Raw genomic sequence first — 72089 nt, 5'->3', positions numbered from 1 at the left:
TGTTGTCATGAGGAGAGGCAAAAGGAACATCATTGGAATGGAATCGCCAACGAGGAAGACTACGATCAGTACGGCAACCCAATGAGGGAAGATGACGATGATGATGACGTATACATCAAAAGAAGAATCAATATTACATTACCTAAGAAAAATCGTACTCCATGGAAAAGGCAAAGTCACAATGAGGGGCATTGGTCCCGGTTCGTCCGGACCCTTTGGTCCCGGTTGGTGGGACAAACCGGGACCAATGGGCCACGCTCCTGGCCCACAGCCCTTTAGTCCCGGTTCATACCAGAAACCGGGACTAAAGGGCTGGTCCTAGTTGCGGCCAGTGTTTAGTCCCACCTCGCCAACCGAAGGGCGCTCACAGTAGTTTATAAGCCCGTCGCTCTCTGCCTTGTTCAGCTCCTCTCAAAGTGAAAATAGATGCCCGTATACAGGGAATTTGACCTAAATTCACAGTAAATTTATTTGAATTCATAGAAATTTATTATGAATTTAGGTTGAATTTTCTCTATAGGCGCATCTATGTTCATTTTTTATAGTAAATAAATAAATAAACCTTAATAAAATAAATAAAAATAAATAAACCTTAATAAAATAAAATAGAATAAACTATAGTAACTAAAATAAATAAACCTTAATAAATTAAATAAAAATAGCAGAAGTAAAATAAATAAAAATAAAATAATTAAAGTAAAATACATAAGTAATTAGAAATAAAATAAATAAGTTTTTTGTTGTAAGTAGAAACAAAACAACACAAATAAAGCAGAAGAGAAAACAAAAAACAGAGAAAAAAAATTAAGCCACCTACTGGGCCGCCACGGCCTGAATACGACTTGAAACCCATCCATGGGCCAGGATTCAGGCCCGCAGAAGGCCCAGTAGGCCCCACAGGCAAAGAAAACGGTTAGGCCCGAAAGCCTGCAGTTGAGAGGAGCTCGAGAGGGTGGGCGCAGCAGCGCTTATAAACCACTCTCGAGCCCTCTCAACTAGCGAGGTGGGACTAAACTTTTGACGTGGGGCAGCACAAGGCCTTTGGTCCCGGTTGGTGCCACCAACCGGGACTAAAGGGGGTCATTGGTCCCGGTTCGTGGCACCAACCGGGACCAAAGGCCTTTAGTCCCGGTTGGTGCCACGAACCGGGACCAATGAGTTCCCTATATATACCCCATCGCCACAGCAGAGCCCTCCACAGTGCTCTGTTTTTTCTGGCCGGCGAGGGGAGGGCATTTGGGTGCTCTAGCTCACCTCCTATGCACATGAGGTGTTTGATGAAATGTCTGAGCCACACTAGTTAATCTTTCTCCTCTCGAAACTCGACCTTCGAGCTCCATTTTCCCCGAGATTTGTCTAGGTTTAGCGGTCCGTCACGTCCCGTCCCCGTCTTCACCGCCGTCGATCGCCCACGCCAATCTCGTCGCCAGCACCACCGTGGTGAGCCTCTTGTTCTTATCTTCTTTCTGAAAGGAAAAAATTCTTACTTTAGATAGATACTTGTCTAATTTTTTTACTTTTATTATTCCTTCTTATTACATAGTGCGATGGTTTTGGTATCCGCCCCCGTCGGCCCTCGTCTTGTCTATGATTCGGATGTGGTATATATTATCTTTTTATAACTATTTGGTTCATTTATTGTTTATGACAAATATACCGACCAACGTGACATAGATTTTATTTATCTAGGAGGTGGTTGAACCGGAAATTCTAACCGACCCTATTGTCGAGAGGTTAAATTTAGTTGAAGAAGAAAACAATTACTTGAAGGAAAAAATAAAAAAATTGAGGAGGAGAAGATGATATTGGAGTTGCATGTTGCGGATGTCGTCGATGATCACAAGATCAAGATGGATGCAATGCGCTTGAAGATTAGAAAGATTAGAAAATATGCCATTCATACCGAGGCTTGGTATCATTATGTCGTTGGATCAATTGTTACCTTGGTTGCGATTATGATCGCATTTGTTTTCGCATTGAAATGTTTTACATAGTTTCAATGTATGGTTTAATGAATTAGATGCTCTGGAGAGCTATATATATGTTGTTAGATGAGAACTATGTATGTACTTTGTTTTAATGTGATGATGAACTTCTATTAATTTGGTCACTTAATTATCTATTCATGATGTTCTGTAATGGTTTTTGACACACTTAATTATATATAATGCACGTAGATGAACCGGCAATGGATGTACGGTGACAAACACACCTCCGAGTACATTAAGGGCGTGCATGATTTTCTCGAAGTGGCTGAGGGAAACAAGCAGAATGGTTTTATGTGTTGTCCATGCCCTATATGTGGGAATACGAAGTCTTACTCTGACCGGAAAATCCTTCACACCCACCTGCTTTACAAGGGTTTCATGCCACACTATAATGTTTGGACGAGGCACAGAGAAATAGGGGTTATGATGGAAGACGGCGAAGAAGAAGAGGACGATGACAACTATGTGCCCCCTGAATACAGTGATGTTGCAATGGGGGAAGCTGCTGAAGATCAAGAGGAACCAGACGATGTGCCCAATGATGCTGCAGGGGGGGAGCTGTTGAAGATCAAAGAGGAACCAGTGCCCGATGATGATGATCTCCGCCGGGTCATTGTTGATGCAAGGACGCAATGCGAAAGTCAAAAGGAGAAGCTGAAGTTCGATTGCATGTTAGAGGATCACAAAAAAGGGTTGTACCCCAATTGCGAAGATGGCAACACAAAGCTCGGTACCGTACTGGAATTGCTGCAGTGGAAGGCAGAGAATGCTGTGCCTAACAAAGGATTTGAGAAGCTATTGAAAATATTGAAGAAGAAGCTTCCAAAGGATAATGAATTGCCCGACAGTACATACGCAGCAAAGAAGGTCGTATGCCCTCTAGGATTGGAGGTGCAGAAGATACATGCATGCCCTAATGACTGCATCCTCTACCGCGGTGCGTACAAGGATCTGAACGCATGCCCGGTATGCGGTGCATTGCGGTATAAGATCAGACGAGATGACCCTGGTGATGTTGACGGCGAGCCCCCCAAGAAGAGGGTTCCTGCGAAGGTGATGTGGTATGCTCCTATAATACCACGGTTGAAACGTCTGTTCAGAAACGAAGAGCATGCCAAGTTGATGCGATGGCACTGTGAGGACCGTAAGAAAGACGGGAAGTTGAGATCACCCGCTGACGTGTCGCAGTGGAAAAAAATCGAGAGAAAGTACTGGGCTGAGTTTGCAGCTGACCCAAGGAACGTATGGTTTGGTTTAAGCGCGGATGGCATTAATCCTTTCGGGGAGCAGAGCAGCAATCACAGCACCTGGCCCGTGAATCTATGTATGTATAACGTTCCTCCTTGGATGTGCATGAAGCGGAAGTTCATTATGATGCCAGTTCTCATCCAAGGCCCTAAGCAACCCGGCAACGACATTGATGTGTACCTAAGGCCATTAGTTGAAGAACTTTTACTGCTGTGGAATGGAAATGATGTACGTATGTGGGATGAGCACAAACAGGAGGAATTTAACCTGCACGCGTTGCTGTTTGTAACCATCAACGATTGGCCCACTCTTAGTAACCTTTCAGGACAGACAAACAAGGGATACCACGCATGCACGCATTGTTTAGATGACACTGAAAGTATATACCTAGACAAATGCAGGAAGAATGTGTACCTGGGCCATCGTCGATTTCTTCCGACCAACCATCAATGTCGAAAGAAAGGAAATCATTTCAAAGGCGAGGCAGATCACCGGAAGAAGCCCGCCATGCGTACCGGTGATCACGTACTTGCTATGGTCAATGATTTACACGTAATCTTTGGAAAGGGTCCCGGCGGACTAGCTGTTCCGAATGACGCTGAGGGACACGCACCCATGTGGAAGAAGAAATCTATATTTTGGGAGCTACCGTACTGGAAAGAGCTAGAGGCCCGCTCTTCAATCGACGTGATGCACGTGACGAAGAACCTTTGTGTGAACCTGCTAGGCTTCTTGGGCGTGTATGGGAAAACAAAAGATATACCTGAGGCACGGGAGGACCTCCAACGTTTGCACGAAAAAGACGGCATGCCTCCGAAGCAGTATGAAGGTCCTGCCAGCTACGCTCTTACGAAAGAAGAGAAAGAAATCTTCTTTGAATGCCTGCTCAGTATGAAGGTCCCGACTGGCTTCTCGTCGAATATAAAGGGAATAATAAATATGCCAGAGAAAAAGTTCCAGAACCTAAAGTCTCATGACTGCCACGTGATGATGACGCAACTGCTTCCGGTTGCATTGAGGGGGCTTCTACCAGAAAACGTCTGATTAGCCATTGTGAAGCTATGTGCATTCCTCAATGCAATCTCTCAGAAGGTGATTGATCCAGAAATCATACCAAGGCTAAGGCGTGATGTGGCGCAATGTCTTGTCAGTTTCGAGCTGGTGTTCCCACCATCTTTCTTCAATATCATGACGCACGTGCTTGTTCATCTAGTCGACGAGATTGTCAATCTGGGGCCCGTATTTCTACACAATATGTTCCCCTTTGAGAGGTTCATGGGAGTCCTAAAGAAATATTTCCGTAACCGCGCTAGGCCAGAAGGAAGCATCTCCATGGGCCATCAAACAGAGGATGTCATTGGGTTTTGTGTTGACTTCATTCCTGGCCTTAAGAAGATAGGTCTCCCTAAATCGCAGTATGAGGGGAGATTGACTGGAAAAGGCACGCTTGGAGGGGACTCAATAATATGCAGGGACGGATATTCTTGGTCTTAAGCACACTACACAGTTCCACACAACTCTACCTTGGTGACCCCGTATGTCGATGAACACAAGAACAGTCTGCGCTCCAAACACCCGGAGCAGTGTGACGACTGGATTACATGTGAACACATCAGGACTTTCAGCAGTTGGTTGAAACACGTCTCAGAGGAGACACCACTGTTTGTGATGAGTTGTACTCGTTGTCCAGGGGACCATCTTCGACTGTATTGATTTACAAAGGATACGAGATAAATGGGAATACATTTTACACGATCGCCCAAGATCAAATGAGCACCAACCAAAACAGCGGTGTCCGCTTTGATGCAGCAACCGAGAGGGGAAAGGACACATATTATGGTTACATAATGGACATATGGGAACTTGACTACGGACATGATTTTAAGGTCCCTTTGTTTAAGTGCAAATGGGTCAATCTGTCATGAGGCGGGGTACAGGTAGACCCATAGTACGGAATGACAACAGTGGATGTGAACAATCTTGGGTACACTGACGAACCGTTCGTCCTAGCCAATGATGTGGCACAGGTTATCTATGTGAAGGACATGTCTACCAGACCGAGAAAAAGAAAAGATAAGGAAGCGAATATATCATACGATGAGCCAAAGCGCCACATAGTTCTTTTAGGAAAAAGGCACATTGTGGGAGTGGAGGGCAAGACAGACATGTCTGAAGATTATGAAAAGTTTCATGAAATTCCTCCCTTCAAAGTCAAGGCTGACCCAAGCATCCTGATAAACGATGAAGATTATCCATGGTTACAGCGCAATAAGCAAATGACACAAGCGAAGAAAAAGTGAAGACTTTCTCCCGCAACTATTATCATGATACCATGCCAACTTTGTAACAGACGAGTATGATACCATTGTCTGTTTTGTACACGAAGTGCACCTAGTTTTTGCCGTAACCCTCTCAACTTTCTTGCACATGCTATGTGGATGATATGATGATACCATGCCAACTTTCAACCTTTTCAGAGTTCATTTGAAATGCTCTTCAATTTTAGGGGCTTATAGCTCAAAATAATTAGTAAATGCATGAAAAATAACAGGCCAAAAATTAAAAATTATGCCACCTACTGGGCCACCACGGCCTGAGAGGAGCTCGACAGCTCAGGCGCACCGCACCTTATAAACAGGTGCGGCTCTCTCTCAGCTAGCGAGGTGGGACTAAACTCCCACCACCACGCCGCTGTGCAAGGCCATTGGTCCCGGTTGGTGGCACGAACCGGGACCAATTCCACCCTTTGGTCCCGGTTGGTGCCACGAACCGGTACTAATGAGGCTGTGGCCCCACGAGCACCTTTAGTACCGGTTGGTGGGACGAACCGGTACTAGAGTTTCTTACTAAGCAGTTTTTTAGTCCCACCTCGCTAGCTGAGAGGCACTAGGAGCGGTTTATAAGCCCTGAGTGCAGAGACGATGAAGAAGAGGCGCAATGCTCACCTTCACGTTGCTTAGTTTCAAGCCTTTAGGAATAAGGTAGACTGCATGGAGCTATGTGCAGTGCAGTCTACACTATTCCGAAAGGCTTGAAGCTAATCAACGAGCATTGCGCCTCTTTTTTATTTTTAATAACTTATTACAACTCCGGACTTCTTGTGTTACGACAAAATAAAATAAACTTTAATAAAATTTATGAAACTAAAATTAACAAAGTATTTTATGTTCAAAACATTATAAGAAACCTCTAGTATTATTGAAACTAAAATCATATAAAATTGATGCAACTAAAATTATTGAAGTATTTTCTGTTCAAAATCATTAAAAGCAAAAAGAACTTTCATAAAGAACTTTTTTTGATAGAAACTTTAATAGCAAAAAGAATTACCATAAAGTAAAATAAATAAGTAATTAGAAACAAAATAAAATAAAATAAATAAGTTTTTTGTTGTAAGTAGAAACAAAACAAAATAAATAAAGCAAAAAAGAAAACAAAAAAACTAAATACAGCAAAAAGAATTTTCATAAAGAACTTTTTTGATAGAAACTTTAATAGCAAAAAGAATTATCATAAAGTAAAATAAATAAGTAATTAGAAACAAAATAAAATAAAATAAATAAGTTTTTTGTTGTAAGTAGAAACAAAACAGAATAAATAAAGCAAAAAAGAAAACAAAAAACTAAATACAGCAAAAAAAATTGTTGGGGCGCTGCCCGCTGGGCCTTCCAACCCTCGGGTTTGCAAATACAGGCCCAGAAGGGCTAGAAGGCTCAACGGGCAGCGCGCCAAAGTTAGGCCCAGAAGCCTGCTATAGAGAGGAGTTCGAGAGGGGTGCGGCAGTGGGGCTTATAAACCACTGCGCGCCCCTCTCAACTAGCGAGGTGGGACTAAACTCCCACCATGACCCCGCTGTGCAAGGCCTTTGGTCCCGGTTGGTGGCACCAACCGGGACTAAAGGGGTGCTTTGGTACCGGTTCGTGACACCAACCGGAACCAATGCCCCCCTTTAGTCCCGGTTGGTGCCACCAACCGGGACCATAGGCCGCCGCTTCCCGCCCTTTGGGCTGCTGAAAAGAGGCCTTTGGTCCCGGTTGGTGGCACCAACCGGGACTAAAGGGGGGCATTGGTCCCGGTTGGTGCCACGAACCGGTACCAATGCTCTCAGTATATAAGAAAGCACTTCGCGTTTTTCAGATTCATCTCTGCATCAGTTCCCCTGCCCCGACGATGCCGCCAGGCTGCCCGAGCTCGCCCCGTCGACGCCGTCGCCACCCTCTGCTGCCTCGTCGACGCGCAGCCGCCCCTTCCCCGAGCACGCCGCCGGCGGCCCGCCCCGACCACGCCGCGCTCCCCTGCCCCGACCACGTCGTCGTCGCCCCAGCTGCACCGACCACGCCGCCGTCGCCTCTGCCTCGCCCTGCCCCGACCACGCCGCCGACGCCTCTGCCCCTGCCCCGACCACGCCGCCGTCGCCTCTGCCCCTGCCCCGACGCGCCGCCGTCGCCTTGGTCAGGGCCGGCACTGCCCCCTTCCTCCCTGTCTTTTTCTTTGCATTTTTATAAAAATGTATATATGTATGTATATATGTTCTCTGTGTATATATATGTTCATGTATATATGCAAAAGATAGATTTTTAGAGAAGTTAGGATTTTTTTCTGTTCATAGATTTTTTTTGGTGATATTAATTATTGTAGAATATGCAAATGTTTGTATATTCATATGAACAATGTATTAGGCAAAACCTTTAATTTTTTTCGAAATTTTCTATTTGAACATTTTTTTATGAATGAGAGGAAAAAGGAAAATAAGAAAAGGAAGAAAGGAGAAGAAGAGGAGAGGAAGAAGAGGAGAAATAAATAAGAAGAGGAAAAAAGAAGAAAAAGAAGAGGAGAAGAAGAAAGGAATAGAAGAGAAGAAGAAAAAATAGAAAAAATTCTATTTTTTCTTCTTCTCTCCTCTATTCCTTTCTTCTTCTCCTCTTTTTTTTTCTTCTTTTTTTTCTTCGATCTTCTCCTCTATTCCTTTCTTCTTCTCCTCTTTTTTTTCTTCTTCGTTTTCTTATGTTTTATCGGGTCTGTCGTCGTCGATATACCCCTCTCCCGATAACTTCAGCATGAGGGGGGGGGGTCGATATACCCCCTCCCCGATAATATTATTTTCCCATGTACGTTCATTGTCGTTGTCGATATAACCCCCTCCCGATAACTTCAACACGTGGGGGGGGGGGTCGATATACCCCCTCCCCGATAACATTATTTTCCCATGTATGTATGTCGTCGTTGTCGATATATATAACTCCCTCCCAGATAACTTCGACATGATGGACGGTCGATATTTATACCCCCTCTCGACCGTGATAACTTATACCACGGGACACCCCCCGGCCCTCTCGCTCGACCAAAACTCTCGAGGACACCCAAACCCTAGAAAAAACGATGTCGGTCTCCTACCCCCTCCCGCCGCGCCCCTACCCTTGAAGCGTTGCCGAGGCCACCCCAAACCCGGAATAAGCTAGGTCTACGTTTGCACTAATATATCCACCTGCTGTCATGTTTGTGTAATAATTGCCATGTTATAATATTTGCAGAAACAATGGAGCACGGACGAGACGAGGAAGTAGAAGAGGTGTCGGGGGACATAACCTTAGCCGGAGGTGATGTCTTGTCGTATTTTAACGACAATGATGGTCTGGAAGAACAGGGTGAAGAAGCAGGCTACGGTGATCGAAGAGTGGAGGAGGAAAGACATGATTATGATGGCTCCGGTGACCCAATGCTGGTGCAAGAAGGAGCCCGTGGTGACGGCTCCGGTGACCGAACAGAGTCCGGCCAGGTAAATATATTGGTTAAGCCTGTGCTGACTAGCTAATTGATGCATTCATTGTTTTGGTATGTACACACATTAATTAACTCTCGTCTTTCTTCATTTTTCTAGCCCTCCGGATCGAGCACAACTTCGGTAAAGAGACGAGGCCGGAAGAGAAAGTTGCGCTCGGATGAAAGGTTTGAGATCACAGCAATCGCGCGCGACGGCCAACCGAGTGAACCCATCCGGACAAAGGATGCATTTGCTGCTCAGTGCGGGGTTCTAGTTAGGGACAAGATCCCGATCAGCATCCAACAATGGTATAAGCCTAAGAAGGAAAACCCTGAGGTGTCTTATGTCAATGATATGCAGAAAGATGATCTTTGGACTGAGCTGAAGGCAAATTTCACCCTACCGCCAGAGGAGGATCCGGAGAAGCCAGTTAAAGAGCAATTAATCAAGTCTCATGCTCTTAAGAAGATGGCAGACCTATTCAGGAGGTGGAAGAATGAGCTGAAAACGTTTGTCGACAAAGAAGAGACACCAGAATTCATCGGCCGGTATGAGAAGATCAGAGATCACTGGCCCGCATTTGTGGCCCACAAGACATCGGAAAAGAGTAAGAAGATGTTAGCAACAAACAAGAAGAATGCTGCGAAGAAGAAGCTTCACCATCGCACGGGGTCAGGTGGCTACCTCAAAGCCCGGCCTAAGTGGGCCAAGGCTGAGAATGATCTGCTTGAAAAAGGGATCGAACCACAGACAATGAACTGGACAGACCGTTGCCGGACTTGGTTCTTCGGGGCTGGCGGAACCTTGGACCCTGTATCAGGGAGGTGCGTTTGGACGAACGAGCTTTTGAGAATACCAGTCAAGAAGATTCAACAATATATCGATGCAGCGCAGGAAGGGACGTTCGTTCCAGACAGAGAGAACGACGAGCTCACAATGGCCCTCGGGAATCCTGAGCACCCTGGAGGGACACGAGGCATGCCAGGCTCCGTTCCGTGGAAGGCTGGTTTTTCGGACGTGGGCGGTTACAAAAGCCAGGAGAGGAGGGAAAAAGTGGAGCAGATCCAAATTCAGAAGCTGCACGAAAGGGTTCAAGCGCTAGAGGAACGAGACGGCAATCGACATGCCGAAACTACCCCCGAAGCTACACCGCCATCTCAGCAGAGAAGCAGCGTGGCTTCCACCGAGCTACTTCAGCCGGAGCATGTCTTGACGGCTCCTGCTAGCTACCCCGTGGATGCTATCACGGAGTCTCAACATTGCCACCTTATGGCGTAATGGCAGAACTTCAAAGTCAAGGCAGCTGTTGGCTCTGTTTTACCTCCTGAACCCGGCGCAACCTACCACTGCCGGCCGATTCCAGAAGGATATGCTAGGGTGATGGTGGATGAAATAACGGAGGGATTTGAGGACCTCCAGCTTGACCACCCTACCGGTGAAGGGGAGACTCGGCTGGGTTCTGCTCTGAAGACTCCATGCCTATGGCGGAAGGAGCTCATCAACCTTTCGAACTGGACGGCTCCGGCGAGTAAGGGCACTCCGCCTCCTCCTCCGGCGAGTGATCAGGGCACTCAGCCTCCTTCTCCGGCGCGTGGCGGCACTCCGCCTCCTCCTCCGGCGAGTGATCAGGGCACTCAGCCTCCTTCTTTGGCGCGTGGCGGCACTCCGCCTCCTTCTCCGCCTGCGCCGGCGCGCCAGAGCAGCCAGCCTCCTCCTTCTCCGCCTCGTCAGCAAGGGCGGAAGAGACCCGCCGCCGCTCCGGCTGCTCCGGTGCGTCGTAGTCCTTCTCCTCCGCCTCGTAAGCAAGGAAAGAAGACAGCCGCAGCCGCTCCGTCTGCTCTGCCGGCGTCTAGTAGTACAGCTGCCAGAGGCGGGAGGCAATACAGATTTGGTCCTTCTCTGAAGACTCCAGAGAAGTTACCATACGAGAGGACCGAGGAGGAAACCAGGAAGATCGTGCGAGCCGAAGTGACAAACTTCTTTGAAGGGGTGAAAGCAAAGAAACATCCACCTCCGGAGGAGAAGGTAGATCCGGTGAAAGCAAAGCGCACTCTGGCTGCCCTGACAAAACCACCAAAGTCTCCGCCGAGAGGCAACTATGAGCGCATCCTTGCAAAGATATATGCCGAAGAGGAGCGGTCGGGAAGTACTGTCAGTGATCAAAGGTTAAAAGAATGACGAGCTAGGAAAAAAATTGCCCAGCTCGGCGAACAAGCGAACCAATCTTGCCCCCCGCTCAAGGTGTCAAAAGACATTGTCGCTAATGATCCGAGGATGGTGGCCGGTTATAGCAATCTTGGATATTACCTGCCCGACGATGTACATTATGAAATCATGGAGGTGGAAGAACACAAATACCATTATGGGAAGCCTCTCGTCAAAGATGAAAGATCTCTAACAACGATGATGCGAAGATTACATGGTTGGTACATGAAAACCTGCAGAGAGTCTGATGGGATGAATACTTTGACGCTGAGAGTTAAACCGGAGCATGACCTCGTTGGAATTGAACTGCTGAATGTTCCATTTGAGGATTTCTTCCAGTTTTTCAATCAAAAGGCCCTCGATAAAACAACGATCACTTGCTACTGTCTGTAAGTAGTACTACTTCTGTCATTAAGTCTCTCTATATAGGTCAGCTCTTTCATTGCATGTATTTATAATTATCCTCACTATATTATGCAGATTGAAGATCGCCGAATTGAAGAAAAGACAAATCGGTGATATTGGGTTCATTAACACAAATCTCATAGATGCATATACAGTTGAAAAACATGCCAAAGAAGCCGAGGACAACTTGCTATGATCATTGGTATTAAATCAAAACAAAGATATAATACTCTTTCCTTACAACTTCAAGTGAGTGTTACTGTCTTGTGCATATTCGGTTTCCCTTATTAGTCAAGGTTATGGTAATGTAATTGATGACTTATGCATGCATGCGCAACTTCCACTATATTCTCCTAGAGATTAAGCTTGAGCAGGGAGTAGTAACCGTCTTAGACTCGAGACGAAAAGATCCCCAGGACTATGCGAACATGACTCAAATGCTCGAGAAGTAAGTTAAATCGATCATTATCCACCATATCAGCAACTTTGTTCATTTCCTGATATCAAGTAATTGTTTTCTTTGTCTGGCAGGGTTTGGAGAAAATTCACCACAAAAGCTCCGGGACTGCCGAAGAAGCTGCAATTTAGACACCCGAAAGTAAGTACTATAGTAGCTTGTTCCGCACATCTCCTAGTGATTCAAGTGCTAGTTTCATCAATACCATTTAGCATGCTTGATTATTAGTTAGATTGACCTCTATTTCTTGTAAAGTGGTTGTGGCAGGAACAAGGGAATGATTTCTGTGGATACTATGTTTGCGAGTCTATCCGCCACACGACCTGTGAGCGGGGCTACTCTGACGAACAATATGAAGTGCGTAAGCAATAATATTCACAATTTTATTTTATTACCATCATTTGTGTCGAGTTTCATTTATTCATATATATATGTATTGACCCCCTTCTTCAAATTAGATCTTTCAGATGCGTGATGAACTCCTAGCACCAGATCGTATGCGAGGAATTCAAGAGGAATTGGCGGCATTCTTCCTTGACCACGTGATCGCTGAAAACGGAGAATACTATGTGGACCCTGTGTTCTTACAATTTAATTAGGAGATTATATTGTAAGAGATAATTATTGTATATATGTAGCCGGTAGTGTCAGATAGATATACGAGAACTTGTTGTTCGACCAATCTCTCGGAGAAGGAGAGGTGGTCGATATCACTTCTCTCTGTATCCATATGTTCATGACGATCTTCTTTTTCCTTCATTTGCTTACTAGCTAGCGTGTCTAGTCCTCTCCATACGTATATAGTACGTAGCATCGACCAAGCACGGAGATAAGATAGGACACTTCTCTCTATTAATTAGCTAGCTAACACAATATATGAAACACCTAAATTAACCCCCCAAAACCCCCCAACCTCCCCCCCTTTAAAAAAAACAAAAACCCCAGCCCCTGAAATGCTGACGCGTGGATGCCTATTGGTCCCGGTTGGTGTCACCAACCGGGACAAAAGGCCATGCCTATTGGTCCCGGTTGGTGGCACCAACCGGGACCAAAGGCCCCCCTGCCTGGGCTGGCAGCAGCGGCCACGTGGAGGACCTTCTGTCCCGGTTCGTGTAAGAACCGGGACTAAAGGGTTAGGGCTTTAGTAACGACCCTTTAGTCCCGGTTCGAAAACCGGGACAAAAGGCCCTTACAAACAGGGGTAAAAGCCCCTTTTCCTACTAGTGTGAAGACGTATCAGCATCCCCAAGCTTAATTCCTGCTCGTCCTCGAGTAGGTAAATGATAAAAGAAATAATTTAATGAGTGTGAATGCTAGCAGGTGCACAAGTTTGATCAATGATAATTTGAAACACCTTTTCTAGCATAATTATATGTCATAACGGTAGCTCAACTCATAAATATTTCATGATCAAGTAACAAGATATTCACATGTTAAAGCATAGACCATAAACTTTTTTGAAAACTAACAAACTATGTTCTCAGTCATCAAACAATTGCAATTCATCTTATTTTCAGGAAGGGTCTATGTAAGAGCTTTGATTTAACAAATCCCACATACTCAACTATCATATAGTCTTCCATGATTGCTACCACTCAAAGCATATTTTTAGAACAAATAGCATTCATCGAGCACAAAGAAAGATAGGGGCTTAATGTTTCGCCTCCCAACCTTTTACCTCAACGGTAATGTCAGCAATAATAATTCAAGATCAAATATATTTGAATGGCCATATATGCTTAGATCTTTCCCCACCACATGATGCTTGCCAACTAAAGAGTAGGTTGGAATGAGAAGGAATACTACTGACTCTTGCATAAAAGTAAAAGATAGACCCTTCTCAGAGGGAAGCAGGGATTTGCAGAGGTGCCAGAGCTCGAAGCTTTAAAATGGAGATGAAAATAATTTTGAGAGGTATGCTTTCATTGTCAACATAACGACCAAGAGTTCCCAATATCTTCCATACAAGATACATTATAGGTGGTTCCCAAACAGAAAGGTAAAGATTTTACTCCCCCTCCACCAACAATCACACTCCACGGCTTGTCCGAAACAACGGGTGTCGTCCAACTATCAACAATCCTGGGGGAGTTTTGTTTAAATTATTTGCGATTTTGTTTTTGATCATTGGATCATAGGACTGGGCATCCCAGTTACCAGCCATTTTCTCGTGAATGATGAGCGGAGTCCACTCATCGTGAGAATAACCCACCTAGCATGGAAGATACTGACAGCCCCTAGTCGCTACATGAGGGATCCAGGAATACAAAACAGACTATTATTTGAAGGTTTAGAGTTTGGCACATGCAAATTTACTTGGAACGGCAGGTAAATACCGCATATAGGTAGATATGGTGGACACTCATGGAATAAACTTGGTTCAAGGAATTTGGATGCACAAGCAGTATTCCCGCTTAGTACAGATATTTTGGCTAGCGAAGGATTCTAAATAGCAAGCACCACATGTTAGAGGATCCATAACAATATAACTTCTATACAAATATACCCAAGCATAACTCATTATGTTGTCTTCCTTGTCCAACTTCAAATAATTTGCTCAGGTTTGAAAATAATTAATGGGGCTCACCATCATAGAAGATGTCCAAGATAGTATATTTATATGTGAAATCTCTCTTCCTTCAATATTGTTTCATGAATTGTTCAAGTGACCAATACAATGTTTGCTGACCTTCAATAAATTTACCACCTCTACTTCTTAAATGTGAAGCCATTACTCCCCATGGGATAAGCATATGAAACATATATAATTTTAGATTTATGACATTCAAATCATTCAACCATTTACTCATAGGATATAAGTGAAGCACATGAGTAAATGACAAACTACTCCAAAAAGATATAAGTGAAGATCAATGAGTAGTTAAATAATTATGTAGCTATGTGAAGACTCTCTCTCATTTAAGAATTTTAGATCTTGGTATATTATTCAAACTGCAAGCAAAAACTTAGGCTCAACCGATACTAACCGATAATTGTTGAAAACGAAGGGTGGGATGCCTACCGGGGCATCCCCAAGCTTAGATACTTGAGACTTCTTGAAATATTATCTTGGGGTGCCCTGGGCATCCCCAAGCTTGAGCTTTTGTGTCTCCTTAATTCCTCTCATATCACGGTTTCCTAAATCTCGAAAGCTTCATCCACACGAAACTCAACAAGAACTCTTGAGATAAGTTACTATAAACCAATGCAAAAACCTTATCATTTTCTACTGTAAAAAATCACTAAAATTATTATTCAACATTGCATACTAAATGCCTCTGCATATTTAATATTCCTATCCTCAAATAGAATCATTAAACAAGCAAACATATGCAAACAATGCAAACATAACAGCAATTTGCCAAAACAGTATAGTCTGTAAAGAATGCAAGATTCATCATACTTCCCTAACTCCAAACATTATGAAACTCTACCACACTGTAGAAATTTTGTCAGAGCTTATTACGGAAAAAGTTTCAACATTTTATCATATTCTGGCTTTTCTAGGGAATTTTTGCAACAGCGATAAATTTTCTGTTTTGAAACAGCAACATGTATACTTGCAAAATTATCATGGTAAATGCTATCCTTGACATTTTTATTCAAAATAGAAATGCAAAACATTATTCTAAATAACAGCAAGCAAATACTAACAAAATAAAATGACGCTCCAAGCAAAACACATATCATGTGGTGAATAAAAATATAGCTCCAGGTAAAGTCACCGATGAACGAAGACGAAAGAGGGGATGCCATCCGGGGCATCCCCAAGCTTAGGCTCTTGGTTGTCCTTGAATATTACCTTGGGGTGCCTTGGGCATCCCCAAGCTTAGGCTCTTGCCACTCTTTATTCCATAGTCCATCGAATCTTTACCCAAAACTTGAAAACTTGACAACACAAAACTCAACAGAAAATCTTATGAGCTCCGTTAATATAAGAAAATAAAACCACCACTTAGGTACTGTTGTGAACTCATTCTAATTTCATATTGGTGTAATATATAATGTATTCCAACTTATCTATGATTCATACCCTCCGATACTACTCATAGATTCATCAAAATAAGCAAACAACATAATGAAAACAGAATTCTGAAATAAATTCTGAAACAGAACAGTCTGTAGTAATCTGTATCAAACGTATACTTCTGTAACTCCAAAAATTATGAAATAAATTGATGGACCTGAGGAATTTGTCTATTAATCGTATGCAAAAATAATCAACTTAGAAGCACTCTTCTGTAAAAAATGACAGCTAATCTCGTGAGCGCAAAGTTTCTGTTTTTTACAGCAAGATCACATTAACTTCCACCCAAGTCTTCCCAAAGGTTCTACTTGGCACTTTATTGAAACAAAAGCTATAAAACATGATTAAGACAGTATCTTAATCATGTGAACACACAAAAACAGTAGGGGTAAATATTGGGTTGTCTCCCAACAAGCGCTTTTCTTTAATGCCTTTCTAGCTAGGCATGATGATTTCAATGAAGCTCGTATAAAAGATAAGATTTGAAACATAAGGAGAGCATCATGAAGAATATAACTAGCACATTTAAGTCTAACCCACTTCCTATTCATAGGGATATTGTGATCAAACAATTTATTGGAGCAAGAATCAACTAGCATAGGAAGGCAAAACAAGCATAACTTTAAAACTTTAAGTACATAGAGAGGAAACTTGATATTATTGCAACTCCTACAAGCATATATTCCTCCCTCATAATAATTTTCAGTAGCATCATGAATGAATTCAACAATATAACCATGACATAAAGCATTCTTTTCATGAGCCACAAGCATATAATTTTTATTACTCTCCGCATAAGCAAATTTCTTCTCATGAATAGTAGTGGGAGCAAACTCAACCAAATAACTATCATGTGAAGCATAATCCAATTGAAAATTAGAATCATGATGACAAGTTTCATGGTTATGTTTATTCTTTATAGCATACATGTCATCACAATAATCATCATAAATAGGAGGCATGCTTTCATCATAATAAATTTGTTCATCAAAACTTGGGGGACTAAACATATCATCTTGATCAAACATAGCATCCCCAAGCTTGTGGCTTTGCATATCATTAGCATCATGGGTATTCAAAGAATCCATACTAACAACATTGCAATCATTCTCATCATTCACATATTGTATGCCAAGCATTCTATGTAATTCTTCTTCTAGTACTTGAGCACAATATTCCTTCCCATCATTTTCACGAAAGACATTAAAAAGATGAAGCATATGAGGCACCCTTAATTCCATTTTTTGTAGTTTTCTTTTATAGGCTAAACTAGTGATAAAACAAGAAACTAAAAGATTCGATTGCAAGATCTAAAGATATACCTTCAAGCACTAACCTCCCCGGCAACGGCGCCAGAAATTGCTTGATGTCTACTATGCAACCTTCTTCTTGTAGACGTTGTTGGGCCTCCAAGTGCAAAGGTTTGTAGGACAGTAGCAAATTTCCCTCAAGTGGATGACCTAAGGTTTATCAATCCGTTGGAGGCGTAGGATGAAGATGGTCTCTCTCAAGCAACCCTGCAACCAAATAACAAAGAGTCTCTTGTGTCCCCAGCACACCCAATATAATGGTAAATTGTATAGGTGCACTAGTTCGGCGAACAGATGGTGATACAAGTGCAATATGGATGGTAGATATAGGTTTTTGTAATCTGAAAATATAAAAACAGCAAGGTAACTAATGATAAAAGTGAGCGTAAACGGTATTGCAATGCGTTGAAACAAGTCCTAGGGTTCATACTTTCACTATTGCAAGTTCTCTCAACAGTAATAACATAATTGGATCATATAAATATGCCTCAACATGCAACAAAGAGTCACTCCAAAGTCACTAATAGCGAAGAACAAACGAAGAGGTTATTGTAGGGTACGAAACCACCTCAAAGTTATTCTTTCGGATCGATCTATTCAAGAGTTCGTACTAGAATAACACCTTAAGACACATATCAACCAAAACCCTAATGTCACCTAGATACTCCAATGTCACCTCAAGTATCCGTGGGTATGATTATATGATATGCATCACACAATCTCAGATTCATCTATTCAAACCAACACAAAGTACTTCAAGGAGTGCCCCAAAGTTTCTACCGGAGAGTCAAGACGAAACATGTGCCAACCCCTATGCATAAGTTCACGAGGTTACGGAACTCGCAAGTTGATCACCAAAACATACATCAAGTGGATCACGTGAATATCCCATTGTCACCACAGATAAGCACATGCAAGACATACATCAAGTGTTCTCAAATCCTTAAAGACTCAATCCGATAAGATAACTTCAAAGGGAAAAATCAATCCATTACAAGAGAGTAGAGGGGGAGAAACATCATAAGATCCAACTATAATAGCAAAGCTCACGATACATCAAGATTGTGCTGAATCAAGAACACGAGAGAGAGAGAGAGCAAACACATAGCTACTGGTACATACCCTCAGCCCCGAGGGTGAACAACTCCCTCCTCGTCATGGAGAGCGCCGGGATGATGAAGATGGCCACCGGCGATGATTTCCCCTCTCCGGCAGGGTGCCGGAACAGGCTGCCGATTGGTTTTTGGTGGATACAGAGGCTTGCGGTGGCGGAACTCCCGATCTAGGTTATTTTCTGGAGGTTTCTGTATTTATAGGAATTTTTGGCGTAGGTCTCACGTCAAGGAGGTTCCCGAGTCGTCCACGAGGTAGGCCCACGCGCCGGGGGGGGGGTGGGCGCGCCCCCGTGGACGGCCCGGGACTCTTCTGGCCCAACTCTTTTACTCCAGGGTCTTCTTTTGGTCCATAAAAAATCATCAAAAATTGGCACGTCAATTGGACTCCGTTTGGTTTTCCTTTTCTGCGATACTCAAAAACAAGGAAAAAACAGAAACTGGCACTGGGCTCTAAAACATCATATAAAATAGCATATAAATGCATATAAAACATCCTAGAAGGATAATATAATAGCATCAATACTTCATAAATTATAGATACGTTGGAGACGTATCAGCGGGCGGTGAGGGCGTCGGGGCGGCGGGGGGTCGGGGCGGGGAGAGTGTCGAGGCGGCAGGGGCGGCGAGGTGGCGCGGGCGTCGGGGCGGCGGGGGGGCAGGCCCGTGGGGGGTCGGGGGCGTCGGGGTGGCGACTGTGAGGTGAGTGAGAGAGAGAGGGGTGCGGCACGGGGCCGACCGTTTTTTAGTTAGGTTTAATTTCTTTGCCGTCTGCTAGCAGATGACAAAGAGCGTAGCTAGTGGGGTGGGGCCGGGGGGAAATGGCCGTTGGCTTGCCAACTTCTTTGCCGTCAGCTAGCGGCCAGCAAAGAAAGCGGCCGTTAGGTGGTTTTCACTAGTGGGCCATCCTCCCTCTTTGTCGTCCACTACCAGACGGCAAAGCTTCTATGCCGTTTGCTAGCTCAAGACAAAGAGATAGCTGACGGCAAACAAGCTCTTTGTCGTCCGCTCTTTCTTTGTCGTTAGCTTTCTGTATGCTCATGGCAAAGACCTTCATTGCCATCTGCTAGGTGACAGCAAAGAGCTGGCTGACGACAAAGATCCTGATTCCAGTAGTGAAAAGGCTTAGAGGATACATTGAATTTGCATAAATGCCTTTAAACATCAGTTTTGTATGCCTTACTACGCCAAGGCATGCTAGAAAATGGTGCTAACCATGGAAACTCTTGTACTGAGCACCCCTTGCATTCGGCAGACGCCACCACAATAAGTATGTTTGGAAACAAATGCACTTTTAGTAGAGAAAAGATAGACGAACAACTAATGTCTTCATGTGTGCGGTTCTGTGCGAGCGGCAAAGATGAGAGAGCTAGTTTGAAGCAGACTAGAGTGGCTACAACTTAGAATGGACCATAGATGCTTTGTGGAGCACATGATTATAAATCTGTTCACTTGGGCCGGGTCACAAGACTATATATAACTAGCCACCATTTGAAGAAATACTAAATATAATTACACATCTTTTATGAGAGTCCTTTCACAAGCCATACCACTACATGCACGTTGCCCATAAATAGATGGCTCCTCCAAGTAGCACTATCAATGCAATGCCAAATTTCTTCTCCATGGTAACATGAGTACATGATAAATGGAAGTAACACATCATTAAGGTCTGTCGTGGACGGCGTAACTAAGATTGTGATTTCCTCATTATGAATGGGATGTATTACGAAGTTCAGTAGAAAACGAAATATCCAAGTCTGCTTTGAGTGGTGGTTCCTTCCATGTGATCGTCTTTGCGTCTATGCGAGTAGCTCCTTGTGAGCTCCATCTCACACTGATGACACGGTGGATCTATTAAATTCCATATCCGTCTATCAACTACGGCCAAGACGATCGCCAGAGAGCGGAGCGCACACAAGTCAGCAACAGTGAGCAGACTGTAGTGGTCATCGCAGTTGGGACGGATAGCAACAAGAGGCGACGAGATCTTGACATGAGTTACGATTTTCTTCCACTATGAGCAATAGACTTTCTTCGATTGGGCTCACATTGCGATATGGTTTTCAGGCTTTGAGCAGTTTAACTTCACGTAGAGACATACGTAAAATTTATCTATTTAGTTTGATACCATTTTACCTAATCATGAAGTATGTTTGTAGTCATCAGTTTGTAACATCAAGACACCTGAATTATATACACATGAATTATACATTCGTGTTGATAATTTTGGCAAACGTGTTTTATCTTGTGGTATCACTTGGTTGTGACTGGCTGCTGAGTCATGACCTATGGAAACGAATGCCGAGGCATTATTGCTCAAAAGTCTGTTCGGATATTCTTGCCTTGCAAAAGGACGCCCTACAAGATCCAAACTAAGCATGACCAACAACAGAAGTAATTTTGGTTTGCACCTGACTGAATTAGTACCCGCAGCAAGAAGTAACAGTTGTCGGGTTCTTAGAGAGCACACTAAGTGCCCAGTTTAAATTAACAAAGCCGCATAATGCTGCCAGCTTGGAGCACGAGTATGAAGTTAATCAATGGTTTTCAAAATTCAATGAGGATCATCTATCTAGTTGCAATCTCCCATCAAGGTATATAATATCACATAAGGGCACCTCCAACTCGGTACACCAAATCGTCCGCAAATGTCCGAACCAATGTGGCTAGACACATTTTGCCTTCCAACGGTATGCACCAAATGTCCGTGAATTGGATGGACGTCCGAAATCTCATAAACCAGAACAAAATCCTAGAAGTGATTTGTGAAAGTCCGGACGCACTGCGAACACAGCAACTTAGAATTAGACCCCACCACAAACCCTCTTTTTTTTTGTCCTCCATTCTCTCTCCTCTCTTCATTGGACAAGAAGCAGACATTTAGTTTAGTTCAGTCGCCTATAGTTCAGTCTCCGGATGAGGTGAGTTTAATATATAACTCACCTCATCCGGAGTCCCGACCGCTGTTTACGGAGGTGTATGATTCTTCATGTGTGCGATTCTGTTGTAGTGGTCAAAGTTGGGAGAGGTAGTTTGTGCCACAGGAGAGTGGTTACAACTTAGAATGGGCCGGAGATTCTGGGTGAAGCACATAATTGTGAATCACTTTAATTGAATGACAAGACCCTACATGAAACAAGTCCCAATTTGCAGAAAGACCAATTGTATTAATTCATCTTTTATGCCTGTCCTTTCACAAGCCATACCACTTTATATGGTTAAGAAAATAAACAAGCCATACCATTGCATGCACGTCGACCATAAATAGATGACTCCTCCAAGTAGCATTATCAACTCAAAAACAGAAGCATTCATAACGCAATGCAAGATTTCTTCTCCTGCTAACACATGAGAAAGGGTATAACACATCATCAAGTGTGCTGTGGACGGTGTAACATACAGTGTGATTTCCTCATTATGAATGGGATGTATTAGGAAATTCAGTTGGAGATAAACAATCCAAGTTTGCTTTGAGCGTTGCTTCCCTCTATGCGCGAGTCTTTGCGTCAGCACGTGGACCACCTGATGGACTCCATCTCGCACCGGTGGCATAACTACTCTCTTAAATGCCATATGCATCTCTCCACTACGGCCAAGAAGATGCCTAGAGGGCAGAGCGCACACAAGTCTGTAATAGTGAGCTGCCTGTGTGCTGCTCACCGTAATTAGCTAAGACGGACAGCAACAACGCAACAAGATCTGAACTTGAGTTCAAATTTTGTTCCCCCTCACCTGCATGCCACTGCTAATTTCGATAGGTTTTGTCATAAGATTTGGAGTTGCTGCTGTGAGCCATTCGCCGCATTCCCCATGTGGATGTCCTCGCATTTTTTTCTTTACATTTGTACGCCGATTTGATCACATCAATGCTCAGGTTTTCTTGGCAAGGTATCAATACTTAATAATATATGGCTGCGTAATGTAGAAAATATGAAATCCAAGAATTATGTGCTGTTGTGTTGTATTGATCTGACATTCGTACTGGTACATATGAAGTGCAAAATGGGAAGAGGGTCAAAGTACAAATCAAAACATGATATGTTTAAACTAATTCTATCTCTATCTCCTTCTCTCTATCCTAAATTCCTAATTATGTTTATACTTCTATCATTCCCCCTCGGTCATATCGGGAGTGAAGTAGACGATTTTGACTGAATTTAAAGTCTTGTGCTTTCGTCGTCTTCTTTGTTGTGCCATCATAAACTGCGTCTGTGATGGATCGTTACCTTGCGCAGTGACTGCGTCCCTTCTGGTCTTGGTGTAGCCGCAATCGTTGGACGCGCAAAAAATTGCGCGATGTGTATGATGGAGCTGCAATTGTGTAGCCGATGCTTTGCACCTGGAGAGGACCATCGGAGGCGAAATTTTGCACCTTGAGGATGTACCGCCGCAGGCATCTTGCAGATGTCAGAGGACACAGTTATAGGTGAGACCATCAGTTTAACCAAGACTGGAGAAAGCCCACCGAGCAGACTACGGTTTTGCTAGGACCATGTGCGTGGTTGTAATGGCTTTCAGAATAGTGATGCCGATGTTATGATGCAGTCTTAGTCATCAGACGTTGTCAATGCCATCGTCGGTGTTATGTGCGTCTTGCAGTAGTACTCTGAGTGGACGCGTGCCCCTCCTTGTGGACAAGGTTGTAGAGGCGGCGGCGGTATATTAACGCGGTTGTTGATGAAGACAACATTTATATAGACCTTGGCGATCACTATTAGGGAAAACCTTTTACACATAATCTTAGCAGCAGCGCGGTAAAAAAGAGGCGCTACTGCTAATTAGCAGTAGCGCGCGTCCAAAACAATCGCTACTGATACACAGTTAGCAGTAGCGCGTGCTGGCGGAACCGTGCTGCTAGAAAAATCGACCGACAGTACCCACCAACCTAAGTTTAACAGTAGCGCGGTGTCACGACACGCGCTGCTGCTAATGCAATAGTAGTAGCGCACTTTTTACCCCGGTCGCTGCTGCTAATTTTGAAATTGGCCACATGGTTGGCCCCGCTTAGTAGTAGCGCGTGTGAGGAAAGCACACTACTGCTACGCTCTTATCAGTAGCGCGTTTTGCCGCCCGCGCTACTGCTAAGACGCAGCATAGTACCACTTTTCCCCTCCCCCTCCTCCCGTGCCCCATCTCCTCTCTTCCCTTTCCTCTACCTCCCACATCCTCTCTCTCTCACTTTGCTTCTTCCTCAATACTTCTCCCCCATTACTCTCCCTCTTCTACCTACCTTTCTCTCTCTTCATTACTCCTAGCTAACTACACCACCTCCATTAATGCATCTCCTTTCTCTTTTTCCTTCCCCCTCCACTAGTTGAAGTTGTCTCCTCCCAAATTAGCAAGCTAGGTAGATGTAGCATTTAGTTAAGTGACCTATTTGCCCCCGAACTAGATCTATCTTTGTCAAGAAGAGCTTTGTCCACTTTTGATATCCCTACATCATCATCTCCACCGTGTGCTCGATCTCTAGATAGGTGATTAAAATTTCATGCTTTTGCAAGAATCGAAATATGTGTATGTGCGTGTGATATGATAATTGGGCGATATGATGGAAATTATGTGTGTGGCATGAGTTGACGCCGAATTGTGCTTTTGAGTTGCCTATGTTTTGCCGAAATGTCGATTTATTTCCGTGTCGGCGAATTACGGGCAAACTCTAGATCTATATGTCCTATTTTTAGGGAAGGTCATGCCGAAGTTTTGTATGACTTTGATGCATGCACGCATTTTTATAATCAATTTGTTTATTATTACCGTGCAGACGTTCATGATGGTCAGTGGAATGATGGTGGACAGGTGGTTGCCGTCGGCGGTGCAGGACATAGAAGAAAATAACCTGACAGAGGTTCTATGTCCGTGTCGAAAATTCAAAGGAATAGTTTGGCTCGACCCCTATGCCGATGGTCGTGTCGAAGCGCACCTGCTCATGACTGGTTTCATGGATGGCTATACTCGGTGGATAATTGAAGATGAGGGTGATGATGTTGAGGACGCCGACGGGGCAGGCAATGACGACAGGGGGCAAGACAAAGAGATGATCGATAATGGCGGCGGGGAAGAGACCGGACATGGCGGCGGAGAAGGGGCCGGACATGGCGGAGGAGAAGGGGCCGGACATGGCGGCAGAGAGAACATGGACTCCATGCAGCAGAGTTCGTCGGTACAAAGTTCAATCGTGCGGGACGCTCATGTTCAAGCATTGCTTCCCAAGGAGACTAGTACTGAGAGAGCTGCTTCTAGAGAGGAGGCTAAGCTGCGGCAACTGGTGGTAGAATCGAACACTCCATCGATGAGCATCTCAAGTACCTAAAGGATGTTCTTCCCGCGGGGAATCTATGTCCTACTAGTGTGGATGAGGCCAAGAAGATCGTGTGCCCTCTTGATCTGTCGCACGTTAGATACCATGCATGCATCAACGACTGCATAATTTATCGGAAGGAGTACGCGGAAAAAACAAGTTGTCCGGTGTGCAATGCTTCTCGATACAAGAAGGCCGGGAAGAAATGTCGCCAGAAAGTTGTATGGTACTTACCGATCACTCCCTGTCTCCAGCTGTATTTTGTAGATCCCAAGGAAACAAAGCTAATGCGCTGGCACGCAGAGAGGAAGAAGCCCGACGATGGAGATGATCCGAAGCTGAGACACGTCAAGGATGGAAGCCAGTTGAGAGCGTTGAACGGCTTCTATCGGTATTTCGAATGTCATGCAAGGAACATCATGCTCGGCGTGTGTACCTATGGCATGAATCCGTTTGGCAACCAGAACACCAACCATAGCACATGGCCCGTGTTTGTATGGATGTACAACCTCCCCCCTGGTTGTGCATGAAGTCGAAGTACATTCACATGAGCATGCTGATTCAAGGGCCGAAACAACCAGGAAATAATATTAATCTGTATCTGGGGCTACTTCAAGAGGAGTTAGACACGTTATGGAAAACACCGGCCAAGACATGGGACGCCAGCAAAGGTGAGTATTTCTACATGAGAGCCGCGCTGATCATCATGTTGCACGACTATCTCGGTTACGGATCTATCGTAGGCCAGGTGTGCCATGGATATTGCGGATGCACGCGGTGCATGGATGATACAACGTCTTAGCAGCTAACGTCAAGGAAAGAAGGCGGGTCTGGGAAAATTGTGTACATGGGGCATCGAAGATGGCTCGAACCGGACGACCCGTGGAGAAACCGTGGAGATCTATTCAATGGTCACGCTGAGCATCGAGGACCTCCACGTAAGCGGAGCGGCGCCGAAATCGATGAGCTGTTGAAAAACTGGAAGCAGTGCCCCGCGCCGGGAAAGACGATGAAAAAGGCACCGGAGCCGCTGCTGAAGGTATGGAAGACGAGGTCTATGTTCTGAGACTTGGAGTACTGGCACAAACTCGATACACCTCATTGCCTTGATCAAATGCATATCTGTATGAATGTCCTTGAGTGCTTGCTCGCGAGACTGATGAACATGCCGGATAAGACCAAGGATGGGCCGAAGGCAAGAAAAGACTTGCAAGATTTGAATATCAGGGAAGATCTGCACATGCCACCCCGTAAAAAGTCAGACAAGACAGAGACGGAGACAGAGGCGCGGGAATAGAAGGGCAAGAAAGTAAAGGAAGAGGATTATTGCCCCCCTTCTTGCTTCACCTTAAGTCAGGCTGAGATCGATCCATTCTTTAAGTGCCTAACGGAGTCAAAGTTAGTTCCTGTTACTGTGGCAAGATAAGCAGATATCTAGACACGAAAAAGAAAAGGTTCAGCGGGCTGAAGTCCCATGACTGTCATGTGATGACGACGCAGATAATACCTGTTTCCCTTGGAGGGATAATGGACAAGCACGTCCGTGACACACTTATTGGTCTCAGCAACTTTTTCGACATCATCTGTCAAAAGTCGATCAGTGTGAAGCAGCTCTGAAGGCTACAGGAAGAGATCGTTGTGATACTGAATGAGCTTGAGATGTACTTCCCGCCCGCGTTCTTTGACGTGATGGTGCATCTGTGTGTCCATATTGTGGACGCATAATTGACCTGGGGCCGTCATTCCTGCAGAACATGATGCCGTTTGAGAGGATGAATGGGATCATCAAAGGATTCGTTCGTAACATGTCCCGTCCGGATGGAAGCATCGTCCAGGGCTATCTGACACAAGAGTGCATCTCTTTCTACGAGAATTTTCTATATGGCGCAGACCAGCCACCAGGTGTTGGTGTTGGTTTGCCCGTTAACAAGCACGATGGGAGGCTCGAAGGAGAAGGTCACTCCAACGGTCGTAGGGAACTGCACGTGGCATACTCAGATCGACGCAGCGACTTTGATAGAGCAAACTTGGTAGTGCTACAACACCTAGACGAGGTAGATCCTTTCGTGGCACTACACAAAGAAATTGTCGCAAAGAAGTATCGTGACCGGGGGGTATGCGGGACGGACGCCGAAGTTACTAGATAGCACAACTCCACTTTCCTGCATTGGTTCAAAGAGCATATTATTGCTAATCCCCCGGAGGAGGGCTCTAAGGACGGATTGCTCATATACGCCTTAGCACATGGCCCCTCACCCAACCTCATAACCTATCAGGCATACGATATCAACGGATACACATTCTACACGGAGGCCAAAGATATGGACAGTGATGATCAGAACTCAGGGGTGACGATGGAATGCATGACCGGCAGTGACAACGGCGCAACTGATAGATTTTATGGATGGGTCGAGGAGATCTCGGAGCTTGACTACTCTGGACAGCACAACACGACGATGTTCCGTTTCATATGGGCTAAGAATGTCGAAAGAGAAAACCGCTATTTCACTACCATGACTATACCCGATGCCAAGAGCGCTACCGTGAACGCTATCGCAAAAAACGAGCCATGGGTACACGCTAAGCACGTGACACAATGCTTCTTCATAACCGACCCGCTCAATCCTAGCCATGTTGTCGTGAGGAGAGGCAAAAGGAACATCATTGGAATGGATGGAGTCGCCAACGAGGAAGACTACGACCAGTACGGCAACCCAATGAGGGAAGATGACGATGATGATGAAGTATACGTCAAAAGAAGCATCAATACTACATTACCTAAGAAAAATCATACTGCATGAAAAGGGAAAAGTCACAATGAGGGGCTCAATTATTCTTCAACGAACAAGAAGGGAAAGAAGCTCACTCAAAAATGATGTAATATATATGTTCCTATTTTGTATACACACTTAGCATTATTATGCATGGGTCCAATGATGTAATATATATGTTCCTATTTTGTATACATACTTAACCGTCAAATGATGCAATATATATCGCCTTCCCTTCGTTCACTGCTCTCGAAAAAAAAAGTGACAGAAAAAAAGGAAAAGAAAATAGAAGGAAACAAACAGGAAAACTGCTATATATGTACTGGTTATAGCAGCAGCGCTTTTCTCAGAAAAGAGCTACAGCTAGTCAAGATGGTTAATTAGTTTATATATTTAGTCATGAATTTAGCTAGGTTTTTTCTTCAAGTTCTATATTTTTCTTGCTTTTATATGCAAATTTGAAGTGGACATGTCATATTTGGAATTTGGACATGTCATTTGGACATGATGATTACGTGCAGGGTAAATAATCCGAGTGTCCTATGTTACGCTGGAATGTTGATTCATTTCCGTTCCGGTGAATTTCAGGCGCTCGATATGTCCATTTTTTAGCAAAGGTCATGCCGAAATTTTCCGTGAATTTTGGCATGACTTGTGCTAGATAGTAGGCATATCGAGTGCCGGGAGTTGCTAGGAAACGACATTCCGGCAAATATAGATTTTTTTTGTCATTTCTTATTTTTCATAGTTTTAGAATTAAACGAGGAGACTTAATTATAGGAAACATGTCGAACAACGAAGAAACTGGGCCTTCTGACCAAGATGCAGACGATATGGATTTTGATGGTGAACAAGAGTACCTCGACTTTTGGTCTGCTAAGCACAATCAAGGTTTGCAGGTCGGCCTCGATGATGGTACTGATGCCGACATCGGCACCGACGGTGCCGGCACCGATGGCGGCACCGAGACCGGCGGGGAAGGTACCGGTGCCGATGCCGCTACCGAAAAGAAGAAGCAGAAGAAGCAGAGGATACGAAAACCTAACAAACTAGGGATTGGACAACTGGTGATCACGAAGATGGTACCTCGCAAGTTTGAGCCATTAGAGCCGGAAGAACCTCGCAAGTGCTGGGAACCAAGTAGGATGCATCCTACGGGAATGCGCGAGCATCAACAACGATGACTTAAGGAGTAAAGAACATTTGATGCAGTTGCTCCTGACGAAGTTGCAGAAGAGATTCAAGTTCCCTGACCGGGATGATAACATAGAAGAACCGTGGGATGATCCGAAGATGAAAAAGATTAACAATCACGCCATGGGCATGTCAGCAATGATTTGGCCTCCTGGAACGGGAGGGTGAAATGAGCTATTGAGGCTGAGGAACCCCTGTCCAAGATTCTGGAGGAAAATCCGACACTTACGAAAGAGGAGTTCGAAAAGTTCAAGGACACATGCGCTACCAAGGCAGCCAAGGCTAAGGCTGCGAAATTCAAGAGCCTTCAGCAAAGGAACACGGGGAAGCATCGCCTCGGAAGCCGTGGCTACCTCGGTAAAAGGCCCATATGGGATAAGGAGGACGCGGAACGTGAAGCCGCGGGTATCCCAGACCCCTTCACGACGTTCACCAACCCCTTGGAGCGTGACTTCAGCAGGGCCCTCTACAAGTGGGACAAGGAAAAGAAGGTTTTTTACACGGACCTGATCACGAGGAGATTGATTAGACTACTGGTAATTATTCTTGTGCCACCTTACATTTAGCTCGAGATCCAGTCGACTACACATTCCTAAACGGTTCACGTTCCTTCTGCAGGAGAAGCAACACTAGCTTGCAGCCGAAAGCCCTACTTCTCCGATGAGGCCCAAGTGGGACACCCCTCTCAACCGGGCCTTGAACAAACTTAAGGGACTCCCTTTGGGCCAGCGGCCGCAATATGGTCGTGTGCACGGCGCCGGAGATAGCGCCACGTGGAAGGTGTTTTACAACGAGGGCCCGGAGGCCAAGAAACAGAAAAATAAGTTTAGTTAGGCGGACATCGACGAGAAGGTGAAGCTTGCGGTCGAGAAGAAAGTAGCTGAGGACGCGAAAAAACAGCTGAGGAGAAAAATGAGTTGCTACAGCAGGCAGTCAATGCAGCTGTAACTGCCTGCATAAATGATTTCTCTACTAACTTGGTTCCGGCTATCATCAACTGGACGAAGGAAAATCCAGACAAGACGGTACATGATTTCCCGTTGCCCAGTTTCGTTGCAAGCAACTCCGTGAACAACAACATGCTACCTCTTGAGCACTGCGTTGGTTTTCCCTTGAAGAGGAAAGGGTGATGCGGCAAAGTAGCGTAAGTATTTGCCTCAGTTTTTGAGAACCAAGGTATCAATCCAGTAGGAGGCCATGCACGAGTCCCTCGCACCTACACAAACAAATAAATCCTCGCAACCAACGCAATAAAGGGGTTGTCAATCCCTTCACGGTCACTTACGAGAGTGAGATCTGATAGATATGATAAGATAATATTTTTGGCATTTTTATGATAAAGATGCATAGTAAAATAAAAGGCAATAAAAATAACTAAGTGTTGGAAGATTAATATGATGGAAGATAGACCCGGGGGCCATAGGTTTCACTAGTGGCTTCACTCAAGAGCATAAGTATTACGGTGGGTGAACAAATTACTGTTGAGCAATTGATAGAATTGAGCATAATTATGAGAATATCTAGGTATGATCATGTATATAGGCATCACGTCCGAGACAAGTAGACCGACTCCAACCTGCATCTACTACTGTTACTCCACACATCGACCGCTATCCAGCATGCGTCTAGAGTATTAAGTTCATAAGAATAGAGTAACGCTTTAAGTAAGATGACATGATGTACAGGGGTAAACTCATGCAATATGATATAAACCCCATCTTGTTATCCATGATGGCAACAATACAATACGTGCCTTGCTGCCCCTACTGTCTCTAGGAAAGGGCACTGCAAGATTGAACCCAAAGATAAGCACTTCTCCCATTGCAAGAAAGATCAATCTAGTAGGCCAAACCAAACTGATAATTCGAAGAGACTTGCAAAGATAACCAATCATACATAAAAGAATTCAGAGAAGATTCAAATATTGTTCATAGATAAACTTGATCATAAACCCACAATTCATCGGTCTCAACAAACACACCGCAAAAGAAGATTACATCGAATAGATCTCCACAAGAGAGGGGGAGAACATTGTATTGAGATCCGAAAAGAGAGAATAAGCCATCTAGCTAATAACTATGGACCCGAAGGTCTGAGGTAAACTACTCACACATCATCGGAGAGGCTGTGGTGTTGATGTAGAAGCCCTCCGTGATCGATGCCCCCTCCGGCGGAGCTCCGGAAAAGGCCCCAAGATGGGTTCTCACGGGTACAGAAGGTTGCGACGGTGGAATTAGGTTTTTGGCTCCGTATCCGGTAGTTTGGGGGTACGTAGGTATATATAGGAGGAAGAAGTACGTCGGTGGAGCAACATGGGGCCCACGAGGGTGGAGGGCGTGCCCCCTACCTCGTGCCCTCCTAGTTGATGTCTTGACGTAGGGTACAAGTTCTCTGGATCACGTTCGTTCCGAAAATCACGTTCCCGAAGGTTTCATTCCGTTTGGACTCCGTTTGATATTCTTTTTCTGCGAAACTCTGAAATAGGCAAAAAACAGCAATTCTGGGCTGGCCTCCGGTTAATAGGTTAGTCCCAAAAATAATATAAAAGTGTATAATAAAGCCCAATAATGTCCAAAACAGAATATAATATAGCATGGAACAATCAAAAATTATAGATACGTTGGAGACGTATCACAACACCACCGCACCATCACTTGTTCACGCAACCGGGCCTCCTCTCGCATGCGCTTCTGCTCATAGCAGCCCGTCCTCAGTCTCTTGCGCGCTAGGTGGGCCTTCCTCTTTGGCTGAGCTCGACGCCCTCACGGGAATGACATGTCGCAGGAACATATATATCTAAAATATTCCATTTTCGTTGCCTTTCGGATGTTTTACGCCGCAGGCATGTGTTTGCAGGCCGCCGAAACCCCATGCACCGTACTATACTTGATCAAAGTCTAGAAGGTGGACGTGGGGAAGGGGGTGATAAGGAAGCCCTTGGATCTCTCGTTCCACAACCAGCCGATGCCCGCTGGGCACTTCAGGGTTACCTTGTCGAGTGTGACATCGGGGCACGAGGATTTGCCTCCTCCATTACGCCTAGGGGGGAGAGGACGACGAGACACCACCACAGACTGGAAGCTGCAAGGGTTGGGTGCTGCTATGGCCAAAGAATCTTCTTCATCCAGAGCCGGCTGAGAGCACACCAATAACCACACATCAACAAGCATGTGCGGAGACCACCAACCCGCCTACGCAATTACCAGCTCATGTAGTGCCGGGTGAGAGCGGCAGACGACGTGATGAATGGGGTGCAATAGTACTAGCTGATGTAATCCATCCTGTAGAACAGAGAATGGATGATGAGACGGAGGAGATGGAGGACCCAATGGGTTTCCTCAATACAAACGCGTATGAGGGTGACTTAGATATAATGAGTCAACCATATGACGAATCGGGCTATCAACATGCTAATGAGGATATGGATGATCTGCCCGGGCAGGAACGTCGTAGCAGGGATTGCAAGAAGTCTCTCTTCATGAAATCCTCACAGGACACGCCTGAAGATGCCTCCTCAACACAGGCTAAACTAGCCGGGGGTCGTATAGTGCTTAGCCCGGCAACACTGGGGCAGGGATTAAGGAAGGGTCTCGAAGGTGTGCCCAAGAAAAAGGAGAGGAAGAGACCGGGAAAGATAGCTGTCTCCAAACAAGCCAGAGTACATAGCAGCCAGACAATGAATTCTGAAGAGCGTGTACCCGTGAAAGGTGCGGCCAAGTTCCATCTCACGGGCGAGCCAATGCTACAGCCAAAACCGTGGAGGCACTATCAGGGGATCTCAGGAGACTGGACGACCATGTGCTGTCGACTGCGAAAAGCCTACTAGCCTCGAAGGATCCAGGATATCTGACATACGCGGCTCGTGTGCCTGAGGGGAAGTGCTACGTCGACACACGGCCCGCGGAGGTGTTCTTAATGCGGTTCGACCATATCTTTGGGATGTTTCTGACAAGGCGGCTCGATTTTACAATCATCCGCCTTTTTGCACTAGATATGAGCTCCGTCATGAAGAGAGAAGAAGTCTCGCAAATCTGTGTGGCGGATTCGTACTACATGCACAAGTATTTCTTGAATCTCGGTGACTTTGAGCGTGAAACTGCTAGGGAGTACCTCCAAAACTTCATGGTACAGCATAAGGACCAGGAAATTGTCCTCCTACCTTGTCATCCAAAGTAAGTCAGTTCCGTACAACCCTTTCGTACATTTCAATCATTCCTTCTCGCTCATATGGAGAATAATTTGAGGTGTCTTTTCCCCGCAGCAACGGGCGCGCCGTCCTTATCATTCTTTACCCGTGAGTCTCCCACGCCGTGTATTTCGACCCTACCAGAGACTACGAGAAGAATGACTACACCCACATAGTGAGTATTCTAGATGATGCTCTCCAAGGCTTCAACATTAGGGGTGGCCACCTGCAGATTAGGAAACAAAGGAACAAGAAGTTGGGTTTCTCGCATAAAACTAAATTCTGCTGCATCCATGTCCCAAAACCAAGCAAGAAAGATGGATTCTACCTCCTCCATCTCATGATTGAGTTCAACACGGATCACCAAAAGCTTCGTATGACAACCAGAAACGATGATCATATCCGCAAGTGGGTAGAATTTCATGGAGAAGCGGATTATAAACTTAGAGATGACTTCTTTCGCATCCAAAGGGACACTGCGACGATCATCAGGAAAGAAGTCATCGATGAGAAGGGGATGTTCCACCACGGCCCTATATCGCGAGCTGACATCCGAACTCGCATAGGCATGCAACGTCATGACCTCAAGCCGTTCAAGAAGCTAGGGTCCATCCTTGATGATATGGAAGGATGGAACTTCTAGTGATTTACGATGCCGATGATGATGATATGTGTCGGTTGAACTTGTATACTTTCTGTAGCGATGAAACTTTGTGATGTCCTCGGTCCCAGCCAAACTTGTGTAACGCTACTTTGTTAGTTTGGGTACGATGACATGCGTACCTCTAGTTAATTAGTTTGTGTACTATATGTTGCATCTAGTTGCTAACCCTTTCTTTTTTGTGTTGCTCTAGTATATTTTGTTGCATATGATCATGCATTCTCTTGATGAAGATGCATCTCTAACAGGTTCCAAGATTCTTGATGGCGAAGTGCTATGTCGTGTACGAAGGGAAGGTTCCGGGAGTGTATGACGAGTGGCATGAGTGTCAGGCGCAAGTGCAGGGGGTCTCGGGCGCCAGCCATAAAGGCTTCAAAAGCAGACAAGAAGCACAAGCTAGTTACTTGAGGTTCAGGCTAGCGCATGAGAGGACTCATGACCGCCGCCTCATGTACTACATAGTTCCACTATCACTCATAGTGATAGCACTTCTCGCGTATATCATTGTTTAGATGGATGACGTTGTAGTTGCAAGTATTCGAGACTTGCATGTATCGCTATTTTCGAGATGATGACGAGATACCACTTTGTGTTGGATGATGATTATGATGAGACTATTTGTATGTATATGCTATGATTACATTTGTGGTCTCGCAGCCATTTGTATGTGTATGATGATGACATTTGTATGTGCTAAAGATTCTTGTATAAAGCCTGTTCAAATACAAAACAAATATGCAAAAAAAATTCAAAAACTACTAAAATTAGCAGTAGCGAGTGGAGAAAAGTTAGTAGCAGCATGCCAGTAGCAGTAGCGCGGCCCAGCAAAGTGCGCTAGAGCTATTAGCAGTAGTGAGCTTCCATACAGCACGCTGCTGCTACACTTGTATAGCAGTAGCGCGGGCGTACACGCGCTGCGGCTACAGGTTAGCTGTAGCGCCTTATCAGTAACACGGGGCCCGTGCTACTGCTATACCTAGAATCCGCGCTGATGCTAGGCTTTTCCCTAGTAGTGGATGAAATGCCGGTGCTAGAGTTATAAAGGCTTGTCACCGATGATGTGCCGCTTGATGGTGTCCCTCGCGACCCCGAAGTGTTGATATTGTGCCATGCTGGAGAAGTGGACAAAGAATTACATCTCTTTCCACACCGGCCTATCGTGTGGATGGTGCATGTGGATGATCTTTCTCGAAGATGTGCTCGAACATGTTTTTTTAGCGCAGTCGTATTGTCGCTGTAGTGGCGCGGCTTGTAGATCGGTCAATGTAGACGTCGGTGTCGTTGGTGCAGTTAGGCAGTCGGTGTGGATGCATATAGGAGTTCGCGTTTCTGTGATTCACGGTGCATGGTACTACAGAGTCGTCGTGCACAAGCGATGCTACATTTGCATAAATAATTGTACGTGATTTACATAGATACTTAGGTGGGCTTTTCTGGTTGGCTGGAAACCAGGGAGGGGCCCACCCGGTTGAAATCAAGGTGTGTGAGATTAAATAGGGAAGCTTTGGTTTCCTAGATGTACTAGCATCATTGCGTCATGTACCACAGCTTTGCAGTATCTGCCAACTGGCTTGTAGACGGCTCGGACGGCGGCGCGCGCGTAGTTGAGGATGAGGTGTACGCTGTTGGATCGAAGACGGCTAGTGGCGTACATTGTGGAGTGAAGTCTCATTTAAACATTAAGATTGTAGAGCTTGTCGCAAATGAATCATCACCTTCAAATCCCTGAAGTTTGTACCATATCCTGTGCAATCTCAGTCGTTTTCAAATCTAAACAATTCCTCACTATTAGGAAAAGGGCTATAGCTAATATGGACATTAATGGCGCACCATGTATATGGTGCGCCACTGCTATATAGCAGTGGCGCACCAGATACAGGTGCGCCATTAGTGTCCTCATTACTAATGGCGCACCACACACATGGTGCGCCACTACTAACTTTTTTTTCAAAACTAGTAATGGCGCATAAAGGCACAATGCGCCATTAATAGTTTTAACTAGTAATGGTGCACCACACACTCTGTGCGCCACTACTAACAAATTTTTTTACTTTTTTTTCAAAACTAGTAATGGCGCACCAGGGTATAGTGCGCCATTACTAGTTCAAACTAATAATGGCGCAACACAACCACGGTGCGCCACTACTAACAATTTTTTTTTATTTTTTTGCAAAACTAGTAATGGCGCACCACGGTTACTAATGGCGCATTATTAGGTGGTGCGCCATTGGTAACCTGAGAGCAGCTAGATATTTTGGACAACCACCTACCACACTCACTTTTCCCACTCCATTCTCTCCACCTCCTCCTCCAAACTTGTCTCGGCTGCCTCCTCCTCCTCACCACATTTGCACCATAGATTCACCCAAATTAAGTGGTTAAATTTCCTTTTTTGGATAGGTAAGTAAGGGGAAAGCTTCTTTATGTTGTAGATCTACTTTTTTCTCCCTCCAACAATGTGCACATTCACTTTTTATGGCCTAGATCTACGTATGTTTGTGGTGTTGCATATGTTTGTGGTGTTGCATATGTTTGTGTTTACATGTACCGGTATTTGAAATGCGATAGTTGCCAATATTTTGCCGGAATGTTGATTCATTTTCGTTTCAGCGAGAATTTGGCACTATGCATTCTTTTTTGTCCTATTTTAGGCAAAGTCATGCCAAATTTTTTCTTGGTTCTAAAATATCGTTTTGCTCTACCCCGCAGGCGACCATGGTCCGCACGATGACCGAAGGCATCGTGAATAGGTTTTTGAGCTCCGCGAAGGCCGAGATGCTTCAAAAGAACGAGACGGAGATAAGATGTCCGTGTCGAAGATGCAAGCTGAAGAGCCTTATGGACCCGGATTCCGTACAGGTGCGGGACCACCTGCTCTTGCGTGGTTTCATGGATGGCTATCGGTGGCAAGGTGATGAAGATGACTATGAAGTCGTCCATGGGGGGCAGGCAAGATATGAGAAAGGGCAGCAAGACAACCACGGCGAGGGCGGGCGAGAAGACGAAGAATCTCCAGGACATGATCACGAAGTAGATGCAGTACACAGTCATCATGTAGAAGATGCCGGACATGATGATGAGGAATGTCAAGACGAAGGGCATGATCATGAAGATGAAGATGCCGGAGCAGACGACGATGGACCATCGATGGGCTGGGTGCAGGACCCTCATATTCAAGAGCTGGTTCTCAAGCTGACGGATAACGCAAGAGATGCCGCCCGAGAGAAAGCGAAGCTTGATCAACTGGAGATAGACGCGGTTACTCCATTGTATGAAGGATGCAGGCCCGAGGATACCCGCATGAAAGTAACGCTCATGGCTTTGGAGATGAAGGTAAAACACAAAATGACCGACGCATGCTTCGACGAGAACATGTCATTCTTGCACGTCTTCCCAAGGGGAACAAGTGCCCGACCAGTTTCGAGGAGGCGAAGAAAATCGTGTGTCCTCTGGATTTACCGCACGTGAAATTGTAGGAGATATGCCCTAGAAGCAGTAATAACAGTTATTTTGTATCTCCAAGTTTGTAATGAATGTTTATGATCCATGCTATAACTGCAATGATTCTCGAGTCTACAATATCCACGAGGCTCGGAGGGAACTCATATGCACGTGTGGTATTATAAACGGTAAAATATATTCCTAGTCTTGCCTCTAAGACTAGCTCAAGTATTGCATGATGATCCTGTTTCCTGATCATGGGCATGACTATGCCGGCAATTTTGAGGGCACAAGTTTGGTAGAACGCTTGTGTTGAATCAACCCGGATTGATGTTGTGCTATGAGATACCTTCGTCACAAGTTTATGGTTAATATCATTGAGATAGTTAATGTTTGCATAATTCCTTAGACCATGAGAGTATCAAGTTCCTTCGTGCTTGCTTCGTGAACTTTGGGGTTTGTTAAACGTCATCGGTAACTGGGTGGCTATTACGGCAGCTTTCGGGTTCACGGAAAAGTATAGGAAGTAACAAGATAGCTCAAGATTGGGATTTGCTCCTCCGACGATGGAGAGATATACTCGGGCCCTCTCGGTGTAACGGTATCCATCATCGTCTGGCCAGACACATTGTGATTTGATCACTGGGATGCCGGAACACAGAAACGAGAAAAGAGAACAAAACCGGTAACGAGGTAACTTGCATGGTGGACAAATTGTTCGTCCATGGGCATGCAATAAATCTCACCTCGGGTGTTTGTGACATATCGCGAAGCAACAGGAATAGCTCACTGCAGCTGGAGGTTCACTCGAATATTCATTCGTGTGGGTATAGGGGTCAATATGGGTGTCCACGGCTCCGATGTTGATCATTGATCGGAAGGGGTTCCAGGTCATGTCTATACTTCACCGAACCTATAGGGTCACACGCTTAAGGGTCATCTATCTGTTGAATACTAGACAGGGAGTCTGAGAGAAAATCACCGAAAAAGTTTCGGACAGCGGAATCGTACCGCAGAGAGAGGTCATCGGATAAGTTTCGATGATACCGAAAAGTTGTTTCGGGATACACCATTAAGTAAAATTGGTTTCGGCACATGCCTGATAATTCTTGGAGGATGCCAGAATCATTCTGGAAGCTTTTTGGAATTTTCTGAGATAAAAACCGGAAATGTTCCGGAGCTGCCGGAGCCACTTCAGATGCGTTTCGCAGATGAAAATCACTAAAACCGGAATTGTTTCGGAACGCGTTGAAAAACATTTTAGTGGGTACTGGAAATGTTCTTAGCCCACATAAATATTTTCAGTTCGATCAGACGCTGAAAAATGTCGTCGTGAATAGTGAAAATCAGCTTTATGGTTACTTTATGGAAAGCCACCTTTTGGGGCTTTGCTCCAAAAGATCTTGGGGATGACATGGATGGATAGGACCCATTTTTTGGGCCCCTCATGGGGGTGTGGCCGGCCACAGGGGGTGTCCCCCCTTGGGGACCCTTTTGTTCATTGGTTTCACTTCTAGGTCCTTGTGGAAGGACTTCATTCATGTGCATTTTGGGTTTTTGTGTGAAACTACCCTACCCCTTGGGATTTCCTATAAATAGAGGTGGAGGGGCAGCCCTCCACACTCATCCCTTGCTCTCATACACATGCCATGCATTATCTGGCTTCTTCTCTCCCTCCCACGAAAAGAGTTTCGTAGAGCCGTAAGGTTGTCTGGGTTCCGGCAGGAACTAGTTCTGGACGGCGAAGCCCTGCCGGATAGCTGACACCGTATGTGTGCAACCCCGTAGAGAGATTGTAGTTTCGATCTTTTGCCCGAGGGGCTGTTCGAGTGTCCTCCCGAAGGGCTGTCCGAGTCTCCGTCTGAGTTTCGAGGGTCCTCCCGAAGGGCTGTCCGCGACATTGTCCGGGGGACTGTCCGACCGCCTCCCGAAGGGCTGTCCGGAGAGGGAGTACATCCTCGCGGTTGGGAGGTTGTAAATCCTAGCTGCGGGGATCTGCACCGACGATCTACACCGACTCTTCTTCCGCTGCGCTTCGAGTCGGTACGGATCAGATCAAACCTTGTATGCAGTCTCCATAGTGGTCCTGGGCGTGCTCGCTATACCGAAAATTTTCGTTTTCTGTCGCGTTCCCCTACAGTGGCATCAAGAGCTGTGCTATGCGTAGATGCAGGTTACGATCTAGAATACATGGACATGTATGGGTATTGCATAATATAATTTTGGAGTAGATGAGATCTATTGCTGAAAATTATTTTTGCGGGTGACAGATGAAATATCTTACCTGACGTTCTTGTTGCTTCCCTAGAATTTGCGTTTGCTCAATCTCGAGAGAGGATGGTGGAATTTGACAAAGTTCTGGCAATCCGTGATCCTGATTGATCATGGAAGTGCTATCAGTTCTTTGGGTTCTGCCATAGTCAAAAGAAAGATGAAATTCGCAGATGAAAGGGCATTGCAGATATGATCTGCACGGGGGTCATGCGTATGACGAAGTTTAGTATGGGGCTCGAGATTTAATTATCTCGTGTTTCATACACCCCGAGATGTTAATCTAGCAACTTGAATAATCATACTTGATGATAAAACGTTGGTAGCTGTGGTTTAAGTCAAAACCTTAGAAGCCACGTAAAATAAAATTTTGCATAAACCGATTAGAGGCGTCTAACTTGGTTTTGCAGGATGTGCATGTGATGTGGTATAGCAATGCTCATATTCAATTTGATTATGTATGAGATGACTATATGATGTAACTAACATGACCTGCGTGTCATGATTCTGCATGATGGCTGGAGCCATATGATTGCACTTTAATGACCTGCGTGTCAACCTTAAGTAATGCACTTATTTTATTAGCTATAGAGATAGCAATATTATCTGGTGCATCGACAAGGTGGTGGCAATCTTCGCGAAGGTGAACACCGACGCAAATGCCGAAGACGAAGAATTGAAAGACTTCTCCGTCAGAAAGGGCTATACCATATCATGCTAATTATGAATTGCCTGAGATGTTTATCCCCTATGATGCACCCTTCTTGATTGCGCGGTAGTCGCTTTTATTAGGGTGATCTCTCACTTAAAAATATCAAGTAGATAGTGTTCTCCCAAGTGTAGCACTGTCACGACACCTATCTTTTCGGGGTGCGCCGTGTCACACGGGTACGAGCGATTAGAGAAGTGTGAGGCGGGTGAGTTGAGACCTCGCAGCGAGATCACTTGGTTGTCTTGACGTTCAGGCATGACCGTCATGAGCTCGGAACACACGCATCGAAAGATGAACAAGAGTCACATAGTGATGTGATTGGCAAGTTGGCCTACCGGTTAAGATTTTCGTCATCAGTGGTGTTACACCAATGGCGAGCAATCAAGACACGGATCTTGAATCACTCATAATCAATTTTGAGAGATATTGATTTGAGTGGGAGTGCATTTTAGAATAAAATGTTTATTCACTAGTGCAAATTTCATTATAAACAAAGTCTAAGTGAAACTTGTGTCTTCGTTGTAGATCAAATGGCTCGCAACACCGCGTTCAACTTAGGCCCGATGTTAGAGAAAGAGAAGTTAGCTACGACTGGAAACAACTATGCGGACTGGGTCCGTAACCTGAGGATTGTCCTCAGGAGCGCTAAGAAATTGTACGTGCTTGAAACTGCTCTTCCAGCTAAACCGGCGGCAGATGCACCGGTAGATGAACAAAATGTCTGGGCCACTAAGGATGATGATCACAACTTAGTGCAGTGCCTCATGCTAGCTTGCATGAGTCCAGGGCTTCAAAAACGTTTTGAATTCCATAAAGCCCGTGATATGATCCGGGAATTGGATGCTCTGTACAAGGAAACCGCAAAGTCTGAACGATATGATATCATGAAGGCTTTGATGGATTGCAAGATGGCTGAGGGTAGTTCAGTTGGCGAACACGTGGTCAAAATGATTTGCTATTCTGAAAGGCTTAAAGCCGTAGAATTTCCACTTCCACCTGGCCATATGATGGACATGTTGCTTTCTTCACTCCCCCCGTCTTACGACGGTTTTGTCATGAACTACAACATGACAGGGATGGAGAAGACGCCGGAAGAAGTGCTCGCCATGCTGAAAACTACAGAAGGAGGACTGCGGAAAAATCGCAAGCAAATGTTTCTTGTGAATAAAACCGCCAGTTTCAAAAAGAAGAAAGGCAAGCCAAAGAAGGGCAAGGGCACCGGTAAGACCGGCTCCCAAAGCAACTCTAAGGGCGGAGCCAAGAATGAAACTGAGTGCTTCTACTGCAAGGGCACAGGACACTGGAAGAGAAACTGCAAGAAGTATCTGGAAGATAAGAAGACCGGGAAAACCGGAAAAGGTATAATTGTTATACAAGTTAATGTCATTGACATTTTGCTTGCTAGCGAAAACTCTAAGTCTTGGGTATTTGATACCGGATCGGTTGCTCACATTTGCAACTCGATACAGGGACTTCAGAAGGTGCGCAAGCTAGCAAAGAATGAAGTCGTGATGCGCGTCGGGAACGGCGCTGGGATCGCCGCTCAAGCCGTCGGCATTATGCCTCTACGTCTCCCTTCAGGATTTATCTTAGAACTAAGTAACTGTTATTTTGTTCCACTGTTGTGTAGAAACATTATCTCCGGATCATGTTTGGTACACGATGGGTATTCGTACAAGTCTGAGAACAATGGTTGTTCACTTTATTGTAAGGATATGTTTTATGGATTTGCACCCATTGTTGGGGGCCTTTTCATACTAAATCTTGAATGTGGAAATGATGTCTTTAACGTGAATGCTAAACGCCTTAAGAAGGCTGATACCACCACCACTTTCATGTGGCACTGTCGCCTTGGCCACATCGGTAAGAAACGCATGCAAAGACTCCATAAAGATGGAGTTTTACCGTCCCTTGATTTTGAATCATTTGACACATGTGAAGCTTGCCTGATGGGGAAAATGACCAAGACGCCGTTCACGGGTCATCCTGAACGGGCGGGTGAATTATTGGAAATAATACATAGTGATGTATGTGGTCCAATGAACACAGGCGCACGGGGTGGATATTTTTACTTCGTGACTTTTACTGATGATTTGAGTAGGTATGGCTATATCTACTTAATGAAGCATAAATCGGAAACCTTTGAAAAGTTCAAAGAATTTCAGAATGAGGTAGAAAATCATCGTAACAAAAAGATTAAGTTTCTGCGGTCTGATCACGGAGGCGAATATCTTAGTCATGAGTTTGGCCAACATCTGAGTGATCGTGGAATCGTTTCACAGCTTACGCCTCCCGGAACTCCACAGAGAAATGGAGTATCGGAACGACGTAACCGAACCTTGTTGGACATGGTAAGGTCAATGATGTCTCTTACAAATCTTCCAATATCTTTTTGGGGTCACGCACTACTTACTGCTGCTCACACACTAAACAAAGCACCGTCTAAATCTGTTGAGACGACGCCACATGAGATGTGGCACGGGAAGAAACCCGACCTGTCGTTTTTCAAAATTTGGGGTTGTGAAGCTTATGTAAAACGTTTACAGCCAAGCAAACTTGATCCCAGATCAGACAAATGTTACTTTGTAGGTTATCCCAAGGAGACAGTTGGGTATTCTTTCTACCACGCCTCCGAGAACAAAGTGTTTGTTGCAAAACATGGAGTCTTTCTTGAGAAAGAGTTTCTCACTAAAGAAGTGAGTGGGAGGACAATACAACTCAATGAGATTAGTGAATCTTCGGCAACCGTTGATATGGCTAAGGAACCGGAAGAAATTCCGCTAATTATCCCTACAACCGAGCCGGAAGTTGTCGCATGTGATGCGGAGACTTCAGACAATGTTGTAACTGAACCGCGCAGATCAGGTAGGGCTATCCAGCCACCTGAGTGGTTTCATAACGAAATCTTCATTCTTGAAGACGATGAACCTGCGCACTACAAGGAAGCGATGGCGGGGCCCAGCTCAAAAGAATGGCACAAAGCCATGAGATACGAAATGGAATCCATGTACGAAAACCAAGTTTGGAACTTGGAAGAACTTCCAGAAGGCGTAAAGCCCATTGGTTGTAAATGGATTTTCAAAAGAAAGACGGACGCGGATGGTAACATTACTATCCACAAAGCTAGACTTGTCGCGAAAGGGTTCACACAAGTTCCAGGAGTGGACTACGACGAGACTTTCTCGCCAGTAGCTATGCTTAGGTCTGCTCGGATATTGCTAGCAATTGCTGCTTATTTCGACTATGAAATATGGCAGATGGATGTCAAAACGGCTTTCCTAAATGGAAACCTCAAAGAGGATGTATACATGATACAGCCAGAAGGTTTTGTCATTCATGAGGATGCTGGAAAGGTATGCAAACTTCAGAAAGCCATTTATGGTCTGAAGCAAGCATCAAGGAGCTGGAACATTCATTTTGATGAAGTGGTCAAAGAGTTTGGCTTCATCAGGAATGATGAAGAATCTTGTGTTTACAAGAAGTTTAGTGGGAGCGCAAAAGCATTTCTAATCTTGTATGTGGATGACATATTGTTGATTGGAAATGACGTGAATTTTCTTAGCGAAATAAAAGACTCATTGAAGAAAAGTTTTTCAATGAAAGACTTAGGCGAAGCGGCATATGTATTAGGCATCAGGATCTATAGAGATAGATCAAAACGCCTGATAGCGCTTAGCCAAAGCACGTACATTGACAAGGTGTTGAAAAGGTTCAACATGGAGAACTCCAAGAAAGGCCTACTCCCCATGTCACCTGGCACAGTGCTTTGCAAGAATCAGAGTCCTCGGACTCTGGATGAGCGAGTACAAATGAATGATGTTCCATATGCCTCGGCAGTTGGTTCTATTATGTATGCCATGCTATGTACAAGACCAGATGTTTCCTATGCGCTAAGTGTTAGCAGCCGGTACCAAAGTGATCCAGGGTTGGAACACTGGGCCGCAGTCAAGGGTATTCTTAAGTACCTCAGAAGGACCAAGGATTTACTCCTTGTGTACGGAGGTGATGAAGAGCTCATTGTAAGTGGTTACACTGATGCAGGCTTCATGACTGACCCAGATGACTTCAAATCTCAATCAGGCTACGTTTTCATATTGAACGGCGGCGCAGTTGATTGGAAAAGTTCCAAACAAAAGACTTTGGCGGATTCTACGACGGAGGCGGAATATGTTGCTGCTTCAGAAGCCTCCAAGGAGGCGGTATGGATCAAACAATTTCTTGAAGACCTTGGTGTGGTTCCTAGTGCCCAGGACCCGGTGGAGATCTATTGTGATAATAGTGGCGCCGTGGCTCAGGCAAGGGAGCCAAGTTTGCACCATAAGACAAGACATATTCAACGCAAATATAAACTCATTCGACATCATGTCGAAGAGGGTTTAGTGAAAGTACGCAAAGTTCACACGGATCTGAACGTGTCAGACCCGATGACAAAGCCTCTACCACGAGCAAAACATGAGCAGCACCGGATAGCCATTGGTGTTAGGGAAGCCATGTAACTGGATTATGACTCTAGTGCAAGTGGGAGTCTATAGGAGATATGCCCTAGAGGCAGTAATAACAGTTATTTTGTATCTCCAAGTTTGTAATGAATGTTTATGATCCATGCTATAACTGCAATGATTCTCGAGTCTACAATATCCACGAGGCTCGGAGGGAACTCATATGCACGTGTGGTATTATAAACGGTAAAATATATTCCTAGTCTTGCCTCTAAGACTAGCTCAAGTATTGCATGATGATCCTGTTTCCTGATCATGGGCATGACTATGCCGGCAATTTTGAGGGCACAAGTTTGGTAGAACGCTTGTGTTGAATCAACCCGGATTGATGTTGTGCTATGAGATACCTTCGTCACAAGTTTATGGTTAATATCATTGAGATAGTTAATGTTTGCATAATTCCTTAGACCATGAGAGTATCAAGTTCCTTCGTGCTTGCTTCGTGAACTTTGGGGTTTGTTAAACGTCATCCGTAACTGGGTGGCTATTACGGCAGCTTTCGGGTTCACGGAAAAGTATAGGAAGTCACAAGATAGCTCAAGATTGGGATTTGCTCCTCCGACGATGGAGAGATATACTCGGGCCCTCTCGGTGTAACGGTATCCATCATCGTCTGGCCAGACACATTGTGATTTGATCACTGGGATGCCGGAACACGGAAACGAGAAAAGAGAACAAAACCGGTAACGAGGTAACTTGCATGGTGGAAAAATTGTTCGTCCATGGGCATGCAATAAATCTCACCTCGGGTGTTTGTGACATATCACGAAGCAACAGGAATAGCTCACTGCAACTGGAGGTTCACTCGAATATTCATTCGTGTGGGTATAGGGGTCAATATGGGTGTCCACGGCTCCGATGTTGATCATTGATCGGAAGGGGTTCCAGGTCATGTCTATACTTCACCGAACCTATAGGGTCACACGCTTAAGGGTCATCTATCTGTTGAATACTAGACAGGGAGTCTGACAGAAAATCACCGAAAAAGTTTCGGACACCGAAAAGTTTCGGACAGCGGAATCGTACCGCAGAGAGAGGTCATCGGATAAGTTTCGATGATACCGAAAAGTTGTTTCGGGATACACCATTAAGTCAAATTGGTTTCGGCACATGCCTGATAATTCTTGGAGGATGCCAGAATCATTCTGGAAGCTTTTTGGAATTTTCTGAGATAAAAACCGGAAATGTTCCGGAGCTGCCGGAGCCACTTCAGATGCGTTTCGCAGATGAAAATCACTAAAACCGGAATTGTTTCGGAACGCGTTGAAAAACATTTTAGTGGGTACTGGAAATGTTCTTAGCCCACATAAATATTTTCAGTTCGATCAGACGCTGAAAAATGTCGTCGTGAATAGTGAAAATCAGCTTTATGGTTACTTTATGGAAAGCCACCTTTTGGGGCTTTGCTCCAAAATATCTTGGGGATGACATGGATGGATAGGACCCATTTTTTGGGCCCCTCATGGGGGTGTGGCCGGCCACATGGGGTGTCCCCCCTTGGGGACCCTTTTGTTCATTGGTTTCACTTCTAGGTCCTTGTGGAAGGACTTCATTCATGTGCATTTTGGGTTTTTGTGTGAAACTACCCTACCCCTTGGGATTTCCTATAAATAGAGGTGGAGGGGCAGCCCTCCACACTCATCCCTTGCTCTCATACACATGCCATGCATTATCTGGCTTCTTCTCTCCCTCCCACGAAAAGAGTTTCGTAGAGCCGTAAGGCTGTCTGGGTTCCGGCAGGAACTAGTTCTGGACGGCGAAGCCCTGCCGGATAGCTGACAACGTTTGTGTGCAACCCCGTAGAGAGATTGTAGTTTCGATCTTTTGCCCGAGGGGCTGTTCGAGTGTCCTCCCGAAGGGCTGTCCGAGTCTCCGTCTGAGTTTCGAGGGTCCTCCCGAAGGGCTGTCCGCGACATTGTCCGGGGGACTGTCCGACCGCCTCCCGAAGGGCTGTCCGGAGAGGGAGTACATCCTCGCGGTTGGGAGGTTGTAAATCCTAGCTGCGGGGATCTGCACCGACGATCTACACCGACTCTTCTTCCGCTGCGCTTCGAGTCGGTACGGATCAGATCAAACCTTGTATGCAGTCTCCATAGTGGTCCTGGGCGTGCTCGCTATACCGAAAATTTTCGTTTTCTGTCGCGTTCCCCTACAGTGGCATCAAGAGCCGTGCTATGCGTAGATGCAGGTTACGATCTAGAATACATGGAGATGTATGGGTATTGCATAATATAATTTTGGAGTAGATGAGATCTATTGCTGAAAATTATTTATGCGGGTGACAGATGAAATCTGTTACCCGACGTTCTTGATGCTTCCCTAGAATTTGCGTTTGCTCAATCTCGAGAGAGGATGATGGAATTTGACAAAGTTCTGGCAATCCGTGATCCTGATTGATCATGGAAGTGCTATCAGTTCTTTGGGTTCTGCCATAGTCAAAAGAAAGATGAAATTCGCAGATGAAAGGGCATTGCAGATATGATCTGCACGGGGGTCATGCGTATGACGAAGTTTAGTATGGGGCTCGAGATTTAATTATCTCGTGTTTCATACACCCCGAGATGTTAATCTAGCAACTTGAATAATCATACTTGATGATAAAACGTTGGTAGCTGCGGTTTAAGTCAAAACCTTAGAAGCCACGTAAAATAAAATTTTGCATAAACCGATTAGAGGCGTCTAACTTGGTTTTGCAGGATGTGCATGTGGTGTGGTATAGCAATGCTCATATTCAATTTGATTATGTATGAGATGACTATATGATGTAACTAACATGACCTGCGTGTCATGATTCTGCATGATGGCTGGAGCCATATGATTGCACTTTAATGACCTGCGTGTCAACCTTAAGTAATGCACTTATTTTATTAGCTATAGAGATAGCAATATTATCTGGTGCATCGACAAGGTGGTGGCAATCTTCGCGAAGGTGAACACCGACGCAAATGCCGAAGACGAAGAATTGAAAGACTTCTCCGTCAGAAAGGGCTATACCATATCATGCTAATTATGAATTGCCTGAGATGTTTATCCCCTATGATGCACCCTTCTTGATTGCGCGGTAGTCGCTTTTATTAGGGTGATCTCTCACTTAAAAATATCAAGTAGATAGTGTTCTCCCAAGTGTAGCACCGTCACGGCACCTATCTTTTCGGGGTGCGCCGTGTCACACGGGTACGAGCGATTAGAGAAGTGTGAGGCGGGTGAGTTGAGACCTCGCAGCGAGATCACTTGGTTGTCTTGACGTTCAGGCATGACCGTCATGAGCTCGGAACACACGCATCGAAAGATGAACAAGAGTCACATAGTGATGTGATTGGCAAGTTGGCCTACCGGTTAAGATTTTCGTCATCAGTGGTGTTACACCAATGGCGAACAATCAAGACACGGATCTTGAATCACTCATAATCAATTTTGAGAGATATTGATTTGAGTGGGAGTGCATTTTAGAATAAAATGTTTATTCACTAGTGCAAATTTCATTATAAACAAAGTCTAAGTGAAACTTGTGTCTTCGTTGTAGATCAAATGGCTCGCAACACCGCATTCAACTTAGGCCCGATGTTAGAGAAAGAGAAGTTAGCTACGACTGGAAACAACTATGCGGACTGGGTCCGTAACCTGAGGATTGTCCTCAGGAGCGCTAAGAAATTGTACGTGCTTGAAACTGCTCTTCCAGCTAAACCGGCGGCAGATGCACCGGTAGATGAACAAAATGTCTGGGCCACTAAGGATGATGATCACAACTTAGTGCAGTGCCTCATGCTAGCTTGCATGAGTCCAGGGCTTCAAAAACGTTTTGAATTCCATAAAGCCCGTGATATGATCCGGGAATTGGATGCTCTGTACAAGGAAACCGCAAAGTCTGAACGATATGATATCATGAAGGCTTTGATGGATTGCAAGATGGCTGAGGGTAGTTCAGTTGGCGAACACGTGGTCAAGATGATTGGCTATTCTGAAAGGCTTAAAGCCCTAGAATTTCCACTTCCACCTGGCCATATGATGGACATGTTGCTTTCTTCACTCCCCCCGTCTTACGACGGTTTTGTCATGAACTACAACATGACAGGGATGGAGAAGACGCCGGAAGAAGTGCTCGCCATGCTGAAAACTACAGAAGGAGGACTGCGGAAAAATCGCAAGCAAGTGTTGCTTGTGAATAAAACCGCCAGTTTCAAAAAGAAGAAAGGCAAGCCAAAGAAGGGCAAGGGCACCGGTAAGACCGGCTCCCAAAGCAACTCTAAGGGCGGAGCCAAGAATGAAACTGAGTGCTTCTACTGCAAGGGCACAGGACACTGGAAGAGAAACTGCAAGAAGTATCTGGAAGATAAGAAGACCGGGAAAACCAGAAAAGGTATAATTGTTATACAAGTTAATGTCATTGACGTTTTGCTTGCTAGCGAAAACTCTAAGTCTTGGGTATTTGATACCGGATCGGTTGCTCACATTTGCAACTCGATACAGGGACTTCAGAAGGTGCGCAAGCTAGCAAAGAATGAAGTCGTGATGCGCGTCGGGAACGGCGCTGGGATCGCCGCTCAAGCCGTCGGCATTATGCCTCTACGTCTCCCTTCAGGATTTATCTTAGAACTAAGTAAGTGTTATTTTGTTCCACTGTTGTGTAGAAACATTATCTCCGGATCATGTTTGGTACACGATGGGTATTCGTACAAGTCTGAGAACAATGGTTGTTCACTTTATTGTAAGGATATGTTTTATGGATTTGCACCCATTGTTGGGGGCCTTTTCATACTAAATCTTGAATGTGGAAATGATGTCTTTAACGTGAATGCTAAACGCCTTAAGAAGGCTGATACCACCACCACTTTCATGTGGCACTGTCGCCTTGGCCACATCGGTAAGAAACGCATGCAAAGACTCCATAAAGATGGAGTTTTACCGTCCCTTGATTTTGAATCATTTGACACATGTGAAGCTTGCCTGATGGGGAAAATGACCAAGACGCCGTTCACGGGTCATCCTGAACGGGCGGGTGAATTATTGGAAATAATACATAGTGATGTATGTGGTCCAATGAACACAGGCGCACGGGGTGGATATTTTTACTTCGTGACTTTTACTGATGATTTGAGTAGGTATGGCTATATCTACTTAATGAAGCATAAATCGGAAACCTTTGAAAAGTTCAAAGAATTTCAGAATGAGGTAGAAAATCATCGTAACAAAAAGATTAAGTTTCTGCGGTCTGATCGCGGAGGCGAATATCTTAGTCATGAGTTTGGCCAACATCTGAGTGATCGTGGAATCGTTTCACAGCTTACGCCTCCCGGAACTCCACAGAGAAATGGAGTATCGGAACGACGTAACCGAACCTTGTTGGACATGGTAAGGTCAATGATGTCTCTTACAAATCTTCCAATATCTTTTTGGGGTCACGCACTACTTACTGCTGCTCACACACTAAACAAAGCACCGTCTAAATCTGTTGAGACGACGCCACATGAGATGTGGCACGGGAAGAAACCCGACCTGTCGTTTTTCAAAATTTGGGGTTGTGAAGCTTATGTAAAACGTTTACAGCCAAGCAAACTTGATCCCAGATCAGACAAATGTTACTTTGTAGGTTATCCCAAGGAGACAGTTGGGTATTCTTTCTACCACGCCTCCGAGAACAAAGTGTTTGTTGCAAAACATGGAGTCTTTCTTGAGAAAGAGTTTCTCACTAAAGAAGTGAGTGGGAGGACAATACAACTCAATGAGATTAGTGAATCTTCGGCAACCGTTGATATGGCTAAGGAACCGGAAGAAATTCCGCTAATTATCCCTACAACCGAGCCGGAAGTTGTCGCATGTGATGCGGAGACTTCAGACAATGTTGTAACTGAACCGCGCAGATCAGGTAGGGCTATCCAGCCACCTGAGTGGTTTCATAACGAAATCTTCATTCTTGAAGACGATGAACCTGCGCACTACAAGGAAGCGATGGCGGGGCCCAGCTCAAAAGAATGGCACAAAGCCATGAGATCCGAAATGGAATCCATGTACGAAAACCAAGTTTGGAACTTGGAAGAACTTCCAGAAGGCGTAAAGCCCATTGGTTGTAAATGGATTTTCAAAAGAAAGACGGACGCGGATGGTAACATTACTATCCACAAAGCTAGACTTGTCGCGAAAGGGTTCACACAAGTTCCAGGAGTGGACTACGACGAGACTTTCTCGCCAGTAGCTATGCTTAGGTCTGTTCGGATATTGCTAGCAATTGCTGCTTATTTCGACTATGAAATATGGCAGATGGATGTCAAAACGGCTTTCCTAAATGGAAACCTCAAAGAGGATGTATACATGATACAGCCAGAAGGTTTTGTCATTCATGAGGATGCTGGAAAGGTATGCAAACTTCAGAAAGCCATTTATGGTCTGAAGCAAGCATCAAGGAGCTGGAACATTCGTTTTGATGAAGTGGTCAAAGAGTTTGGCTTCATCAGGAATGATGAAGAATCTTGTGTTTACAAGAAGTTTAGTGGGAGCGCAAAAGCATTTCTAATCTTGTATGTGGATGACATATTGTTGATTGGAAATGACGTGAATTTTCTTAGCGAAATAAAAGACTCATTGAAGAAAAGTTTTTCAATGAAAGACTTAGGCGAAGCGGCATATGTATTAGGCATCAGGATCTATAGAGATAGATCAAAACGCCTGATAGCGCTTAGCCAAAGCACGTACATTGACAAGGTGTTGAAAAGGTTCAACATGGAGAACTCCAAGAAAGGCCTACTCCCCATGTCACCTGGCACAGTGCTTTGCAAGAATCAGAGTCCTCGGACTCTGGATGAGCGAGTACAAATGAATGATGTTCCATATGCCTCGGCAGTTGGTTCTATTATGTATGCCATGCTATGTACAAGACCAGATGTTTCCTATGCGCTAAGTGTTAGCAGCCGGTACCAAAGTGATCCAGGGTTGGAACACTGGGCCGCAGTCAAGGGTATTCTTAAGTACCTCAGAAGGACCAAGGATTTACTCCTTGTGTACGGAGGTGATGGAGAGCTCATTGTAAGTGGTTACACTGATGCAGGCTTCATGACTGACCCAGATGACTTCAAATCTCAATCAGGCTACGTTTTCATATTGAACGGCGGCGCAGTTGATTGGAAAAGTTACAAACAAAAGACTGTGGCGGATTCTACGACGGAGGCGGAATATGTTGCTGCTTCAGAAGCCTCCAAGGAGGCGGTATGGATCAAACAATTTCTTGAAGACCTTGGTGTGGTTCCTAGTGCCCAGGACCCGGTGGAGATCTATTGTGATAATAGTGGCGCCGTGGCTCAGGCAAGGGAGCCAAGTTCGCACCATAAGACAAGACATATTCAACGCAAATATAAACTCATTCGACATCATGTCGAAGAGGGTTTAGTGAAAGTACGCAAAGTTCACACGGATCTGAACGTGTCAGACCCGATGACAAAGCCTCTACCACGAGCAAAACATGAGCAGCACCGGATAGCCATTGGTGTTAGGGAAGCCATGTAACTGGATTATGACTCTAGTGCAAGTGGGAGTCTGTAGGAGATATGCCCTAGAGGCAGTAATAACAGTTATTTTGTATCTCCAAGTTTGTAATGAATGTTTATGATCCATGCTATAACTGCAATGATTCTCGAGTCTACAATATCCACGAGGCTCGGAGGGAACTCATATGCACGTGTGGTATTATAAACGGTAAAATATATTCCTAGTCTTGCCTCTAAGACTAGCTCAAGTATTGCATGATGATCCTGTTTCCTGATCATGGGCATGACTATGCCGGCAATTTTGAGGGCACAAGTTTGGTAGAACGCTTGTGTTGAATCAACCCGGATTGATGTTGTGCTATGAGATACCTTCGTCACAAGTTTATGGTTAATATCATTGAGATAGTTAATGTTTGCATAATTCCTTAGACCATGAGAGTATCAAGTTCCTTCGTGCTTGCTTCGTGAACTTTGGGGTTTGTTAAACGTCATCCGTAACTGGGTGGCTATTACGGCAGCTTTCGGGTTCACGGAAAAGTATAGGAAGTAACAAGATAGCTCAAGATTGGGATTTGCTCCTCCGACGATGGAGAGATATACTCGGGCCCTCTCGGTGTAACGGTATCCATCATCGTCTGGCCAGACACATTGTGATTTGATCACTGGGATGCCGGAACACGGAAACGAGAAAAGAGAACAAAACCGGTAACGAGGTAACTTGCATGGTGGACAAATTGTTCGTCCATGGGCATGCAATAAATCTCACCTCGGGTGTTTGTGACATATCGCGAAGCAACAGGAATAGCTCACTGCAACTGGAGGTTCACTCGAATATTCATTCGTGTGGGTATAGGGGTCAATATGGGTGTCCACGGCTCCGATGTTGATCATTGATCGGAAGGGGTTCCAGGTCATGTCTATACTTCACCGAACCTATAGGGTCACACGCTTAAGGGTCATCTATCTGTTGAATACTAGACAGGGAGTCTGAGAGAAAATCACCGAAAAAGTTTCGGACAGCGGAATCGTACCGCAGAGAGAGGTCATCGGATAAGTTTCGATGATACCGAAAAGTTGTTTCGGGATACACCATTAAGTAAAATTGGTTTCGGCACATGCCTGATAATTCTTGGAGGATGCCAGAATCATTCTGGAAGCTTTTTGGAATTTTCTGAGATAAAAACCGGAAATGTTCCGGAGCTGCCGGAGCCACTTCAGATGCGTTTCGCAGATGAAAATCACTAAAACCGGAATTGTTTCGGAACGCGTTGAAAAACATTTTAGTGGGTACTGGAAATGTTCTTAGCCCACATAAATATTTTCAGTTCGATCAGACGCTGAAAAATGTCGTGTGGGTATAGGGGTCAATATGGGTGTCCACGGCTCCGATGTTGATCATTGATCGGAAGGGGTTCCAGGTCATGTCTATACTTCACCGAACCTATAGGGTCACATGCTTAAGGGTCATCTATCTGTTGAATACTAGACAGGGAGTCTGAGAGAAAATCACCGAAAAAGTTTCGGACACCGAAAAGTTTCGGACAGCGGAATCGTACCGCAGAGAGAGGTCATCGGATAAGTTTCGATGATACCGAAAAGTTGTTTCGGGATACACCATTAAGTCAAATTGGTTTCGGCACAAACCTGATAATTCTTGGAGGATGCCAGAATCATTCTGGAAGCTTTTTGGAATTTTCTGAGATAAAAACCGGAAATGTTCCGGAGCTGCCGGAGCCACTTCAGATGCGTTTCGCAGATGAAAATCACTAAAACCGGTATTGTTTCGGAACATGTTGAAAAACATTTTAGTGGGTACTGGAAATGTTCTTAGCCCACATAAATATTTTCAGTTCGATCAGACGCTGAAAAATGTCGTCGTGAATAGTGAAAATCAGCTTTATGGTTACTTTATGGAAAGCCACCTTTTGGGGCTTTGCTCCAAAATATCTTGGGGATGACATGGATGGATAGGACCCATTTTTTGGGCCCCTCATGGGGGTGTGGCCGGCCACATGGGTTATCCCCCCTTGGGGACCCTTTTGTTCATTGGTTTCACTTCTAGGTCCTTGTGGAAGGACTTCATTCATGTGCATTTTGGGTTTTTGTGTGAAACTACCCTACCCCTTGGGATTTCCTATAAATAGAGGTGGAGGGGCAGCCCTCCACACTCATCCCTTGCTCTCATACACATGCCATGCATTATCTGGCTTCTTCTCTCCCTCCCACGAAAAGAGTTTCGTAGAGCCGTAAGGCTGTCTGGGTTCCGGCAGGAACTAGTTCTGGACGGCGAAGCCCTGCCGGATAGCTGACACCGTATGTGTGCAACCCCGTAGAGAGATTGTAGTTTCGATCTTTTGCCCGAGGGGCTGTTCGAGTATCCTCCCAAAGGGCTGTTCGAGTATCCTCCCAAAGGGCTGTCCGAGTCTCCGTCTGAGTTTCGAGGGTCCTCCCGAAGGGTTGTCCGCGACATTGTCCGGGGGGCTGTCCGACCGCCTCCCGAAGGGCTGTCCGGAGAGGGAGTACATCCTCGCGGTTGGGAGGTTGTAAATCCTAGCTGCGGGGATCTGCACCGACGATCTACACCGACTCTTCTTCCGCTGCGCTTCGAGTCGGTACGGATCAGATCAAACCTTGTATGCAGTCTCCATAGTGGTCCTGGGCGTGCTCGCTATACCGAAAATTTTCGTTTTCTGTCGCGTTCCCCTACAGAAATTCATGTGTGCATGAACAATTGCATCATTTATCGGGACGAGCACGCGGAGTCTACCATATGTCCGGTGTGCGGCGTCACTCAATATAAGAAGAGGAAGAAAGCTCCTCGAAAAGTGGTGTGGTACTTTCCGATCACTCCTCGTCTGCAGCGGTATTTCGCGGACCCTAAGTTAGCAAAGCTCTTGCGTTGGCACACAGATAGGGAGGAGAAGAAGCGAGAAGATGACAGAAATGATCTGCAGATAAATAAAAAAGACAAGATGATGAGTCGCCGTAGGGATGCGAGCCAGTGGCAAGCGTTGAACTTCGAACACCCAGAATTTGGGGACGATCCAAGGAACACCGTGCTGGGCGCGAGCACCGTTGGAGTCAATCCGTTTGGCAGCCAGAGAAGCATACATAGCACCTTGCCTGTGTTTGTGTGGATGTACAACCTTCCCCCCTGGTTGTGCATGAAGAGGAAGTACATTCACATGAGTATGCTAATTGAAGGGCCCAAACAACCAGGGAACGACATCAATCTGTATCTGGGGCTGCTGAAAGAGGAGCTAGACACGCTGTGGAAAACGCCAGCCAATACGTGGGACGCCGCAGAAAAAGAATATTTCCCTATGATAGCCGCACTGCTCACGATGGTACACGACTATCTCGGTTACGGATATGTCGCGGGGCAGGTGGTCCACGGATTTTCTGGATGCGTCAGGTGCATGGATGACACAACGTATCGCCAGCTAGGTAGAGATCCCGGGTCTTCGAAAATCGTGTTCATGGGACATCAAAGGTGGCTTCGCGATGATGACTCATGGAGAAAACGCAAGGATCTGTTCGATGGTGAAACCGAACCCCGAAGACGGCCGCGTACGAGGAGCGGCAAAGAGCTGTTGAAAAATTGGAAAGATTGCCCACTGCCGGGAAAGAAGCAAAAGGCGCCAGAGCCGGGAAAGAAGCGAAAGGCGCCAGATCCGCTGCTGGAGGTATGGAAAACGAGGTCTGTTTTCTTGGACTTGCCGTACTGGAAGATCCTCCGTGTGCCTCACAGCCTTGATGTCATGCATATCACGAAGAACGTGTGCGAGAGTCTGCTTGGTACCCTGCTCAACATGCCAGAGAGGAACAAAGATGGGCCGAAAGAAAGGGCAGACTTGAAATCAATGGGCATCAGGGAGGAGCTTCACGCTAATGATGATGATGATGAGGCGAAGCAGGACACGGAAAGTCGTCGCAAAGGCAAAAAGGCTAAGAAGATCGGAAATGACTACCCTCCCGCGTGCTTCACTCTAAGTGAGGAGGAGATCGAGCAGTTTTTCACCTGCCTCGTAGGAGTAAAACTTCCTTACGGTTACGCGGGGAAGATAAGCAGATACCTAGACTCAGCGAAGCAGAAGTTCAGCGGGATGAAGTCTCACGACTGTCACGTGCTGATGACGCAGATACTTCCAGTTGCAATCCGTGGGATCATGGACGCGCACGTCCGTGAAACGCTATTTGGACTATGCAACTTTTTTGACATCATCTCTCGGAAGTCGGTTGGCGTGAGGCAACTTAGAAGGCTATAGGAAGAGATCGTGGTGATACTATGCGAGCTTGAGATGTACTTCCCACCCACATTCTTCGATGTTATGGTGCATCTGCTGGTCCATATCGTGGAGGATATCATCCAACTCGGGCCGACGTTCCTGCACAGCATGATGCCGTTCAAAAGGATGAATGGTGTCATCAAAGGATATGTTCGCAACATGTCACGTCCAGAGGGAAGCATAGCCAGGGGCTTTCTGACCGAAGAGTGCATCTCCTACTGCACGAATTATCTAGGCATCGAGAACCCCGTTGGTCTACCCGTCAACAGGCACCTCGGCAGGCTCGCTGGATGTGGTCACCGCGATGATCGCAGCGAAATGCATGTCGACTTCGAGGGTCGACTCGCCGACTTTGAAAGAGCAAACCTAGTCACGCTACAACACATAGACGTGGTCGATCCTTGGGTGGTAGAGCACAAAACCTTTACTGAGAAGACGTACAATGACCGAGGCCAACAGAGGAAGGACGGAGATATAATCAAAGAGCACAACTCTTCTTTCGCGCATTGGTTCAAGGAGAAGCTTCTGTCGTACCCTTTACATGAGGATTCTTCCGCGGAAGAAAAACTCATATTCGCCTTGTCACAGGGCGTCGAGCACAACCTGATGAACTATGAGGCGTACGATATGAACGGCTACACATTCTACACCGAGGGAAAGGACATGAAGAGCGATGGTTATCAGAACTCCGGGGTAACGATGGAATCATACACCGGTAACGACAAGGAAAGATACTACGGAAGGATCGAGGAGATCTGGGAGCTGAGCTACGCTGGAGAGAAGGTCCCAATGTTCCGTGTCAGATGGGCCAAGAGCGTCCTAAAAGAAGACCGGTATTTCACCACAATGGTTATACTCGAAGCCAAATCCAAGACCGCGGGCGCAAACGTCACCGCGAAAAATGAGCCATGGGTACTGGCTTCCCAAGTGGACCAACGCTTCTTCATTACCGACCCGTCAAAGCCCAGTCGTGTTGTCGTGAGGAGAGGCAAATGGAAGATCATGGGAATGGATGGAGTCGCCAACGAGCAAGACTTCGACAAGTACGGCGACCCGAAGATGGAACATGACGACGACGATGAAGTGCCATACACCACAAGAGGAAGCAGGACCACCCTACCTAAAGGACGTCTGTTCAACAGAAGAACTCCATTTGCGAAAAAGAAGGGCAAGAAGATTGTGAAAAGATAGCTAGCTAAGATCGATTGTATTTAAATTATAGTCTTCATTTCTCGATTGTATTTCGACATATTGAAATGATATTTCTTCTGTTCTAGTCCTCATGAATATTTATTTATGTTTATTCTGGTATTGAATTTCTAACTCACAAAAAGTATTGAATTTGTTAATATTTTTTGAACTCATGAATATTTTTAAATTTCATGGGCAGTTTTTGAATTCATGAATATTTTTTCAAATTTGATGATATTTTTTCATATTCATTAATGTTTTACCAATTCACAAATGAATGCAACTAAAAATCCAAAAAAAATTGATGATATTTTCAAATAACAAATTTGATGATATTTTTTCATATTCATAAATATTTTCAAATAACAAATTTGTTGATATTTTTTCACATTCATAAATGTTTTAAAATTTGATTGTCATTTTCTAAAAAATTATTAGATGCAACTAAAAATAATAATAAAATTTTTACTAATGGCGCACCAGGAGAAGGTGCGCCATTGCTATGGATGTACTTATGGCGCACCCCTAGGAGGTGCGCCATTGCTAACCTTCCCCCTCTATCTCGCCACATCCCCCTCGCCCCCCGCGCCAGATGCCCCTCCATCTCACTATCCCCCTCGCCAGATCCCCCTCCCCCCCGCCGCCGACGACCCCCCGCACCCGACGACCCCCGCGACCGCTCCGCCGCCGGAGTCGCCGCCGGAGCACTAGGAGGAGGCCCGCGTCCACCAGGAGAGGAGGCCCGAGCACTTCTTCGTCCTCCGACCGACCCCATCTCGCCGTCGCCACCGCTGCTCCGGTCCATCCCCGTGGCAACCGAGGTGTCCACAAGCCCGGTGGTGAGCTCCTCCCTCGTCCCTTCTTCCCACGCCGCATCGAGTTCATCGCTGGATTTGTTGACTGATGCATGCGCGCGCGTGGATGCAGGGCGCAGGTGCTCTACTACGCGGTGGAGGCGCTGCTCCGGTCGGGGCACCAGGGCGTGTACGCCGCCGTCGAGCGGCCGCTCCAGCTCGCGCAGACCGCCGCCGTCCTCGAGGTACGCCGCCCACTGGATCTTGCTTCTTTCTCTCGATCTGTACAGTTCTGACTTCTGAGCTCTGCATCCTGCTTCGTGTGCCTGCTAGATCCTCCACGGGCTGGTCGGGCTGGTGAGGTCGCCGGTGTCGGCCACGCTGCTGCAGATCGGGCGCGCCTCTTCGTCACCTGGGGCATCCTCTGGAGCTTCCCTGAGGTGCGGTCTTCTTCTCCTTGGCGTCTCTCTCTGCTCTTCTTGCTGCGTGCATACCTGATGCTCTGTTTCCTCTGTTTTCTTGTTTGGGTATGCAGACCAGGACACACATCCTGGTGAGCTCCTTGGTAATCAGCTGGTCCATCACCGAGGTATGCATGCTCCTGAATCCTGATAATCTAGGAATTACAGCTGTTCAAATTAACTGTGTTATTGAGCCGCGAGACGCAGCTGTTGCTGTTAGACTAGCTGAAGATGTGCTACTGAACTAAGCAATCACACAAAATTGCTGCAGCTTAATTCACTCTACTGTTAGTATTACATTACACCAGGGGAGGTGTGTATCATCAGGGTGGTGCTGAGTCAACTAGAAGTCAGAGGCACCCCAGAAACATGTATATTTTCCAATCATGTATTCTAGTATCTGTATGATTAATCTCAAATGAGACAAATCAGGTTAATAATGCTCATGTACCAGAAAAGAACACCAGAAACTTCAAACTTGAATGGAAAGAACGTTTAAAGCAGAGGATGGCAGAGAAATTGTGCTGCATATTATTATTCATCAAGTCCTATAGGTTGGCAAAGTCATGGCATACGGTCCACGGTGTCGTGATGATATTGGGTGGGATAATGATTTTGCAGGTACCCCGAGAGGTCCTTGAGTTTGCCGAAATGTCGATTAACTTCCGTTCCGGCAAATTCGGGTACTCCATATGTCCTATTTTCAGCAAAGATCATGCTGAAATTTTCCGTGAATTTTAGCATGACTTTGCTAAAAATAGGACATATGGGGTACTTGCACTAATGCATGGGCCCGGGTATCTTAGTACTTAATTAAGTAGGATCAACTGTTTTTTTGTCCATCACTCGATAAACTACATGTATGTGTATTTAGCATGACTTTTTTAGGAGATTTTCTATTTTTTTGCTATATCAATCTCCAAAAAAGCATGATGCTGAATCAATACTCAATATATAGTGGTGCCATCTTTATCACATTTTTATTGGAATCTGCAACATTAATCTTTTACTTGAATCAGGTGGACATATTTGCATTCCTGTTTCATGCTTACTTGTTGTTTGGAACTATAGAGTCCACCTTGGAATCTGCAAATCTCTTAGAATGTACTAAGAGATGCCAGATTTGGTGGGGGACTCCTATACTTAAGGCATATAAGACCTGGCATTGCCTATGCCGCAAGTGTCGTAGGCAGATACATGCTTGATCCTAGGAGTGGACATATGGATGCAGTATAACCTATTTTGCGGTATCTAAAATGCAGTCCTGGGAAGGGGTTTAAGAAGAATGGCCATATGGATGGTTATTGCGATGCCGATTGGGGGAATTGTCCTGATGACAGAAGATCATCTTTACGCTATTGTGCATTGGTTGGAGGGAAACATGGTGTCATGGCGAAGCAAACAGCAATTAGTTATGTTCAAATCAACAGCCAAAGCAGAGTATAGAGCTATGTCACTAGGACTTAGTGAAATATTATGGGTAGAAATCCTCTATCAGAATGAAGGTGCTGGGAAAAGGCCTTTGAAGGTGTGGTGTAATAATAAATCAGCTATAAGCATAACCAGTAACCCGATCCAACACGACAGAACCAAGTATGTGGAGATAGATCCTTTATTTATTAAGGAGAAATTATATGATGGTGAGAGAGATAGTGAGAGGAGACAAGAAGAAGCGGGTTAGGAAGGGACTTGGACCTTAGCAACAACACACTAACAGGTTCCATCCCAAAACACCTAGGCAATATCACAAACATCTCTCAATTGATCCTTGACAATAACCAACTTTTTGGCGACATTCCTCGAGAATTAGGTTATTTGGTCAACTTAGAGATCTTGTTCCTTGACAATAACCAACTTTTTGACCAAACTTTTTTCCTATTTAGAGGGAAACATGGCCCACAACGATGAGGCCAGCCGCCGGGCAAGGCATTCTGGGAGCTGTCCCAGAAGATGGAGGAAGAACCTCACCGCTATGAGGACGCCGCGAAAGAAACCGATCCTGACTACAAAACCCCTAGTGGCGTCGGGGATGCCACCACTGATGGTGCCGCCGAGGATGCCACCACTGATGATGGAAGCGCACGCATAGATGGCAGCCAACCGAAGAGGCAACGGAAGGACCGTCGCCCGAACGTGCTCGGCATCGTCAAGGAGGAATTTACTAAAGTGTCCTCCGGGGGGCATCCAACGGTGCCCAAAGAATTAGTCAAGGGGTACGCGCGACAGCTCGGGTGCATTCTCCGGATCACCGTCTCGATCAACACCGAAACCTAAGGCATCGTGACCGAGGGAATTTGCGCAACCTCCTCTTCACGAAGCTGCACGAATGATACAAGTTCCCCGGTGACTTCGCAAACACACGCCTCTTAGGGAATAAAGTGAACAGTGCCTCCCTCACGAAGATGAGCACGGCCCTGGCTACTTGAAGAGCCGCGGTGCAGAGAAGGATTGAAAAAGTTGATAGTTATGAGAAGATCAAGGAGAAAAATCCTTCGATCAGCGAAGATGACTACCTGGAGTTCAAGATCAAGTGCGAGAGCAACGCAACCGTGGAATCAAGTCAGTGGGGGAAAGAGATGCGGGACTTGAACTTATGGGTCCACAAACTCGGTCCCGACGGTTACAGAGTGGCGGAACCTATATGGGACAAGGAGGACGCGGAGCGTGCCGAGCAAGGCCTACCGCCCCTCTTCGATAAATACTGTGACAAGCAGACCAAGAACTATGTCAGGCCCCGGTACAAGATTGACCCGGTAACCAAGGAGCTTACCACATATCCGAAGACCAAGGCGCTTGAGCTTGTTCTGGTAAGGAATACACCCCCGCGTAATTAGCTCCATATGGTTGCATTCTAATTAATGAAGCCAAATTTCTAAATGGTTCACGTTCCTTCCGCAGGACACAGAAAGCAGTAGCGCGGGGTCGTCTAAGATCTCCCCTTGGGACACCCCTTTATATAGGGCGTTGAACGTAATGAAAAACAAGGATAAGCTCAGTAAGCCGTCGTCAGCTGGTCGTGTGGCCGGCAAAGGCTTGTCCACGAAATGGTCGGAATACTACACCGCTGGGCGAAAGGAGAGAAAGACCAGCTCGGAAAGCCAGGAGCGCGAGGTTCAAGAACTCAAGGCAAAAGTGGCGCAGATTCCAGAGATAGTCGAAGAGCAAGTGCGAGACCAACTGGGAGCGACGATCACCGCCATTGTGCCTACCTTGATTGAGGGCTGTAGGTGTGGATTGCGGGCGGCCAACAGGGGCCGCCCCCGATTCCCAGTTTCACGGGCAGCAACTCGCACAACGCGCCGGCGGCGCCATTGGTGTCTCCGGCGAAGGTGGCATTGGTGTCTCCCGCGGCGGCGCCGACATTGCAGCTTAATGCACCCGGGTGTGGGAAGAATACGCCGGCCGGCACCTCGGCAGCAAGCGGCCCCTCCGTCACTTGCACGCCCGCCGTTGGCAGAGCCTCGACATTAGCCGACCTCGACGCCATCACGGTAACTAATTAAGCCTCTCGGTCGATGACTTCATCTCCTTGCCTTTGACTGGGCATCCCTGACGCCCTAGACGTTTTCCAGGGCGCCGCCGACGTTCCATGCACTCTCCTGCACTTCATGGACGGCGAGTTGACCGATGTCGCCAAGGCCAGAATCGTTCAACCGGGCAACCGCCTGTTCCACGGTAATCCGATGCCACCGAACGTGTATAGGGTTCAACTGGTTCGGGTGCTGCGGGGCTGCGATGACTTGTTACCTCCGTTTCGACCCCCTGGGGCCGACGAAGATGATATGATGACCCTCAGCGCCTGCTTAAGCTGGCCCCTGCTTTGGCCGAAGAGCCAGATTCGTTTGGGGGCGGGGGACACCACCCCACAGACAACACCGCCAGTCGTGCCGGCGCCAAGCCATGGCAAGACCGCCGCAACGCTACCGGACATGCATATGGCACAGGATCCGGACATGCACATGGCACAGGATCCGGACGACGACGACGACGATTGTACATTTTCCAACGTCGATAAGTACTTCAACGAACATGGGTACGGTGAAAAATTCTTGGGGCCTCCTTCTCCAGAACCCAACCCTGCAAAAGACGATCGCGATCTAGTTGGTACCGCGGAGAAACCCAATTGCAACAGGCGTCGTCTGGCGTTCAGTTCTCAGGAGACGCCTCCAGCTGTCGCCTTCACCGAGCCTCAGATAGCCGAGGTGCGAAATATTATCAGCCCCAACACACTGAAGAAGGCGGTCTCTGAGCAGAACTCGATCCCATTACAGCAGAAGAAGAAGGGACGGAAAAGAAAGAATAACTAGGGTGCGAGCCAGCCGGCACCGAGTACGATCCGTGCTCAGGACGGGCCACCTTCACCTAAGGATATCTCAAGGAGGGTGCATGTGGCGGGTAGGCAGATGCTACCAACTAATCTGCTCAATGCTGCAACCGGTGCTATGCGGAGTCTGCATGACAGTGTTCTTTCTTTAGAGAAGCGGCGTCTCTCCGAGAATGATGTGGCATACCCGGTTTTCGTGGCCAAGGTGCCAGAGGGCAAGGGCTTTGTGGATAGCGCCATCGGTGGTATGATCGTCCTGCGGTTTGATGACATCTTCGCTATCTTTAACCTTCATCCGCTGCACTACACCTTCATTCGGCTATTTTCGCTGAGTATGGAGATGCAGATCATTAGAGACAAGACCCCGGACATCGTGATAGTCGACCCCTTCTACATGCGTGCCAAGATCTTGGGCAGCGCTGGGGACCGGCAAGTCGCGAGTTCATACCTCGAAGGCGTCATTCTGGCAAACCCAGATAAGTATATCTTCCTCGTGCCTTACTTTCCCGAGTAAGTCATCCCCTCACCACCCCGTAACATATGATTTCTTAGATTTTGATCGTTCTTTTTTTCTAACATTCCGTGTTTTGTGCAGTGACACATATTGCACACTCATCCTCTTAAGCCTGAAATATTCCATGGCCACGTATTTGGACTCGGACCGTCAGTCGAATAAAGACTACACAAATATCAAGAAAGTTCTTGATGATGTTCTCCCCGGCTACGCCAGATCTGGAGGCACCTTCAGCAGGCCAATTCGTAGGTACGGCAAGCACGTGTTCACCCACAATACGATGTTCCCCTGCGTCAAGTAGCCGCCTGGCGGTCAGAAGGATGCCTACTACGCCCTCCATCACATGCGGGCGATCGTACGGGACCATAATCACCTTGTGCTATCAAATAATCTCAAAGATTGGGCCGCACGCTTGTCGGCAATCCAGGACGCGGACATCAGACAAGAATTCTTTCGCATTCAGTCGGAGTTTGCGGAAATCATCCATCAAGATGTCCTTCGTACCTCGGGGCAGTTCTACCTCAGATATCAACCGTCCAACAGTGAGATAGAATAACGCTACAAATGCAGGCTGACAACACCCGCGATTTCATGACCATCATGACAGACGGCGGCTTCATCCACGCTCCGGTCCCTGAGTCGAGTCGAAAGTAGTGATGCTATGTAGTTCTGAAATATCGATTAGCTCATGTTGTAATTAAACTTTAATGAACTTGTATGTCTCTTTGGTTTGGACAGTCGTTCAACTTATATGTAATCGATGCTATTTATTAGTAGGACCATGAATCGTGCTATTAATGTGTTGCTTTTCTCTTCCGATCCTTTTGTTGCATACTTATATATTGCTTATGTATTGTCTGTGAATTTCTACTAACTTTTTGTTTGTCTAGTGCATAGAGATGCCATCGTATGTCGTGTACAAGGGTAAGGTTTCCGGAGTCTACGACCACTGGGAGGAGTGTCGGAGACAGGTTCACCGTTTCAGCGGTAACACTTACAAAGGTACACCACTAGGGCGGAGGCGGAAGCTAGATACGCGCACTATCTAGCGGGAGAGAGGAGGGAGCAGAGGAGGAACCGGATGAAGACCAGTTTCATCGCGACGATGCACATCGTGATGACCGCAGCTCTCTTCTATGTGATGATAGTTTAGATGATCGATATCGACTTGTAATGTGAAGACAAACTCGCTACTCGTGGTCTCGAGACTTGTAATGTTCTAACTTTGTTCGGTCTTTTGAATTCGGAGACTAATATGATGAATTGTATTCGGAGACTAATCTTCTATTGTATTCGATAAATCTGTTGTTTATATGTTGTGCTGTCTATATTATGTGCAGTAATATATTTTATAACCTGTGCAAATATCAGAAAAGAAAAAAAATCTTAATATTCATACTAGTGGCGCACCACACTGCACTTTAGTGTGCACTGCAATAAACACACTAGTGGCGCATTATCTAGAAGTGCGCCATTAGTAACCCAAAGCACAAGGTAAATATGGCCCCCTGAGAGGCATAGTAATAGCGCACCGTTTGACATACTAATGGCGCACTCCCAGGTGCACCACTATTGTCTGGTATACTAATGGCACACCAGGGGTGCACCATTAGTACTAGTTACTAGTGGCGTGATGATAGTGGCGCACCTGTTGTGCGCCATTAATGGCCAAAACAGGTGCGCCACTAATTAGACTTTTTCCTAGTAGTGCCTACTGGCGGAGCTATGTGCATCCCTGCAGGTGCCATGGCCCCCCAACCTTGGCAAATTTAGTGAAGAAATTTTTTTATAGAGAGATTTAGATTAAAAAATAGAGATGTTTTCCACTGTCTTTTCTCTTTGGCCCCCCCAATCTTCCTGCTCTAGCTCCGCCACTGGTAGTGCCTAGACAATGTTTGTAAGCATAATCCCGGCTGGGGTCGCTCGTTTCTCTCGATGACGACCTGGGCCTACGCGTCATCTTCATCTGTCTCTTCTCTTCTCTTTCTCTTTTGGCGTGAGCCCATGCAATCCGAGCAGCAATGCAGCATACATTGGTTCTTGTGCGCTAACTGGGCGAGTGTGTCGGCCACATGCAGGAGCGCTCGGAAGGAGGTGCCGTTGATCTGATCTGCACATCGTGGATCTTGGATATTACATGGCCACTTTACAATGCTACAGCTGACTACGCATTGTGTAAACACAGAAAAAGTAGAACGCATGTGTAGAGTGTCTAACCCGCATGCAATGTCTAGCTAGCAATGAATGCACGCTTGCATGGATTCCTTCACATCATCGATTCCAACGCAAAATAGAAATACACAAACCACAAGCCGAAATGTGGTTGTCCATCAAGCCAGTCCTCGTCTTCCTCCTGCTTGCCGTCTCCACGGCGACGCCCAGAGGGAATGTTGAATGCACCTTTCTGTTGTGCTATCGGGTCTCATGTATACTTGTGCTTATCCTTTCTTGTAAACTAGGATCATTAGCTTGTTAGCTAGCTAGCCTCTAGGAGTTTGTTAGCACGTCGTCATGCACGTCTGCATGCCCCGTGTACATGGATATTTAGCCCTTTGGCTTGACCAATACAATCACGTTGCCTCACTTCTCTCCGGTTCTACATGCAAGCCCCTGCTCTACACCGCGCCGCTCAACGCCGGCCGCCTGATGGTGCTCGACCTAGCTGCACAGGCCATCACGTCACCGTGCAGCGGACAGACAACGGCCGTGATGCCCTCCGCCCCCTCCACTGACGGCGGCATCGCGCTGTCTCCTCAACAGCCCGCTGTCCCCGATCTCTGTCGCCGCCGCCGCCACCGCCACCTGCGAGCCCTCCCCGTCAGGCGTGGTCCGTGTCGCCGGGCTCGCACGCTCCAGCACCTCATTGCCGACCGAGCTGGCCAGCACGCAGAAGGAGGCCAGCTTTCGTGCTCTGCCTCCGGAGCGACGGCGGGATCGGGGCAACAGCGTTGGCGTGGCCATCACCAGCGCGGGCGCGTGCCATACGGATACCAGTCAGCAGGGCCGGTCCTGAGTTTTCGGGGGCCCGGGGTGAAACTAGAATCCGAGGGGCCCTAAATATAAACATCAAACTAACAGAATTTGAACTCTGAAAAACTTTTCTCTACATAAACTTTGGTGCAACTTTTTAGGTTTTCGCTAGTTCATCATATCACAAACAAAATATACATCCCCCTAAAAAAACTACAGTACGGACCATTAATGTTTTCTATAAAACAAAATGGTATGGGCAGTACCGTCCCTTTGATCCCTAAGCTCACAACATTAGCATTGTTTTTCTGTTATACTTTGTTGCGGTCCTAATTAATAATACAATAAAATTAACCACACCAATGTCCTAAGATTTAATTATATAGCGTATTTTTTGTCTATGTTCTATATTTCGTTTCTTACTTTCCTCAAACTGAAAGTAACTTCACTTGGCAAGAACAGGCAGACACTATCTATCACCGACCAATTTAATCCGGCCAAGATTCAGAAAAGTTAAAATCTACGAAACTTTTCTTGTATCAAGAATTTCACATGGTAGTATCTATTTACCTGGATGGGACAGATGTATGGCTCGTCCCCAAATCGAGCCCACAAGCCGTCCATGGATTTCTCCCCGTGCTCCAAGGACTGAAGACAACACTCAAGACGACCAACGCTTTGACCTGTTCGGCTTGAACAGGCACGGTATACAAGCTATGATCTCGCTGCAGTCGTACGCCTCCCCTGAAGACCTGCATCTGGCCAAGGGAGTGGATGGGCACGGCGAGGTCGCTGAAGACCTGCAACACGGTGTACTCTTTCGGCCCGCCGGAGGGAGCCTTGGAGTTCCCGTACCCCGCATATCTCGATGTGTGGCGCCCGATGGGCCGATGATCTCGGGCGCGCTAGATGTGCACAACAGGCACCGATGGAGGAAAATCCGGAAGACGGCGATGCGCAATGGAAATCATGTAATCAAGCATCGCCATTACAGGCGGAGTTCTCGCTGTGGCTCACCATTTCTTTACTTGATGTCATGGAATGGATCTAGATACAATGAGCTTCGGTCGTTCATGCTCTTCTCACTGTGAAATTGATCTGGTAGGCATATATAATGATATTCATGTAGACATAATTTTTTTTGCCATGATATATCTTTTTGAATTTTGCAACACCTGAATTGATTGGACTACTGCAGCTTCATTCAATTTCTCACCCACTATTTTTAGTTAAAGTTATTATTTCACTTCTGTACCCTGTAATGGAGTGCGCGGGGCAAAAAATTTATATTTACACATGAAATTATTTCGTGGGAGCCATGGTAGAGGAATTAGAACATACTCTTAGTCAAGATGGTGTTAAGTAGTACAATAAGCTGGTAATAAACCACACATTCGAAAAATAATAGATTCAGAAAGGAGGCACAAATGAAAATCAATGTCGTGTAGTAGTGTGGTACTCCATAGAGTACTGAAACTTCACTACTCTCTCCGGTTGAGGTCGCTCGGCTACATTCAACACAGCTATACATATGCAAATAAGATAGCTAGCATTCATCTATCTTGGGGCAAGACGAAATGCCCAAAAGGAGAGTTAGTTTGTTGCCTTGCGTTAGTATTGACATGGGTGAACCAACAAGAGATGACTTATCAAACTGTTTGCATGGGAAGGGTAGGCATTGGGATACCACCTGACACGCTCCGATGAAGTTCAGCTACCATGCCAGCGTAGCCTGTCACTCCGTTCCCCTCTGCACCAATCTACGTTGCAATCACTTTTTGGATCGCCATAAGCTTTCAATAGTCTAGAGACACTGTACAGACTACACAGGGGCTTGTGGATTTGACGCTGAACTCATTTTCCTTATTTATCTGTCCTTTTTTTTTCCTGTAGTTTTGCTCCAGCGCGCTTGTTTCAGTTACATAAATGGATGTTTCGGACACATGGACTCACAAAAAAAAACTAAGCTGGCGAGCTTCTGTTCTGATTGTCATCTTCTACGAGCTTCTCCGCAGTTTACGGAACTCTTCGGCTGAGTTGAGAGTGTTCTGAGGGTGCTTGAAAAGCTTCCGTGCTACGAATGTTCAGAAATTGAGCAACGACCTCGTGTCCTGAGCATAGAAAAAGCAGAAATGCAATAAAACATGGAAAAGATTAATATTTCGTGCAGCCGCTTTGCCGACCAACGAGTTTGGCAGATAGGCATGCTGCGAAACAAGAGCAAAAATGAAAACATGGAAACTATCAGCAATGCATATCTACTTATCAGAGAATGAAAAGTATTGAAGCAAAAATTGAAGATTGCATATATAACTGCAGATAAAATGCAGGTTTGAAAGAACATTAGCTAATCCAACTAATTTCAGATAAACATGAGCTAAAAATTAATGGAAAAGTATTGGAACAGTAGCTAAATTTCAAAGAAAAGATATATGTAGTTTCAGAAGCAAAAACTGAGTTCCCTGTGCTATAAGCTAGCAGTACAAACATTCCTATAGTTTCAGAAACATAAACTACAGACATAACCTATAAACTAGTTTCAGAAAGGTAAGTTTCTCTGAAATTACATATATGTTTCCTTCCCTTCTCTGAAACTACATATATGTTTCTCTGAAACTACAAACTGGATAACTGCATGAGCTACAGAAGCTTTGAACTAAAAAGAAAAATCCTGCATCGCTAGTTTCCTGCAGCACATCAAGTCTGTACCACTAATTCCCTATAACACATCAAAATCCTGCATCACTAACTTCCATGTAAAAAATGCTACAGAAGTTTTGAGCTACAAAGATTCAGAAAAGGATAGCATCAGCTACATCACATCAAGGGGATAGCATGAGCTCCAGCAGTGTATTCGGAAAGTCAAATCAACAATTTTGCAACACCGGATCTGCAACATCCAAATCCCTACTGCACATCTACACATCTACACCACCTATATCACCTACATCATCCACCTCGGCGCCGACGACGAGAGCATCTCCCTACGTCGGAGCACCGCTACGATGAGCTGCAAAAATTCAGAAACTGACACAAAAATGGGATCATGCAACTTTAAGTTCTCTCTGCATCACAACATAAACTATGAGCTTCAGAAAAAATAAAACAAAGGGGATCTACAGAAACTACGCACTCTGGAAATTCAGAAACACACAAATGGGATCCAGTGAACAAATTTTCAGCAGAAGGGGATCCAGTGCACAAATTTGTAACACAACATAAACTACTAGCTTCAGAAAAATGAAACAAGGGGATCCTACAGAAACTGCATGCTCCAAAAATTCAGAAATACACCTATGAGTTTTCAAAACTATGCGCTCCAGTGCACAAATTTTCACCAGCATAAAAACTGGAAAAAAAAACGATCCCGAAACTCGTTGTCGCGCCGTCGAACTACCTACAACACCGTCGAACTACCTACAACCGCTCTGCTCCTTGTCGCGCCATCGTCTCCATCATGGTGACATGCCATTTAAATTTTTTGAGGAAAATGAACTATGAAGGTAGCTAAAACCTAAAACTAACTAAACGGGACTTATGGACGCCACTTATTTGCCATTTACATCCCCACCGGCCCACCTCCTCCCATCGAATCGTTCGCCAACTAAGAGGGTCCTATTTCGGTTATGTTTTGTTTCTTTTAACAGTTCCCTAGTAAAAAAATCAAACAATCTGTATCCAAATTGCCAAGATCTAGAGTTGATTCTAAGAAAAATCTCCAAACTAGGTGAGAGCACGTCCGCTAATTTGCAGCAGCAAATAAACTGAACTACCATTTCAGCAACCTAACACACATATCCAATGCAACAAATGAACAAGTTCGCTCGTTTATGCTTCCATCTCAGCCAGCAAAACCAGACGAACAAGATACTCCAAATCAACAGTCCAGTTCATCAGGACGCCAACAGAATGCCTTCAAGTAGAACATATGCCGCAACAGAATCACATCAGTAGTTGAGGAACACAATCCATCCGCACAAGGAAACCTACAATTCTGACGCCGTTTCCTTCCTTCGGGCAAATGCATGCTCAAGAAATCAAACAGGGAAACAAAATCAATCAGTACAGGAAAATACGCACTAATTTACGCCCGCCGCCCGACTTCCGGAGCATCTTGTTCAGGGGGGAGGGGGGAGGGTTGTCCGATCCATAACTGTCAGCCACCGCCGAACCCGTCGTCGTCGTCGCCACTGCGGAGGATATGCGCCGACGCCGCCCCCGCCACCCAACGCCCTGCGCCACCCGCCGCCGCCGCCCTCCCGAATCCAGCCGCGTATCCCTAGCCCTCTCAGAGACAAGAGTCGATAGAGCTGGTCCGGTGGAAGAATAACTGTACTGAAACAATGGCTCTGTTTCAGAAACAATAGTAGAAAACAGGGCTTTGGTCACAGGGCAATATTAACATTAGTCCTGTTTCAGTCACGAACCGGGACTAATGGGAGCATTGGTCCCGGTTCGTGCGGCTAAGGCATTACTCCCGGTTCACCTGAGCCCTTTAGTCCCGGTTTGAGACACGAACCGGGACTAAAGGGTGCAATGCCCATTAGTACCGGTTGGTGGCACCAACCGGTACTAAAGGTTAGATCTTTAGTCCCGGTTCGAGCCACCAACCGGTACTAATGGGCTTTGAGGCATTAGTACCGGTTCATGGCACGAACCGGTACTAAAGGTCCCATTTTCAAACTCTACCCCCCCCCCCCCCCCCGACCGCCTTTTTAGTTTTAGAAAAAAAGAAAAGAAAATGATGGAAATGTCAACAAAATAAAATAAAATAAGTTTCCATGTGATATATGGTCTAGTTGTTGGAAAAATTTACAAATATGAATTTCAACTTTATTTGGAAAATCTCTATGGAATTTGTAAAATGGGCATAACTTTTGCGTACGAACTCGGATTAAAAAGTTTTTTATATGAAAAATCATCTACTCGAAAAGATACATCCGAATTCAACTGGGGGAACCCCGTTGAACATTTTTAGAATCCCAAAAAACCTAACAGGAAAAAAGATACAAGACTTTTAAGATCTAGAGGGGGAACAATGGAAAAAACTTCAAACTTACTAGTGGTGCACCATTTGCTAGGTGCGCCACTAGTAACAGAAAAAAAATAGTTTCGAACTTTTTTTGGGAAAAATTGTTTTAAGTTTTTTTGAATTTTGGTCAAATCTGGTCAAACTGTGGTCAAACAATGGTCAAACTAATTATTCAAGAATATTAGTGTTACTAAATAATTATTTCAGTTTTTTTTAATTTTGGTCAAATCTGGTCAAACTGTGGTCAAACTATGGTCAAACTACTTATTCAAGAAATATTAGTGTTACTAAATAATTATTGTTTTTTAAAACAATAGTTTCAAACTCAAATAGTGAAATGTGTGACTTTATGCTCAAGCTAAATTCCTGAGGGTTAATAGGATTGACATCTTACTATTGTCAGGAAAAAACAACAAGTGCAGACTTGGAAACGAGGGAGAATAGAACCCGGAAGTTAAGCGTGCTCAGGCTGGAGTAGTGAGAGGATGGG

The 72089-nt window shown here is 45.6% G+C and overlaps 1 protein-coding gene across 1 annotated transcript; it reads left to right on the top strand.

Annotated features, from left to right (window-relative positions):
• The first annotated feature begins 41055 nt into the window (after positions 1-41055).
• Positions 41056-65096, top strand: LOC109763891 (uncharacterized). Its single transcript, XM_073501629.1, has 12 exons — positions 41056-41409; positions 41520-43518; positions 44092-44358; positions 48073-48768; positions 48844-48923; positions 49017-49146; positions 51589-51816; positions 58129-58343; positions 58432-58543; positions 58632-58738; positions 58834-58887; positions 64488-65096. The coding sequence occupies exons 1-12, from the start codon at positions 41314-41316 to the stop codon at positions 64644-64646; spliced, it is 4143 nt and encodes a 1380-aa protein (XP_073357730.1). The 5' UTR covers positions 41056-41313; the 3' UTR covers positions 64647-65096.
• Positions 65097-72089: the final 6993 nt, after the last annotated feature.

Source organism: Aegilops tauschii, chromosome 6 (assembly GCF_002575655.3).
Source record: "Aegilops tauschii subsp. strangulata cultivar AL8/78 chromosome 6, Aet v6.0, whole genome shotgun sequence".
In the NCBI taxonomy this organism is placed as follows: domain Eukaryota; kingdom Viridiplantae; phylum Streptophyta; class Magnoliopsida; order Poales; family Poaceae; genus Aegilops; species Aegilops tauschii.
This window is presented reverse-complemented; position numbering and strand designations above follow the sequence as displayed.

What these genes read in the sequence shown, in the direction of transcription:
- LOC109763891 (XM_073501629.1), top strand. Translation starts at nt 41,314, where the DNA reads ATGAAACTGAGTGCTTCTACTGCAAGGGCACAGGACACTGGAAGAGAA. An exon ending in AGGATTTATCTTAGAACTAA is followed by an intron (nt 49,147 to 51,588) that starts GTAAGTGTTATT and finishes ACACTGATGCAG; the next exon opens with GCTTCATGACTGACCCAGAT. An exon ending in TCAGCTGGTCCATCACCGAG is followed by an intron (nt 58,888 to 64,487) that starts GTATGCATGCTC and finishes TTGTTTGTCTAG; the next exon opens with TGCATAGAGATGCCATCGTA.